Source organism: Capsicum annuum, chromosome 8, assembly GCF_002878395.1.
Source record: "Capsicum annuum cultivar UCD-10X-F1 chromosome 8, UCD10Xv1.1, whole genome shotgun sequence".
In the NCBI taxonomy this organism is placed as follows: Eukaryota; Viridiplantae; Streptophyta; class Magnoliopsida; order Solanales; family Solanaceae; genus Capsicum; species Capsicum annuum.
In genome coordinates, this window is record NC_061118.1 from 13,792,556 (window position 1) to 13,864,644 (window position 72,089).

Consider the following 72,089-nt stretch of genomic DNA (forward strand, 5'->3'; position numbering starts at 1 on the left):
AGTTCAGACCAGTGTATGCCAAATACCATATGCTTTCCCTTATCATCATTACCAAGGTTTCTAGATAAGTATGCTAGGATCACTATAGGTCTTTCTTCGGCTTGTAACGTAGGCTAGGGCTGGTATGATATTATACGGCATTTAGAGTGACTAACCTCCTTGGCACTACCTTAACTTACGGGGTCCATTTATTAACCTCTTTTTCTCTCTTTTTCTTTTCTTTTCTTTTTCTCTTTTTCTCCTTTTTTTCACTTTTTCTATTTTCTTGATCACACTTTCAGAATGGGTGCACTTCTTTTTATTCAAGTAGAGTTTCTTTTCTTGCTCTTTTTCACCAACACCCAACCTTTTATTCTTTTTCTTTGATTCTTTCTTTTCTACTCTACCCTTCTTCATACCCAACTTATATCACGCACCTTTATGATAGTCACCCTCAACTTAGGTTGTTTGCCTACATTAAGGTGCACAGTGTCCAAGGAAGATTAGGGCCAAAACAGGTTCATTATGATTTAAAAAGGGAAGGTGATAGGTATCATAGAAATAAAAATGGTCAATTAAGGCTCAAACCGGGATCAAGGGATATCATGCATCCAGGGAAGGTCATTTAGGCAAAAAAAGTGACTTAAAAATCAAAACAGCCTATGATCCTTTCCTAACCCCTATATTTCAACCAAGGTAAGACTAATCGAGCAAGTTCTAGATTTGACATAACAAAAAGAACCTGGTATAGTGTCACACACACATGGAACAAAACCAATATCACTAGCTACTGCTTATCTGGTTCATGCAATTGTTCAGCAGTGATGATCAGGTAACAAAACTAATGCCATGACGAGATGCACAGTGGTCACACTAAGGTGCAATTTATATAGTCATGCAAAACAAACCTTTGGAGATATGTTCAAAATCACAAAATTAGTTAACTGCCTACAGAACTTGCACTACTCCTAGTTATTTATAGAATATGCTACAACAACATGCTACCCTACACCCTCAACTTAAAATTAAAACAAAATTAAACTAAGGGTTAGGATATACCTGGAGTGGGTTATTCTCAGGGATCATGGGTTGCCTCCCATGCAGCACTTGATTTAACGTTGTGGCACAACGCAGGTGTCTCGATTACCTCAAACTTCATCAAGATAAATAATGATGATGTTTTTCACTGATTCGTCTGGTCCAATATAAAGATTTACTCGTTGGCCATTTACTTTAAATGTACTGCCATCTTCATTTTCAAGCTCCACTACTCTAGATGAGTGGACTCGATTCACTTTAAAAGGGCCTGACCACTTAGATTTTAGCTTTCCTGGGAACAACTTAAGTCTAGAGTTAAATAGAAACACCAAGTCCCCTTTTTTGAACTCTCGCTTCTTTATCTTCCAGTCATAGTACTTTTTTATCTTTTTGTTATACAAATCTGCTCACTCATATGCCCTGAGATGGAATTTATCCATCTCATTCAGTTGCCCTAATCTCAATTTTACAGCTTACTTTCAATTTAAATTCAACTTCTTGAGTGCCCATAAAGCCTTGTGCTCCAGCTCTATTGGCAAAATGGCACGCTTTTCCATAGACCATTTGGAATGGTAACATTCCAATAGGTGTCTTGAAATTAGTTCAGTATGCCCACAAAGAATCATCAACCCTTCGCGACCAATCTTTTCGTCTAGCATTCACCGTCTTGGCTAGGATAGCCTTAACTTTATTATTTGACACCTCCACCTGCCCACTGGTTTGTGGGTGTTATGGAGTAGCCACTCTGTGTTGTTTCACACCATACTTCGCCAGAGCTTCCCAAAATAATTTGTTGCAAAAGTGAGATCCTCCATCACTTATGATAGTCCATGGTACTCCAAAGTGAGAGAAGATATTCTTTTTGAGGAAAGCAACAACTCTTTTTCCCTCATTGTCCGCTAATACGGTAGCTTTGACCTATTTATAAACATAATCAATAGCAACCAGAATATACTTCATTCCGTAAGAACGTACAAATGGACCCATGAAGTTAATACCCCACACATCAAATAACTCCACTTCAAGCGTCTTAGTCAAGGGAATTTCATGTCATTTAGCTATTGACCCCTGTCTTTGACACTGGTCATATTTTTGCACAAACTCGTGGGCATCTTTAAACAATGTTGGTCAATAATAGCCACTCTGTAACACCTTCCTAGCTGTTCGGTCACCTGCATGGTGACCCCCAACTGGAGAAGCATGACATGCCTCCAGTATACACCGTACATCTACTTTAGGCACACATCTCCGTATGATATTGTCTGCGCATCGCCTGAAAATATAAGGCTCATCCTAAAAATAATGTGTTACATCATGCAAGAACTTCTTCCTTTGGTGGGATGAAAGATTTTTTGGGAGGAGCTCACTCACAGCATAATTTGTATAATCAGCATACCAGGGAAATGCTTCCACAGTAGTTGTCAGGATCTCCTCATCTGGAAATGTATCATTTATCTTTGTTTCATCATTAACTTCCTGTCTACCTTCCATTCTAGATAGATGATCTGCAACCTAGTTTTCACAACCTTTTCTATCTTTGACTTCGAAATCAAACTCTTGCAGTAGCAACACCCATCTGATAAGCCTTGGTTAGCATCCTTTTTGGCCATCAAGTACCGCAAGGCAACATGGTCAGTATAGACTACTACTTTAGTCCCAAGAAGATAAGATCTGAATTTCTCAAAAGCATACACCACAGCCAGCAGTTCCTGTTCGGCTACTGTGTAATTCTTTTGCGCTCTATTTAGCTCTTTGCTGGAATAATATATCGAGTGAAACAATTTATCTCTTTTTTGTCCCAATAAAGCTCCTAACGCAACACCACTTTCATCACACATTAGTTCAAACGGTTTTGCCCAGTTAGGTGCAATAACAATAGGAGCCTCGATAAGCTTCTTTTTAAGGCACTCAAATGCCTTTAAGAATTCTTCATCAAAAAAGAATTTCACTTCCTTCTCCAACAGCTTACAAAGTGTATTTGCAACTTAGGAGAAGTCTTTTATAAATCTCCGATAGAATCCTGCATGACCAAGAAAACTACGCACTCTCTTTACTGAAATGAGAGGTGGTAATTTCTCGATAACTTCTACCTTTGCTCGATCAACTTCAATCCCTTTTTCAAAAAATTTGTGGCCCAGCATGATACCGTTCTTTACCATAAAGTGACATTTTTATCAGTTAAGCACTAGATTAAATTCAACACATCTCTGCAAGGCCACATTCAGATTCTCCAGACACATTTCAAATGAATCACCCACCACTGAGAAATCATCCATAAAGACCTCTATAGTGTCTTCCACCATGTCAGAAAAGATAGACATCATACATCATTGAAAAGTGGTTGGTGCATTGCATAGTCCAAATAGAATCCTCTTAAATGCAAAGGTGCCATATGGGCATGTAAATATCACCTTCTCTTGATCTTCCTAAGCAATGCAGATTTGGTTATATCCAGAATAACCATCCATGAAGCAATACCACCCTCTACCTACCAATCTATCAAGCATCTGGTCCATAAAGGTCATTGGGAAGTGGTCTTTCAAAGTCCATGAGTTTAGCTTACAGTAATCCATGCAGACTCTCCATCCTGTGACTGGTCTGAGTGGAATCAGCTCGTTCTTTTCATTCACAACCATCATACCCCTTTTTTTAGGCACACATTGAACTGTACTTACCCATTCCTGTCAAAAATAGGGTAGACTACTCATGCGTCCAACCACTTAATAATTTTTTTTTAACCTCCTCCTCAGACGGCGTTGATATTCAATGGTAGGAGTACAATCTTCTTCTAGTTAGATTTTATCCGTACAGATTCCAGGAGGAATACCAATAATATTTGCGATAGTCCATCCGATAGCTCTCTTGTGCCTCTGAAGTAATGAGACAAGTGCATTCATGGTTCCATGGTTCCAATTGTGCAGGGAATAGTGACTGCACCTGGATCCAACTTTTTCTGCGTCAAGGTCCTTGTGGAAATGGCACTGTAAAAGTAGAGATCTGCTTCTAGTTTGCAACTTACTGCTTGTTTCTTGGTAATAAGGTCTTTCATGAATTTTGTATACCCTGGCATTTGATCAAGTGCCTCAATCAAAGGCACATTTATAGTCAATTGCTTGAGCATTGCTAGGAACTTGCTGAACTTTGCATTATCCGCCTTCTTTCTCGGCCGTTAAGGAAAGGGGGATGGTGGCCATGGGATGGGTTTCAAGACCACTTTCCCTTCCTTCGCCTTGTCCGACATATCAACTGAACTTTTTAGTTTCTCAGACTTCTCTAGGTACAGTTCTGCTGGTTCTTCTGTAACTTCCTCAATATTCATAGATTTGTCCATATCAAGGCTAGATAAAATCTTACCACTCCTAGTGATGATCGCTAGACATGAATCTTCAGTCTTCTGATCCTGGGCTATTTGAGTAGGTGAAGTACCACTTTTTCCATGGTTTAGTACTGAAGACAGTTGATTCATCTGTTGCTCTAGCTGCTGGATAGAAGTTGAATGTGAACTAACCAATCAACTCATAGTGGAAAATCCACTCCTCACACTAGCTACTCCAGCATTGGTAACCTCTACTCCTTTCAATAGTTCTTTCATCATATCTTCCATCGACCAATTTCCCAAACTAGGTGCAGCAGCTTCTTGATTTTCGGCACGAACATGCAACCCATTTTTGTCATTGCTGCATCTCCAGTTTTCTTACTCCCTGTCTCTATTATTAAGATTGTCATACCCGTTCCGACCTTGATTTCCTTGGCTAAAGCCTCGGAAACCCACCTGATTAGCAAAGTAGTTTACTTCTCCTTCAGGTTCCATATCAGCCCGATCCCAAATCATTACAGCTTTTACCTATTCCATCTTTCCTGACAATAAGTGCTTGGTGAGTAGGTCTATTTGAGTCTTAAGATGGACTATGTCTTGATCCTTCTCCTCATCCCTTTTGCGTTGTTCATCATTCATTCTAACAGGAATAGTTGGACTTGCCACCACAGAATGACCTACTTAATTTGGTCATCCTATTCAGCATATTAGTAGCATCTTAAAATAAGAGAACAACAAATGACCCTCCAGCAGCATTGTCTACCATTGGCTTCGTCACAAAGCTAAAAGCTCTGTAAAGAGTCTCCATTAAATGTATATCCATCATATTATGGTTCGAACACTGTGTCAGCTTTTTCTTGAATCTCTCCCAAGTTTCATGTAAAGCCTCATTTGAAACTGTCTGAAACTGTTGATCTCATCTCTTAATTGCACCCTTCTGGATAGCGAAAAAAACCTTTCTAGGAAAGCTCCTCTCAACTGCCTCCAGTTGGTTATAGAGTCAGGTGTCAACTCATTTAGCCACAATGTAGCCTCTCCTGATAAGGACAACAGAAATATCCTCAAACGGATAGCGCTCTGGCTTACCTCCAGATTATCAAAGGACTTGAAAATAGTGACAAAATTCACCAGAGACAGGTTAGGTTCTTCTCTATGAAGGCCTCCAAACAACCCCTTCAGCTTTAAGAGCTGAATCATTGTGCTAGTAATATTGAACTTTGCTCCAGATGCTAACGGAGGGGGAATGATCGCACCCGTTGCCCCTGCTCCATCGATTTCATTATCATCATCAATCTCATACCTCAGAGTTGTTCGACCATTCTACTCAAGGAGTGAGGTTTCAGATTGAGTAGTGTTCGGTGTAACCTATAGGGATTCTGCAAATGAACAAAAACAACAACCAAACGTAAATCAAGGAAACTTAACTATCAGTAAATTTTCGCACACAAAATTTTAAGTCTACAACCATATTCCCCGGCAATGGCGTTATTTTTGATAACACTCAAATTACACTCTTAAATAGGCGTAAGCGATCGTTGTCAATATAAAACCCGACTAGGTTGGGGTAGAATCTCACAGGGAATAGGGTGTGAACATCAATTTGTTTACGAAATGCTTTACTGATAGTTTACTATTTCCGAAAGATGGGGGTTTAAAGTTCGCAATGAATAAATTTCCACTTTCTGAACTTTAGTGTTGTAATCAATATAAATGGGAAACCAGAGCTATGTTCACCAAGAGTTTCAGGAATTGACAGATACTAGGTAATGCTAGAGATTCTTGGAATGAGTAGAACAACAGAATATCCCTGATGATTATACTATCTTACTTATCTCTCAACCTCACCAGACAATTTATTATCTAATTCTCTTGAACTTAGATAACTTATCTATTTCCAATAGGATGTTATCTCAGGTAAATAATCCAGTTACGACATTAATCATTAAACAGAAGGTTGGTAGCTTTTGAGTCCCTATTGATAATTCACGTCCTCTATTCTATTTCTCCATTAGAAGCAAATAAAACCTAAGGCATAACCTAATGTTTGCAACCACTAGATTTTAGTTAAAACATTAGAATCTCAAGATGTTTTACTACTCTTTGAATCCGTTAAACACCTAGTATCATATCAAACCCTAATCCATGGATCCCATAACTCTGGCTAATGAAATTAGACGCTCATGACTTGATGAACGAAATAACAAGTTGAATTCATGATTATAATGATAAACTTATGAATGGGTAGAAAACAACAAGTAGTTTCTCCAATTTAATCACAAGGTAGAAACCCCAAAAATAGTTGATACGAAAATACAAGAATAATTTATGAAAGAGAGCAAGAGTTGATATCTGATAGATGAATTCTCCATTAAAACCCCTAAAAGTTGCTATTTATACTAAAGCCTAATTAAGAAAATAAAATAACAAAATTAATAAAATTGTTCGGAATAGGTGACGCCCCGGCTGACGCCGCGTCAAGAAGTTAATGCCCTATCACGGATGGTGTCAGAGAGGCTTCAGTTGCCTTCAGTTTCTGTCTTAGGCCGATGATGTGGCTGACGCCGCGTCAGGATCTGACGGCGTATCACCAACGTTGTCAGATATCTTCTTCCCATGCTAACTTTCTGCTTAAGGTTGACACCATTCTTGATGCCTTATCACGACTTTGACGCCATATCAACGACATCATCAGAACTGCTCCTCAAACTGCAACTCCCTGGTTAAGGCTAACGCCAATGTTGATAGGCTATCACGAGGCTGACGACTTATCACGGAGGTCGTCAGCCATATTTTCTTTTATTTTGCTCAAATTTTTAACTCTTTTGCTCCATTATTATTTATTCTCATTTCTTCATCCATTTTCTGTAATATCATGAGCAAACACATCAAAACAACAAGAGTTGCTTCAGAATTCACAATTATTTTGAGCTAAAAAGCATTAAATGTGTTAGCTTTTGGTCACACATCAATTACCATTATTATTCAGTGCTCAGTTACACATATCAGTCATGGATTAGCTTGTGGTCCTTCGGGATTATGAGCATTGTATAGTATTCCGGGTAATAGATTCGGGGTGTTACAGAAATGCCAAAGGGACACCACCACACCGATACATAGACTTTTGTTTATAAAACTAGTACTTCATTGAATCCAACATATCATGAAAACACAACTTTCCCCAAGAGAATGTCTTAAACTGACCAGACTCAACCAACAAAAAGGCATCCTTATTTATGAAGTCACCATACGTAATTGAAAACAGAAAACTATGAATGAAGTAAAGAATAGCAATATACAATGCGTCCCCATTAGATAGCCATTTTTTCCCCAAGAAAATAATTTTCAGCTCAAGCTTTGTAACTTTGGATTGATTTGGAAAAGACAAGTCCATAAGGCGACTTCACTGGCTCAAATTACATGCCAGTGTAACATCACCTGTACACTTTAAGCCACTTATAACAGCAAACTCTAATAGACTAAATCGCAACTTTGTGTTATTCACTTTAATCCATATCTCATCATTTCGGCTAGACAAATCTTCCCTACGCAACATGCCATGTATCAACTGATTTTGAATGGAACCAGGTGGAAAATCTAAAAAATATCCAAAACAGGTGTTCCTGAACAAATTGAGTTGCACCTTAGTCAACTTATATTTCAGCTCATTCACAATCGAGCAATTTATATGCACACTAACATGAGCCATGTAATAATCACTTGATCGAACAACAAAATCCCAAATCTGAAAAAAAGCATATATTTCTAAATACATTAACACTATGCATTAAATTGCACAAAACAACTACAACAACAACAGCATACAAAGTAAGATCTCACATTGCACACATATACAAAAAAATACATTATAGTTGTAAAAAAATATAGAATACCTCAACATCTTATAAACTAAAATTTGGTTTGCCAAGATGATCTAAAACTTTACATTTTTTCTTTGAAGATGCACAGCATCTTCACTATTTTTTTCCCAATTTCATTTCTTTTTTTCTTCGCACTAACAAATACACGTTCATCGATCTTCTTCTTTCCTTTTGAGAGATCTTTTTCTTCATCTTTGCATACACCTAAAAGCTTTTGATTCTGTGACCGGGTCATCCTATGAGAAGAAGAAGGAAGTTTTGACATAGATTTTCTCTTACGTTGAGACTCTATTCTATCAATTTTCTTCTTCTTCAAGTTTAAAGGACTAGGACAGTCCTTCAGCTGCAACAACATATATGAAGATTTGGTAAAGTCATCATTTTTAACACCAAATTTGGGGTCAAAATTAACCCCTTTATCAGCTAATTTAAGCTTGCCTTTACTACCCATTTCCTGTTTCACGTCCATACAATGCAAGAATTACCAACTCAATTTCTAATTTTGATGAAAACATAGATTTATGAAGCATATTAGAAAGAAAGAGAAAAAAAATTGGAAAAGTTTTGTAAGTAGCCATTGAAAGAGTTATTTATTGAGGTCTTTAATGTGTAAGAGGATCAGTTTTGGGCCGTTTAATGTGTAAGGATCAGTTTTGGGCCAAATGACCATTTAGGAGAATTAAATTGGATCGACTGGCTACCCATTCCAACTTTTACAAGGGCTGGCCATTTCTTTTCAAAATGGCCAGTCCATGTCCTTTTCTCATTTAAAAACCCCTAGGAAGGCCCACCAAATCCAAATAGAAAAGGACATAAATTTTCCCACTGTTGCCTCACCTTACGGCGCGAGGCTATGGGCTTCGTCCTGCCCTTAGCGCTATAGGGCCTTCTGCTTTGCCTTTCCGCTTGCATCCAAAAAGGTGTTAACTTTGGGGCGGGGGGGTGTATTTTGATCTGCCCTCACCTTCTACCTCATGTGGCAAGCTCCACTACTTCGTCTTTATCTTGAATTTTAGAGCTCCTCTCATTTTCGCTTTAAACTTAGTTGTTTCAAGGTCTTTTCACCTACAATGCCCAAAACACTTTCATAAGCTCTAAAATAAACAATAAACATGGGAAGACACAACTAAAAAGAGTACAAGTTCATTCAATATTAATATTTCAGGTCCAAAGCTTTCTTTTATGTATTAACAGATATTTTATGAGACATGTTTTTTGTCATCCCATCATATGATTGAGGTTTATGGCACATTTTATGTTCTATATTATGTCATATTTCATGATTCAAATAGAGTTGCTCTTGTTGGTCAAGTTAAGACAATGAGTGTCGATTCATTTGCCAAGGTTTTGGGGCATGATAAATTTGAAAGCCTTATTATGTGTATAACGTTTGGTAAATATGAATTTAATTGCATATAAATAGAAAGAAATCCTTTTTTTAATATTCATTTTTTTATTTTGAATTAAATCCAAACTCCAAACCATAAGATGAGAAACCAAACAAAAATTTAAATTTTCAAACTTCAAATTTGCGCAATCTATGCACCTACTTAGGGGTGTTCATGGTCAAATTTAAGTCAATTTATCAAATGTTGAAATCCAACCAAATTAATTAAGTTGGTTTTTTAGTTCTTCGATTTTTGTCAACTTTTTTATAAATATATGAAATACTTCCAAGAACATAAAAAGTTCTACATTCCAACATGCCCTTACTAAATCAATTACTCTTTATATAAAATGTTATAGAGAGAAATGCGAAAACATTTCCAAACATGGCACATATTGTTACTTTAGTCCCAAAACTATATCTAGTGCTAAAACACCTATATATTTGACTAAATGAATTTTAAAACGTCTCTATTTTGTCATATCTAACTAACATGTATTCACTTGCGGTCTAGCTAAATTTATCTGTTGATGTGTTATTTATGTGGCATACACGTGGATATTTAATTTCAACAGAAAAGAAAAAGATAATTAAAACATAAATCTACTAAAATAACCCTATTCAGTAATAACCCTGTAAACTCTTTCACACCTCTAGAACTCTTCCTCTGCTCCTCATAATTCTCCTAGTATACCCCAACATAACCTTTTGATTTTCATGAAAACGAAAATCAAAGGATTTTAGCCAAAAAATCTTTGATAAAAGTATCGGTATAATCTCCTTTCATTTTAATTTGTGGTTCATTTAGTGTAGTGGTTTTAATTAAATCTACTCCGAGATTGTTATTTGGCCATGAAATCTTTAACGCTGCTGAAAATCCACATCTACAAAGTATAATCATTAAAATAATTGAGGTTACAAAATTCAACAATTAAATAAGATGATAAAATAAAGTATAAGTTCAAACTTGATAAAGTATAAGTTCAAACTTGCAGCAAAAAACAAGTGTAAGTTCAAACTTGTGGTGCATTTTAAGTGGAAAAAACTTCCATGGGAAGGAAAAGGTTGTAGTAGCAGTTAGGGTGTCATGAAAACTAAAGGGAAAAGGTAAAATTGGGAGGTTTTACCATTTAATACTTATGCGATATTATTTTTAAACATTTTACATGCCAACAAGAGTTTGAGACCACATTTTACATGCCAACAAGAGTTTGAGACCACTTGTTATGTCATGTGGCATCTTGGAGGGGGGGGCGTAAGTTTGTTTAGTCAAGTTTAGGGGTATTTTAAATTTCATTTAGTCAAGTTTAGATGTGCTTTAAATTCATCAAGTTTAGGGTGTTTCTAATACTAGGTGTAATTAAAGGGCTAATGGGTCGTTTGGTGTGAGATATACATTATAATAATCTCGGGACAAAATATAGGATTAATTTATCTCATGTATGGTAGGAGGTATTAGATAGTCAAGGAATTATTTATCCCCCCATTTATGCTTTAGTGATGGAATAAATAATCTCATATATATGATGGGATAACTAATCCCAAAATAGCTAATCTCGGGATTAATTATCTCCGAGATAACTTGTTCCCAACCAAACAACCCCTCAAGTAATAACTTACACTAAGTTTGAGGGTGTTTCCAACACTTCTCTCATAAGTTATATAGGTAGTTTCCTCTAAAATATCTTGCACTATTCAAGAATTTAGCCAATTTTAATGAACATAATAAAATTTCTTACAATGCGTTTTTCAGTATAAATTAAAATGTAATTGTAATATACCAAGACATCTTGATAATAATTGCATTATATAATGATGAATAACTAAAGGACTTAAAGATGAGGAAAAAAATCTTAGAATTAACAAATAAAAATTACAAATCAAAGTAGAAAGCAGAGGCCAACAAATTGAATTCCAATAAATACAAACAAGAAGATTACAAACCAATAATGGCAAAAGTTAACATGTTTCATTTATCTATAATATATTAAAAGTGTGAATACCTTAAAAAAGTGATTTGAACTTTTTATCCTTCATTAAAAGACTTTTCTTTAGATAATACTGTCTTTTCACTATTTTTTATTATTTATTATTTAATTATTTTTTATTATATTAACTAGACTTTCTAAAATATATTGAACTCCTAAATTATATGATAGAAGAATTAATTAATATTTTTCTTTTTACTATATTTTCTAAAATATATGGGACTCCTATAATATATAGTAGGACAATTAATTAATATTTTTTTTCAATTAGAAGAAATATTAGGTTTAATTAAAAGGGACAACTGTGTGTGCATATTATCGATATTTACATTGTCTTTTCTCCCTTTTAGTTTAGAATTAGCTGTAGATTTCTAGAATTTGAATCTGTTATTAATGTAAAGGATGATGCATTAGTTTTTACTTTGCAGAAGAGAATCGATTCTCAATTTATCCAAATCCCACTTTTGATGCGACTTTTTGTCTCAAATTGGTCACTACATCTTCTTCAATTTTTTATTATATCGCGTTAATAATCATAGGATTTGGTTACTATTTAAGTTGAATACTCTATGATGTTGAAATTAGATTTCCATTAAATGTTATTAAAAAAAATTTTGATCCCAGATAAGTATTTCTTTTATTTTTAATCATTGAGATCGATATATGATCAGTTAATGAATTATTTTGTAGATAAAATTTTAAATTTTGATTGCTACAAAAGAACGTGGGCAGATGGATATATGACCAGTTAATGGATTATTTTGTAGGTAAAATTCTAAATTTTGATTGTTACAAAAGGATGTGGGTGTAAGCTTTGACTCCTTAGAAGAGGAAGCCAAAGGAGGTTGTACAATGAATATCATAAAATTTTCCTCCTATCTTTTGTTTACACGAAAAGTGTTTCTTTAAAAGCTTTCACATGTCTTCAGACTTGAATCATACTCAGGTATTGTTCATGATGAATTTATTTCTTCTCACGTTTGTTGCATATTCGGATTGCTTTTTATTGCTTGGAACATAAATTATTTTACTTTTATTTTTAATTCAAGAAAATGGTCAAATACCCCCCCCCCCCCCCTCAACCTTTACCCCAAATCCCAACTACACACTCAACCTTTTAAAGGGTCTTATTACCCCTCTGAACTTATTTTTACCGAATTTATTACCCACAGGTGCTGACGTGTCATTGCATGTGACTACACACGCCCATAGGTGCGTCAGTTGACTTTTTTTCACTTTAAAAGTATTATTTTTTGATTGTCATGTCATTATTTTTAATAATTTAATTATTATTTTTCTTTATTCTTTCTTTCTTATTCTTCCTCCTTTTCTTCTTCTTCTTCTTCAAGAACTCAACAATGACATCTACTCCAATACTAATTTATCATCTTCTCCGATATATTAGACTTGTGAATTTATTAACCTCCCAATTCTTAATATTATTTTTTGTGGACTACTTACTAACAAAAAAATTAACATTAACATTCAATAATCTATCCCTTCTCTATTCCTGTTATTTTTTCATTTCTTTTTTTATCATGGACGTAACAGGAGCTACGTCCTTCAATAATCCATCAAAAACTGAAATCACACTTACTGAACCCATTCCTTCAAAAATCGTTTCATCCCTTCCCAACTACTGAACCTATTTTCATTGTCAAAAAAAAAAAAATTGAAATCACAAAAATGGGTATCTCCAATTTCATCAAAAACAACTCAATTAACATTTACTTCAACACAAACACGAAATGGTCTTCTTCCATTCTATGTAGTTGTTATCGTCAAAAAAAAAAAATTGAAATCACAAAATGGGTATCTCCAATTCCATCAAAAACAACTCAATTAATATTTTTCCATTCTATTCATATTCATGAATTCCGAGTCCCAAATACTGAACCCATTTTCATTTTCAAAAAACAAAAATGGGTATCTCCAATTCCATCAAAAACAACTCAATTAACATTAACTTCAACACAAACATGAAATGGTCTTCTTCCATTCTATGGAGTTGCTGTCGTCAAATTAAAAAAAGACTGAAATCACAAAATGGGTATCTCCAATTTCATTAAAAACAACTCAATTAACAGTTACTTCAACATAAACACGAAATGGTTTTCTTCCATTCTATCGAGTTTTTGTCGTCAAAAAAAAAAACTGAAATCAGCAGCGGTCATGGCAGGGATTAGCGGCTGAAAAAGTGAGAGATTTTTTATAGTTTGTAATTGAGAGAGAAGAGAAAAGAAAAAATGAAAATGGAAAAGATGAGAGAATAAAAGAGAAAAGGAAAATATATAAGGGAAAATAATTAATTTTTTAGATTAAAAAACTAACGTGGCATTACTGTTCAGCGCCTGTATCACACCGTATCAGAAATGACTGGTTGTCCTATTTCGGGGGTGTATATATTCCACTTTAAAATAGTTCAGGGGATAATAAATTCGATAAAAATAAGTTCAGGGGGGTAATAAGACCCTTTAAAAGGTTAAATGTGTAGTTGAGATTTGGGGTAAAGGTTGGGGGGTATTTGACCATTTTCTCTTTTTAATTCTCTATTATGTTCTTTGTTAGGGGAAAAGAAGATATTTCAATGTTCTTATGGGTTACTGCGCTTTTACTTCCTCGACAACCAAAAAGTGTATATCGTTTCTATTTGGGTACAAATATTTTGGATATTCTCTATTTTTAGTATACTTATTTATTATCTTATTTATGGCCGTTAATGCTTTGCAATTATTAGCTTTCACATATCCCTTGGGTTATTTTCGATTCCAACAGTTCTTTGGTATTTACATTGGAAAATTGTTTGACTATTGGGAGAATATGATTGATGTTCATCTAACTTGATTCGATTGCATGTCTAGATGGTAGATGTTTGATTTTCTAATCCTCAACTTCTTCACTATTTTTGTCAGCATAATAGAATTCAACATATGTGTACATATATATCTTCTTTGTTTTTATTCAAAATCATTCTTTAGGATCAAAATTTTTGCTCAGACAAGAATTAGTTGGATCAAAATCGAAGTTTTGTGATCACTATTATATTTTCTTTTATAGTTTACAGGTCGTAGATGAATGTCGGTTGGTTTTGAAGAATTTCTTGTGAAAAGGTTAAGTTTAATTGTATTGTTTTGATATCTTTATTATCTTATTGTTTTATTTTAATTTACAGATGCTAGATGAATATGGACCGGCTTCAAATTTTTTTTATAGGTAAGTGTTAGGTTTAATTATATTATCGTAATATCTCTATTAATTTGTTATTTTGTGGTAGTTTACAATTCGTAAATGAATTTCGATCGGCTTAGAAAATTTTTTGTATAAAATTTAAATTTAATTGTATTATTTTGGTATCACTTCTATCGTATTATTTTGTTGCAGTTTACAGGTGATAGATAAATGTTGATCGGCTTTGAGGAATTTTTTTATGTAAAGATTAGGTTTAATTGTATTATTTTAATATCTCTATTATCGTATTATTTTGTTATTGTTTACAAGTGGAATATGAATGTCAGACGACTTTGAAAAAGTTTTTATGTGTAAAGAATAGATTTCATTGTATTATTTTGTCTCTATCATTGTATTGTTTTGCTGCAATTTACAGATAGTAGATGAATGCCGATCGACTTTTAAAAATATTTTTGATAAAGATTAATAAATAAATTCTCCATCTCTACATACTCAAAAGATATTAAATTTAATTATTATATTTGTCTTTATTATTTAAAAAATATTCTATTTAATGTGATATTTAAACTCATTAAAGTGAAGTACACGCGCAGTATAAACAAAAATGTACATGTGTGAAGTTATGGTTTTTAAATAGGTCCGTCTGTATAGACAATTTGGTTCGATTTTTTCAATTACGTCAGTTTTTAAAATTAAGAACCAAAATCAAACCAAACCAAACCAAACCAAAAAAAAATATCAATTTTTTCCTTCGTTTCAATTCGACTTTTCATTTACCGCAAACACCTCTAACCCTACCTATTTGTATAGAAGTTTGGGAGCCTTTTGTAAAGAACCATATTTTATCGCAAGTACTCTACTTTCTGGTATACACAACAGTTTCCACACATCAATTAATTAATCTACCTAATAAAGAACAAAAGGAAGTTCAGCTGCTGGGTACATTCTCTCTTTTTGGCTACATGAGCACAAAATTCATTTGAATTTTATCCAAAAACTACAGCCCTACTCTGCTGGTGGATACATGAGACGTAGGATTGCAACATATACCAGGCGCTCATCCTCATCCTATTACATAATACATAATAAAATCTGCAGCTAAGCAGCAAAGAGGTATAAAAAGTTAAATAACGATTGAAAAATCATCCAAGAAATATGAACCTAGGCTGCACCACAAGTGGGAAGTAGAAATGCACGAAAAAAGAAGAGCAAACAGCCCCATTCAATAGCTGCAACCGCAGAAAAAGTAAAAGGAAGCAACACTGCTGCACGAACTTAACCCCCTTCCTCAGAACTCGTGCAGCCTTTTCACCACATGCAATTAAACTGCTTGGCCATGCCAACCCAAGAAGAATGGTGGATAACTTGTCGATTCTTGCCAGTGAGATGTTTGGCAAAAATGAGCCTGATTCACATGTAGTCTGTCCTTGGTAGTAAGACTTAGACTAAAGACATTGGACCAAGGATGAGCTACCAAGCCCCTATGAGATATGGGTCACTAACTGATAATTCTAACCTGATTTTGGTTTCCCCTGTAAGAATGACCGTCTTGTTGAAAGTGGTACTACAATCTCAACGACATTCTGGAGCATTCCTTTATCGTAAATGTTATTCTTAACCACCTCCACTTCTTCAAGATGGGACCTTTGGAAGAAGGCTTTCCATTTGCTCACAGGGAGCTTCTTTTCCTGGTTTAATTCACCTAAACTTGCTTTGAGAGCTGCTGCACTTGCCTTTGCTTCGTTTACCTTCTTCTTCCAGCTTAAGTACTCTTGCCATTTGAAAGTCTGCCGCCCACACAAGAAAAATTTAGCTTTAGATGCAAACTAAGAGGAAACTGCTAGCTCAACTTCTAAATTTTATAGTTGTGCTGAATCAATAAGGTATATGATTAGGATATTCTAATGCATCTCTACAATTAGAGTGTTTTAATGCATTTATTGTCTTTATCTAGTGTCCTTTCTTCTTTATTTTGATTTTCCTTTGGCTAGTCAAATTAAAAAAATTAAAGGAAAGTCTGCTATCAACCTAAAGAGAGGATGCTGCAAGCCTCTGTCCCGTTAGCGAAAAAATCTAAAATGAATAAACTCAGCCTTTCAGGTGTTAATATTTTTAGTCGGTCCAAATATTGTTTTACCGACTTGATCACATACGAGCAGATTCTTTTTCTTCTTTGTTCAAACTATTTTGAGATCTAATCATTACCAACTGGCCTAAATTTTATTCAAATCAGAAGGCATACACACTTCTAAGAGCAGATTCTTTTTCTTCTTTGTTCAAAATATTTTGAGATCTAATCATCACCATCTGGCCTAAATTTTATTCAATGATAAATTAGAAGGCATAGTTCGTTTTAGGTGACAGCTTACGGAGGACACGACCCTTGATAGGAAGGTGTGGAGAACGCGAATTAGGGTAGAGGGTTAGTAGGTAGGAGTGCGTTCGTAATAGCAGGGAAGAGTGTTTTGTTTGTATCTGTGTAGTTTCTTGTTTGTACTGTTCCGGTGAAGTTTGTGATCTCGAATAAATAGTTTATAGTATTACACTGTCGGTGTCATGTTTCTTTTAATATCTAGCGGTGTGTTATCCCATTTTGTTTATTTTTATGTCTTTTGTTTGTTATACTGTTATCTGTTCTGAGCCAGGGGCCTATCAGAAACAGCCTCTCTACTTCATCAGAGGTAGTAGTATAGACTGCGAACACTTTTTACCCTCCCCAGACCCCACTTTGTGGGAATACACTGGGTATGTTGTTGTTGAGGTCCAAGAAAGTGATGTAATAATGAAAAATTACAAGTTCTATTATTAGACACGTATGTTCCATAAGTTCACTTTCAAAGAAAATGCACGTACAGGTACTACAAAGGAGAAGAAAAGCCAGCGCGCACAGCCAAACCACAATCAGCAATAATCTACTGAAAATATGTACTGAACTAAATAGAAATGATTACCTCATTTGTTGTGGTATTTGTGACACACAGTTTGGTGTGGTATGCAAGGAAACCAGCCAGTAGCATAGACACTATTGCCAGAAATACCATGATAAGTATTTGAGTATTGTATGAATCCAACAACCACTGATGCAAAGCAGATCATCATTAAGAACAAACCATAAGCACAAATACAATTATGAATGTATTAATAGAGCCAGGAAAGGGGGAAATCTTATTTCAGGAAACAAGAAAAAGGTGCAAGCATCCTTAGTTAGATCATTAAGAAACAAACCATAAGCACAAATACAAATATGAATTTATTAAAAGAGCTGGGAAAGGGGAAAATCTTATTTTAGGAACCAAGAAAAAGGTGCAAGCATCCTTAGTTAGATCATCAATGCATACAAAGGATAATCTAATTCCACTGATACCATACGCAGCAGAAAAAACCATGATCATTATCAGTATTTACAAGGTTAATTAAGGCAAATACATAAGTTGCCCCGTGAAGTTAATTTAACGGTGACCTATCCCCCCCCCCCCCACACACCCCACCACCACGACCACAATCGTTATTTTAAGTGGAATTAATACCTCCTATAAAATACATAACCAGCCTTATGGTAGAATGTGCTTTATACGTGGCGCCACATGTCAAATGCTGCTTTGATTAATTTTTTTCATGTTTCTCGTTCGTGTCACTGCTTTTCCCACACTTCTTTCCTTTCATCCTCCACAATTCACCATTGACACCACCATAGAAAACCCACCACTTTCAGCCATGGAAGACCCACAATTTTTCAGCAATGAGAGACCCATAAGTTTCAACTTAAGATTTGAATGTCAAACATAAATCTGACGATTCCCCATTCCAAAAAGCAATAATTAGCTTTTTCTATCTCTCTTCTTATTCACTCTTTTGAGTGTTTCTTGGTTTTTTTTTCATGTTGAATCAACCAAATTAATGAAGCTGGGAATTGAAAACTAATTAGCTACAGTGGAGCAAAGATTGTAGTAGTGGGTATGGCATTGGTGGTTGTCCAGAGATCTTGGGAGATGGTAAAAAGGGCCTAGTACTGATGGGAATAAATCTGGTGGTCGGACGTCATAAGAGGAAGTGTACAGGGAAGCGTGATGCGGAAAAGGCAACAAGGCTCCACATCACACATTACGCGAAAGGTGAAGCAATGCAAGCGCATCATTGAATGAAGCAAAAATTAAAAGAAAAAGTACTAAAAAGAGCATCAAAACAGACAAAACTGAAAAGACCACAACAACTATATAATCAACAATTAAGACCATATATATAAGCAGTAGTTTTAATGAAACACCAAAATCACAGGTTTGATCAACGAAACACCTGCTGTGAGATAGACCAGCAAAACAACACAAACCACAATAGCAAAAAAGTTCAACAAAATAGTAAACAAACTAGGAAAAGAAGAAAACCAAATCTAAATCAATAATGTTTCAAAATCTAATTCTTGTTCTTCTAATGCTCATCTACTTCAGCAAGATTGTCCAATTCTTGTATTCCTTCATTATCATCATACTGCTTATCATCTTCAACTTCCTCATCATATTGCTCAACTTGGCTTGAAGTAGCAACTTCTTTTCCCTTGTTATATAAGCTTGAGAATTCCTCCTTAAACCATAACGGTTCTCCTCAACTGTCAGAGAAAAGAAGAACAAGAAGAAGTCGTAGCCGTGATAGTCACAGCAATGAAGAAGAAGAAGAAGAAGAAGAAGAAGTAGCAATAATGAACTTCAAAGTTAACCTTAGAAAATCGCAAAAGTGGTAGTCACAACAGTAGACTCTTTTATTTTATATAAAATTGACCCTAATTGTAAAATCAACATGAAGCATCTCTTTTTTTAATTTAAAATTGACCATAAAAATAAAATCAACATGATGCGCGCACATCGGCTCACTTCTCACATAATCCTATTATGCCCCCGCTTCTGTAAGGTTGGCTCGCATCAACCACACGCATTGAGAGGAGCTCGCATCGCTTTGCATCATCATATTATGCGATGATGTGAACGCATTCCTAAACACTGATGAGTGGTGAGAGGTGATGAAGGCAGAGCACATAGTGGTGGTCACGAGAATGAAAATGGTGGTTGTCTAGGCAGTGTCCGATATGGTGTATATAGACACCGTGATGGTGTAAGTGTGAGTTAGCGAAATTAAATTGTTGGTTTTGGCCATGGTAGAGTTTTTGAGCTTGAGTTGGTGTAGGAAATAGTGGCGGTTAGGTGATGGCAAATGTTGTCATCGGAGGTGGTGGCAATAAGGGGTTTGTTTGAGGATTTTTTCTGTTACGTGATGGAAACAGAAAAATAAAAAGTGGAAAAGAAAGAAAATATTAAAGAATAAAAAACAAAAAATGGGGGAAAAAATAAGAATAAATTATTAAGTGTAATCAGTTTACAATAAATAGGAAAATGACACGTTATTGATTGGTTTGATCGCCTCTAGGATGGTGATAACACATTCTTTGCTACATAAGCTCTCAGGGTTTTCTTAATTTCACCTCAAACAAAGAGATGGGTGTGGGGGGGGGGGGGGGGCGGGGGGGGGGGGGTTAGGTCGCCCGTAAGGTAAAGGTGTGTAAATGACTGTTGTGTTAATTTTCTACTCATTAGATGTGGTGCTGACGAAGTGGGGGTTTTACCTGCTTTTTCAATAGGTACCCTACTATGGACTCTCTATATCTTTGGATAAGGAACAATCCATCCCACCAAAACAGGAAACTCATAAATCTTGACTGAGAAAGATGAAGGACCCAAAAGTCTGAATAGGGGATTACAAATTCACCATTTCATAACGAATTGACATCACAATGTGATACAACCCTTTCAATTTTAGTTGGGAAAGAATGGTGAAGTCCATCCGAATCTTCCAGTGAAGAATAGAAGAGAGAAAAGTGCCAATGGCGTGTTAAGCGCATGAGGAACAGGCACGGAGAAAAAGAACTGTGGAGAAGAAGTAGTTGAGCTCATTCCTTTCGCTTCCTGGCCCAAAGCAGCAGAGTCTTTCCTGGCCAAATCAAGGACTTGCGGCTTCTTGCTACGCTACAACACTGCATAAATCCATTTTGATAGTAATATATATGAAAAGAATGATAGATTCATCCATCCATTCTTACCTAATTTATATTTTGATATCTAAAAACAGAATTGATTTCATTCAACCTTTGATTGGAATCTGGCTGGTAGGATCTTATATTGAGAAGGCGATCAAAATGATTCCAAACCTCCATAGCAAGCTCACTCTTGAAATCACATAGTAAACCACTTTAAACTCAGTTATTCTTGACCCAACTCTGCCCAAGGGTTGGCCCTTTAAGGCTTATTTCACTTTTCTTTATTGCTAATTGGAACTCCGGCTCCGGTAACCACCAGAACTTTATGTATTACATCAACCCTTCTTCAATAAAGGGAAGATAGGTAATTCCCTTTTTCAAGACCCCTAAACTAGTCCTGGTTTGGTTCTCCAGTGAAAATATTTGAGATACCTTCTATCCTATAACATAACTACGTAGGGGAGACTGAAACTATGCTTTACAACAACAACAACAACAAACCCAGTGTATTCCCACATAGTGGGGTCTGGGGAGGGTAAGATGTATGCAGTCCATACCACTACTCCCGGGGAAGTAGCAAGGCTGTTTCCGATAGACCTCTGGCTAAAGACACTGAAACTATGCTTTAAAGAGAGCAAAATAGTGATAAGGAGTTTCAGAAAAATCCCCCAAAAACGGGAAGCAACTTTTCTCATTAATGACTTTTCCGGACAACATCAGGGACAACTCAAGCATTTTCCCGTAATTTAATAATGTGCCTTCGATCAGCCATAGTGATAATAATGCACTCGTATGCTAATGTTTTTCCCTTTCTTTCCAGGATAAATAAATAAAGTGTACAATAGAAATATTGAGTATGAATCAATGTAATTTATTTTATAACACTCATATGTTATCCACTTTTCACCAAAAGTATGACAGGAACAAAAATGAACTCTCGACTCTTGACAAGGATCTATCTGGACCTTCAAATGTTCTTCTATTCCTTTTTCCATAATAATGAAGAAATACTAAAAGCTAAAAGCCTCAATGGCCACTTCCTATTACTCTCCAATTGCACAGTTTCCAACTTGACAACATTTCTGCACGATGTCTGAAAACACCCACTGCCCCCAAATACCACACTCACGTTGAAGTTGAAGGTGGTTGGTGCCATCCCCAGTTATATTGCACACGTAACACCAATTAACCACGATGCATTTCCTCCTCCTAGAGTGGTTAGCAGTCAAATTAAAACCCCCCATCACCACCACCACCTTCCCCCATGTCATGCACCATGTAAGAAGACCACCTCTTTGGAAAATTATGATAACAAGAACCTATTAGAAAAAACTCCCAGGCACAGACATCGAGAAATGTCTAAAAAGCCAAACTAGGGATATTCTGTCCCATTCTGGTGGCCCTTCCAATCACTGGAAACAACCAATTTCTTTCTTCTCTCTCCATTATTCCTTTTCTTCCCCAACCTACATCCTCATATCGTCTTGTCTCTCCCACAAAATTTTCTATGGAAGATACCATATATTTTGTAGCAGGGTTCAAATATTTCGACGTGACTAGAAACTATGTCACAATTGGTGAATGGTATGAATGGACAGAAAGAAGCACGAAGGCTATCACGAGAACATCTTTCAATAGAAAATCGATGGAATGGATTGTGCAGACTTTACGTGAAGCCTCTAAGATGAAGGATAACATCATAAAAAGATGGAAGAAAACAAAAGGCGTTCTCAGAAGTCTTCTGTGCTTGTAATTCAACAAATTTGGTAGGTTATCAGTCTGATCAATGTTAGAGGAAGAAGGAGATCGGTACTGATTATTTTTTTTTTTTGAAACTGGTAACTTTGTATATTCCTCAAAACAGTGTTGAAACTGTACTGGTCAGTATTCACAACATGTACTTCAAATCCTACTATCTCTTACTAAATTGAGTCTAGTATATCAATTATGGAGATAGTATTTGAATATATCTAATTACACCAAAAACATAGTAGCATAAGACAATTTAATTTAACTTTCTGCATACTATTCTCTATGCTATCAAAAACCCTAGAATTCCTCTCCTTCCATATTGCCCACCATATGCTCGCAGGGACAATTCTCCATCTCTCTATTCTTTGACTGCCTCCCTAGTTCTTCCCATCTTTGGATTGCTTCTGCGATCTTCGCAGGCATGGTCCATGATAAACCCTTAAGATTCAGGAATAACCTCCATAGTTGGCCAGTGATCTTGCAATGTAGAAAAAGATGATTAGTTGTCTCCGCATCTTCCCTGCAGAAGAAACATCTAGAGCATACTGGTATCCCCTTCTCATTAAGTTGTCTTGAGTCAATACAGCTTCTTTGGCTAGCAACCAGACAAAACAAGCCACTTTTAGTGGGATTTTTGTTTTCCAGATTCCTTTCCATGGCCAGTGACGTCGTGGTTGGTTGGGATGGTTCAACCAGGTATATGCACTACTCACCTTAAAGATGCCCTTCTGATTGCCTTTCCACCACAAAATGTCTTAACCCCCTTCTAGAACGGACTTTCAACTCAGGGTGGACATACGTAGCAAACAACATGGGGAGGTTCATTAAAAATCAAAGATGGTGAATAATATCAAGAAATATAGGTTAGTTGATGGAAATATTCCTTATGCAGAAGCTGCGTTCAGGAATGCGCTTACATCATCACATAATGTGATGATGCAAAGTATTGCGAGCCCCTCTCACTGCGGCTGATGCGAGCCAACCTTACAGAAGTGGGCGCATAACAGGGTTATGCGAGAAGCGAGCCGATGCGAGCGCATCATGTTGATTTTACATTTAGGGTCAATTTTATCTCTATTACATTAAAAGTGTGAAGGGCTTTAGAAATGTTGTTTGAACTTATTGCCCTTCATTAAAAGTCTTTGCTTTAAATAAAATCGTCTTTTCACATTTTTCATCACATTACTATTTAATTTACTTTTTAATATTGGCTCCTAAAATATATTGGAGGACTTTAAATATATGGTAAGAAGAAACTTTTTCCTGGTGTACATAAAATAAAGCTTTAAATATATGGTACTAGGTAACAGTTCTTAATATTTAAAGGACTATATATAAAGAGAGAGTGAGGGGATGCTGAAGTCCATAATTATAGGTTGAAATTTATTCGTAAAACTTAAATTTGAGTTTTTGTACATATGATACAAAAAATCTTCATATGAATGTTTCATACCACACGTGGCAAGGTATTAAAATTAATTCATAAATGAGCCTATGCTATTTCTTCTGCTTGTTCTATACTCGTGTAGCAAATGAACAAAGTTGAAGTACAATTAAATTGAAGTTTAACAATCAGTTTTTATTGAATTAAATTGAAGTTTAACAATCAGTTTTTATTGATTTTGGGTTGATATGTGATTAATTTGTATTTCATGATTATTTTTTTTCGAGATTGTAGATATTTACGGAATTGTTTTATACTAAAGTTTCGAATTAGTTTGTCAATAGGAAAAACACTGTACTAAAGTAATGCTATATACTATTTTTTTTTGGAGTACAAATTTTTGAGTTTTCTCATATAGTCACATGCCTGTAGTATATTTGTGAGTTTTGTGGCATAATATATTTGTCGCATAGTCAAATTTTCGAGCTTTAAGAAATTTGTGATTATTTTTTCGACAAGTGCATTAGATTGAAGGGTATTGAAGATGCAGATTAAGATAGAAGGTTAAATTTTTTTTTAATTTATAAATCATGTTTTTTGTTATATCGTAGTTTTTTATGTGCAATTTAGTTCTAATATTGTTGCACGCCCGTTGTATATTTGTTTTAAGAAATTTCTGATTCTTTTTTATACAGGTTATTAGATTGAAGAGTATTGAGGTTGATTTTCAACAAAGAAGGTTAAATTCTTTTTGATTTATGAATCAAGGTTTTTTATAGTGTCGTAGCTTTTATGTGCAATTTAGTTCTAAATTGTTGCATGCACTTAGTATATTTGTTTTCAGAAATCTGTGATTTTTTTATACGGGTACATCAGATATGAAGGTCAAGGATTAGAGTACAAGATTAAATTCTTTTGATTTATGAATCATGCTTTTTTTTATATCGTAGTTTTTATGTGCAATTTAGTTTTAATATTGTTGCATGTCCGTAGTATATTGTTTTTAGAAATTTGTAATTCTTTTTTATACAAGTGCATTAAGTATGGAGGTCACAAATTAGGATAGAAGGTTAAATTCTTTTTGTTATGAATCATGATTTTTGTAATGTCGTAACTTTTACATGCACTTTATTTTTATTATTGTTGCATGCCCATAGTATATTTGTTTAAAGAAATTTGTGATTTTCTCAATACAAATGCATTAGATAGGAGGGTATGGAGGTTAAATTCTTTTTGATTTATGAATCATGTTTTATGTAATGTTTTAGCTTTTATATGCAATTTTGTTCTAATGTTATTGCATGTTCATATAATATTTATTTTAAGAAATTTGTGATTCTTTTTTATACAGGTGCATTAGTTTGGAGGATATTGAGGTCAAGAATTAGGGTAGAAGGTTCATAGGTAGTTATGTTTTGACTTGTTTCTCGGCATGTTTAGGTTTGGCGGAAGTCTTGACATTGTATCTATTGTATACTTAGCTTCGTACATGTATTTTCTTACTTTTGATATCTATTGCCATATATTTTATAGTGCTTCAGTTACTACATTATTCTTGCATTATTTCTCTGAATGCTATCCACTGTTCTCTTTTCTAATTGACATATTTTCTTCACTATCGTATTAGAGCATTGTGTCTGTCGTAGTTTAGCCTCATACATAGTTTAGCCTCATACATGTATTTTTTCGCTTTTGATATCTATTACCATCTATTTTATATTGTGTTTCAATTACCATATTATTTCGTGCATTATTTCTGTGAATGCTATTCATTGTTCACCTTGTTAATTGATATATTTTCTTCACTATCGTATTTTCATTCGTAATATTTCCTTTATACGGGATACTAACGTTAATATCTTAATTGCAGTGATTTCATGGAGCAGATCAAGGAATAGCTTTATTGTTAGAAATTTTCATAAATCCTCCACCAGATTGCTGCCTATGTTTTTTAAACAGTAGTTCGTTCAGTTTCATTTGTCGACTTAAACATATGCAAGTATCTTTTACTTCTAATCCATATCTAACAATGTTATCATGTTCCAGATGATGAAAATTTTCTCTGTGTTAAGCTTCAGTTTGATTAGTTAGAATTTCTAAATAGAAAGATTCAAATTTTATGTTTCATTATATTAAGAGTTATGTATAGTGCCTGTTGTTACTTATGAGTAGCAACCTCGTTTGCTGGTTTATTTATTGGATTATTTAGCTGTTTTTGTCTCCTGTGTTCTTCACTTTCTTCTAATGTATTCTTTTAAGTGGTGGCTGGGGTGATAGATGGCAGACCAGGGTCATGTCATAGGTTGGGGTCGGGGCGGGGATCGGGTCTAGGTGCGAGTTCGGGGTTTGGGGCGAGGGGGAGTAGGGCTAAGTGGGATAAGGGTGCTTCTAGGTTGAGAGTTGGGTCCTGGAACATAGGAACGCTTCAAAGTAAGTCTATAGAGCTAGTAAAGATTCTTAGAAAGAGGAGGATTAGTATAGCGTGTGTCCAGGAAACTAAATGGGTGGCACTAAGGCGAGAGATGTGGATGGATATAAATTGTGGTACTTGGGTAGAGTGAGACATAGAAATGGGGTAGGTATCTTAGTAGAGTCAAGTGATAGGTTGATGTCTATTAAGTTAGTCATTGGAGGTTCTTCAGTGAATGTTATTAGTGCCTATGCTCCGCAAGTAGGTTTGGACGAAGAGGAGAAGAAGAGCTTTTGGGAGGTTTTGGATGAGGTGTGAGGGGCGTCCCTAGCACGGAGAAGCTTTTCGTAGGAAGAGATTTCAATGGGGTCTTTGTCGAGAAGGTATGATGATGTGCATGGCAGTTTCGGTTTTGGGCAGAGAAATAAAGGCGGAGCTTCTCTTTTGGATTTTTCTAGAGCTTTTGGGTTGTGGATAGCAAATTCGAGCTTTTCGAAGGAGGAGCACCTTATTACTTTTCGCAGTTAAGTGGCCAAGACTCAGATTGACTTTTTGCTCCTTAGGAAAGGTGATAAAGCGCTATGTAAAGACTGTAAAGTCACACCTAGTGAGAGTCTTTCGACTCAACATAGGTTGTTGGTGATGGACTTAGTAATTAACAAGGGCAGAAAGAAGGAGTGTAGAGGCTCGGTCCAGGATTAAGTGGGGTAGCTTGACGTTGGCTAGTGCTTTGGAGATGAGAAAGAAGTTGGAGAGGAGAGGAGCTTGGGAAAGTACAGGGGATGTGGATAGTATGTGGGAGAAGACTGCTAATTGCATTAGAGAGACCGCTAGAGAGGTATTAGGTGTCTCGAGAGGTCGATCTAGTAAGCATCAAGGGGATTGGTGGTGGAACGAAGAGGTTAATCAGAAGGTGGAGTCTAAGAAGGTGGCTTATGCCAAGTTGGTTGAGAGCAAGGATGATGAAAAGAGAGAGAAGAATAAGGAGTATAAGGTAGCTAGACGAGAGGCAAAGCTAGCGGTTACGGTAGCTAAGACAACAGCTTTTGAGAGAGTGTATGCGGCTTTAGGGGAAAAAGACAGGGATAAGAAGTTGTATAGGCTTGCTAAGGCCAAGGAGCGGAGGGCTCGTGATCTGGACCAAGTGAAGTGCGTCAAGGGAGAGGATGGTACAGTGTTGGTTGAGGATGCCCTCATAAGAAAAAGGTGGCAGTCCTATTTTCATAAACTCTTGAACGACGAGGGGGACAAAGGTTTCGTGTTGGGGGATTTGGAGAAGTCTGAGGAGTTTCGCGATTATGGTCATTATAGACATATTGAGGTTGAAGAGGTCAAAGGGGCTATTCGCAGGGTGCGTCGGGGTAGGGCGACGGGGCCAAACTAGATTTTAGTGGATTTTTGGAAGAGCACTGGCGGGGTAGGTTTGAAGTGGTTGACAAGGTTGTTTAACATTATTTTTAAGGCGGCGAAGATGACTGAAGCGTGGAGGTGGAGTACGATGATTCCTTTATATAAGAACAAGGGAGAATCCAGAGTTGCAACAACTATAGAGGTATTAAATTGTTGAGTCATACTATGAAGGTTTGGGAACGAGTGGTAGAGTTGAAACTGAGAATTATTGTGACTATCTCTGAGAATCAGTTCGGTTTCATGCCAGGTCGCTCGACTACTGAGGCCATTCACCTTGTGAGGAGATTAGTGGAGCAATTTCGGGAAAGGAAGAAGGACTAGTATATGGTGTTTATTGATCTCGAGAAGGCATATGACAAAGTGCCCAAGGAGATTCTGTGGAGGTGCTTGGAGGCTAGAAGGGTGCCTGTGGCATACATTATGTCGATTCAAGACATGTCTGATGGCGCAAAGACTCGTGTGAGGACGGTAGATAGAGATTCGGAGCACTTTCCAATTTTGATAGGGTTGCACCAAGGATAGACTCTTAGCCCTTTTTTATTTGCCTTGGTGATGGATGTGTTGACGTGACATATTCAGGGAGGGGTGCCTTGTTGTATGTTACTTGTAGATAATGTGGTATTGATTGACGAGACTCGGGGAGGAGTTAACGATAAGTTGGAGATTTGGAGACAGACCCTTGAGTCTAAAGAATTTCGGTTGAGCAGGACCAAGACGGAGTATTTGGAGTATAAGTTTAGTGATGTATCGCAGGAGACTGACGTGGTTGTGAAGCTAGACTCTCAAGCCATTAAGAAAAAGGAGGGTCCAAGTATCTAGGGTCTATGATTCAGGGCGATGGTGAGATTGACGAGGATGTCACGCATCGTATTGGGGCAGGGTGGTTGAAATGGAGGCTTGCTTCGAGAGTTTTATGTGATAAGAAGGTACCCCCGAAGCTTAAAGGTAAGTTCTACAGACTGGCAGTCCGACCAGCTATGTTGTATGGAGCGGAGTGTTGACCAATTAAGAAATCCCACGTCCAATAGTTAAAGGTGGCGGAAATGAGGATGTTGCGGCGGACGTGTGGTCAGACCAGGAAGGATAGGGTGAGGAATAAGATTATTCGGGAAAAGGTGGGAGTGGCTTCGATGGAGAACAAGATGCGAGAAATAAGGTTACGTTGGTTCGGGCATGTGAGGAGGGGTGTTGATGTGCCAGTGTGTGCGAAGGTGTGAGACACTGGCTATGGATGATTTTAGGTGGGGGAGAGGTAGGCCGAAAAAATATTGGAGGGAGGTGATTAGGCATGATATGGAGCAGTTACAGCTTACGAAGGACATGACTCTTGATACGAAGGTATGGAGGGTGCGGATTAGGGTAGGTGGGAGAGTGTCAGTAACAACAGGGGAGTGTTCTGTATTTGTGTCTGAAGTTTCTTGTTCGTAGGTGTTGAGTGTTGTCTATAGTTTTGGATTTAGTATTATCTTGTGATTAGTGTTGTTAGTTTATTTTGCATATTGTACAAGTTTATATGCATTTATGTATTGTGTTTGTTATATTGTTATTGATTCTAAGCCCGAGATCTATCGGAAACAGCCTCTCTACTTCACCTGAGGTAGTGGTATGGACTGCGTACACTTTACCCTCCCTCAGACCCCACTAGGTGGGAATACACTGGGTATGTTGTTTTTGTTGTAAGAGTTATGTCTTGATGATGATCAATTAAAATCCACGTGCAACGCACATAGACTAAACTAGTATAAATTAAAAGAGTTTACTGCTGCGACTACCACTGCTGCAATTTTCTAGGGTTAACTTTAAAGTCCACTATTGCGACTTCTTCTTCATTGTTGCAACTTCTTCTTCTTCATTGCTCTGACAGTTGAGGAGAATTGTTATGGTTTAAGGAGGAATTCAAGCATACATAGCAAGGGAAAGAAGTTGCTACTTCAAGCCAATTGAGCAATATGATGAGGAAGTTGAAGATGTTAAGCAATATGATGATGATAATAAAGGAATACAAGATTTGGATAATCTTGATGAAGTAGATGAGATTTAGAAGGACAAGAATTAGATGTTGAAACATTATTGATTTAGATTGCATTTTCTTCTTTTTTCTGGTTTGTTTTGTTATTTTGTTGAACAGTTTTGCTAATGTGGTCTGTGTTGCTAGTTTGTTTCGCAGCAGAGTCCACTTATGTTAAACTACTTTGCCACTTCAGACTTTATAGGGTTGTTTTCTTCCCATTGCTGCAACTGCAAGGTAATTATTCGTCTTCTTTCTTATTCCTTTTTCTTCTTCTTCCTTATTGTCCTCTTCTACTTTCTTTCTTCTGCATGAGTGCTGCGAGTCGCACTTCTGCTGCGACTTCTTCTTCTGTTAAAGTTCTCTCTTCTTCTTTCTTCTTCTTCTTCTTTTTCAGTTCTGCTCTGTTTTTACAAAGCAGTACTTTTTTTTTCCAATTCTGCTTTGTTCTTTTTTTTGGTTATGGCTGATTCTTTTTCATTTCTACTATGTTTTTTCCAATTATGCTTTATTTGCTTCTTAAATATGTTGCTGATTTGTTTCTTATATCTTTTTTTCATATTACCATGGTGTCTGGGCCAGCTTGCGCGCACCTCAACTAATTTCCCGCGATACCTGCTAGCTCCCACCAGCAGCAGATATCATGTAACTCTGTCCACCAAGGTTAGAACAGATGGGACGAAATCACCTAGTGTTTGTCTATTGGAAATTGAACCTAAGTCTTCATGGTGTTTCTTACATCTTAAGGGTGATTAAAAAAGTCTAAAGCTGATCCAACTTGGAAATATGGTAAAAGAGCTAGTGAGACCAATAGGAGCAAAGTTACATGTTTTCTGTGACTTGACTTCATTTAACGGCAGAATATTTCGCTATAAACATCTTATTGGTACTTAGTGTGATGTAACTGGCTATATAAAATGTCCTGATATTTTGAGGGAAGAAATCAAGAAGTATGTTGCGGAAAAAAAAACTAAAACATCAAATGTTATCTCAACCAAAAGTTACTAATCTTGATTATGATGATGAAATGGAAGAAGAAATTGTGGATGTCACTTCCTTAAAAATCACTTTAAAAAAAGTCACAAATTGCATCAATCTCTTCAAGTTATGGATAAACCGATAGGAAAGGTCCATTAGATCGTTACTTTTCGCCAAAGCTAGTAAATAAGGAATTTTGAGAGATTGTGCAGTTGCAGCCTTTTCACGGTAGTTGTACATTGCAGGGCTCCCCTTGAATTTTGTCAATTATACTGACACTCTTGGAGCCTTCATTCAGACTATAGGCAAACGTGGTCCGGGAATGAAGTCTCTCACTTATCATGAAGTTAGTGTCACTTATCTAAACAAAAAAGTGGAAGAGACAATTTTGGAGGAGCACTGGGTAGAATAGATCGAGATGGATAAGTGGACAGCAAGAACTGGAAAAATGATACCTCAATGAAGAACTACAGTACAAAGGCGAGGATAGGAAGTTGTATAGACTCGCCAAGGCGAGAGCACTCTGAGAGTCATCGTGACTTTGGGTATTCATGGGTATTAAGTTTGAGAAGGTTTGTAAGATACAGATGGGGGAGGTCAACAGGGTCAGATGAGATCTCGGCGGAGTTTCAAAAGAGCGCAGGTGAAGTGGATATAGAGTGGATGATTGGGTTGTTTAACGTCATTTTTAGGATGTCAAAAAGGCCAGAAGAATAAAGGTGGGGTACAATGATCTTGTCGTACAAACACAATTATGATTCCAAAATTACAACTATAAGGTATCAAGCTGCTAAGCCACACTATAAAAGTTTGGAAGAGCTGGTGGAGATAAGTGTGAGGATGGGTTTGTCTATTACCAAGAATAACTTTGGATTTATGTTGAGGCATTCTTCTACATAAGTCATTCTAGGAGATTGATGGAGTAGTATAGGAGAGGAAGAGGGACTTACATATGGTGTTCATTGACCTAGAAAAAGCATAAAATGGGGGTTTTATGGAGATGTTTGGGGGCTAAAAGAGCACTTATAGCTTACATTAGGGCGATTAAGGATATGCATAATGAAGCCAAGACTTTGGAGAAAAAAGGGAGTGCTCGGAGCACTTACTAGTCGAGATGGGATTACACTAGGGTTCAGTTTTTAGCCCATTTTTATTTGCCTAAATATTGGATGAATTGACGCGGCATATCCAAGGGAAGGTGTCATGGTGTAGTTATTTGCAAAGTAACGAGACATCAGTGGAGTTAACTATAGGTTGGAGGTTGGAGGTTTGGAGATAGACCCCCAGAAGGGTTCGAGTTAAGCAGGAGTAAGACCAAGCATTTGGATTGCAAGTTTAGAACCATAACTCATGAGGCAAATGTGAAAGTGAGGATTGATAATCAAATCATATCCAAGAGTGGTAGTTTCAAGTATTTTCATTATCTAAGGAAATGGGGAGATAGACGATGATGTTACACATTGTATTGGAGCAAGGTGGACAAAATAGAGGATTGCTTCCGATATATTGTGTTATAAGAATGTGTCATCAAGACTTAGAGATAAGTTTTATAAAGTGGTTGTTAGACCAATTATGTTGCATGAGATAAAATGTTGGTCGATCAAGAACTTGCAATGTCTATAAGATAAAAGTACTGAAAATGAGGATGTTGAGATATATGTGTGGGCATACAGATACATAAGATTAGGAACGATAATATTTGAGACAGGGTGGGAGTGGCATCCACGGTGGACAAGATGAGGTAGGCGAGGCTGAGATGGTTCGGGCATATGAAAAGAATATGCGCATATGTCCCAATGAGAATGTGTGAAAGGTTGACTAATGGTGGGTCTTGGGAGAGGTAGCGGTAGGCTGAGTAAGTATTAAGGAGAGATGATTGGACAAGACATCGTACACATGAAACTTATCGAGGACATGATCCAAATAGAAGGATATGAAGGTCGAGAATTATGGTGAAAGGTTAGTAGGTAGTCGAGCATGGTCGAGTTTTCCTTATTAGTAGTATTATTAGTACTCTCTTATCTATTTTATTTTTTACATGTTTCTTCTACTTCATTTATTGTACTACTCCCCCCGTTTCAAAAAGAATGACCTAATTTGACTTGGCATGGAGTTTAAGAAAATAAAAAAGATTTTCGAATCTTGTGGTGTCAAATTAAATATATGTCAAATTAGGGGTGTTCACGTTTGGTTTTTAACCAAACCGAACCGCGATCCAAACCAAACCGATTAAAAAAACTGATATTTGGTTAGGTTTGGTTTGGTTTTGAATTTTAAAAAACCAATACTAATTTGCTTTGGTTTGGTTTTACTCTAAAATAAAGGTTTGGTTATATTTTAATCATATGTCTTCATCCAGTTGACAGTACCTTATAAGATTCTAAATGAATTTCGCATTTTGAATGACAAATGATACTTATTGTGAAAATAATATCTTGTTGTATATTGAATTTTATAGCTGAGATTCATTAGACTATAGACAATCACTAATTTTGACTTTCTTTTTGAACCTTGTTGAGCAAGAGGTTATGTGTTCACCTTTTGGGGGGTTTATATTATAATTCTGTTAAATATTTTTTTTTAATATTTTCTTAGAAGTGTTCATATGGTGTTGTCATGGCTTTGCCGAAGTATAACAATCAATTGACATCATAGTTTTAAGGTTGATATACAATACTCGGTTGACATCTCATATGTTAGATTGGCTTTGTTTTTAAAATTTTCAACTTTTATCATTAACTAAAGTCATAAACCAAAAAATCCGAACCAAACCGAACTAAACCGACAAGAACCAAACCGATGGTTATTTTTTTATTTGGTCTGATTTGGTTTGGTTTTAGAAATTTTAAAACCGACTATGGTTTAGTTATGGTTTTGACCAATAACCCACCCAAACCAACCCATGAACACCCCTATGTCAAATGTAACAAAATGCTTTTCAATTTTGTGGTCTTAAACATGCCATGTAGAAAGTTAAATTAAATAGTTGCTAAAAAAGGAAAGGGGTCATTCATTTTTAAACGAACTAAAAAGAAAAATGGGTTATTCTTTTTAAAACGGAGGGAGTATTTTTTTTTGATAATGTTCTTTTCTCTATTATTTTCTACATGGTTTCTTCACTACTGTTGTCTGGAGCGGAGTGTTGGCTAGTTAAGAATTCTCATATCCAGAAGTTGAAAGTGGCGGAAATGAGGATGCAAGGGCTGACAGGGTTAGGAATGATATTATTCAAGAGAAGGTGGGAGTGGCATCTGTGGAGGAAAAAATGCGGAAAGTAAGGTTGAGATGGTTTGGTCATGTGATGAGGAGGGGTACGGATGCCCCAGTTCGTAGGTGTGAGAGGTTGGCTTTGGAAGGTTTCAAGCGGGGTAGGGGTAGACCGAAGAAATGCTGGAGAGAAGTGATTAAGCGTGATATGGAGCAGTTACAGCTGACTAAGGACATGACCCTGGATAGGAAGGTATAGAGGAAAAACATTAGGATAGAGGGCTAAGGATGTGGATGAGTCGTAGCCAGTAATTAGGTGGACTTTGGTGTTCTTTATTTGGCAATGTACAATCTTCTGTGGATGTTGTACCTATGTTATTTTATCATGTTCCTTGCTTTTGATGCTTTTGTATACTGTCTTTAATCTCGAGCCGAGGGTCTATCGGAAACAGCCTCTGTAGCTCTTTAGAGGTAGTGGTATGGACTGCGTACACTCTACCCTCCCCAGATCCCACTTTCTGGGAATATACTGGGTTTGTTGGTGGTGGTGGTTTCTTCGCTACTATATTTCCTTTTCTTATGGACTTGGATATGCTTTACTTGAGCCGAGGGTCTATCAGAAACCTCCTTTCTACCTTCACGGTAGAGGTAAGGCCTGTGCACACCACCCTTCCAAGACTCCACTTGTGGAATTTCACTGGGTATGTTGTTCTTGGTATATAAGAAGGACTAAAATGATCACTCTTTCCAAATAGTAATGATTATTTTGACTACGTCAAAAGAAGATGATAGAGTACTTTATTTAGAATTTATGAAGATGTAGTGGAAAACAAGTTTGGAGCACTTTTCTAAATTTGGATCCAACTTCTAGTTGGATTGGAAATTTTTGTTTGCCAAACACTAATTTTGAAATAAAGTGAAATATCATTCCAAAAAATAGTGAATAACTTTCAGGCCAACCGGGTTTATGGAGAAGTTCCTGTCGAATCATTATGTCCACTTCACCAAAAGGTACATGACTACAGAGCCTCATAAAGAATGTCCCTACCTCCTCAAATTCCCAATCGCGGAAGGGTCTCTAAAAGGAAATCATCGATGATGGTGACGACCTGTATCTCCCATAAATCTTTTCTGCCATGACATCCTAGCACATTGCTACAGTAAACTATTGCATAAAGTCGTCTCCCGACACTTTATCACTGCATCATATATAGAGACAGCCATATTTTGTTCCCTTTCCCAATATGAAATGGCAATAAATATTGAGAAGTCCGACTTCTCCTTCATTATGCCTCTTCGTTGACTCACCCCATAGAAGGTGGTCACCTCCTTTGGGAATTAAAAAATTTGGTTGTTGCATTACTTCACTTAATCACCTTTCTCCACATAGTCCGTTCTCCGTTAGCATATCTCTATAACCACTTATTAGTAGTGTGATTGACTATCCCTAGTGATTGAATGCACAACCATTGTTGATAGGCATTGAATATTTCTCCCGACTAACCAAAATGAAACTTCTTGTTTCCATTTATCCCATCCCTCAAGAAATCCCTCATCAAAATCTCAAACCTTCTACATATTGAAATAGGATTGGAGATCAAGGACATAAAGTAGGTTGAGATGTTTGATAGTAGTGCCTTTATCAAGGACTCACATATTACTTATTTATTGAAGTTACCAAAACAGATGAAAATTTGACAACACACACTCGCATGCAACAGGAGAAGAGACAGACATAATCAGGCAGAATCCAAAAGGAGGACCTCCACTTACCACTACAACGTGTGGAGCCAAACTACTGAATGATTTCTCGAAGCCATAATAAACTGCATAAACAAAGGAAGACAACTATTTGGATCTAACATTCAATTGGGCACCAATAACATTTAAAGGATTAGTCAATGCACCAGTAAGAATATCTATAACGCGTAGTTCTTTCAGTCTGCCAGCTAGCACTAGTGCAATAGCAACTGTCCCATATAAACAGAGAAGAAAATGCCTGCATGTTGAAAATATCAGAAAAGATAATGTAAGTGTCTTCTCAGCACTGGCATCAGTATATAGAACAAAATCCTTCAGAGTTGAATCTTATGTTATTCACATATATATTTTCACAAGCGAGTGACATGAAGATAAATGAAGGTAGTGTCAATATTAAATAAACAAAAATAAGAATTTTCCGAAATAAGGTCACATTTGATTGAGCTTTTTATAATAACTTACAGCTTGTAGTTTCTTCAACAATAATAAAGAATTTGAAGCATTCAAGGGTGTGGCTTAACCGTCAATGAAGTGGGTGAAAATCACGGGAGAATAGAGTTCAAATTTCAACAGAGAAGGAAAACTGCTAGGTTATTCCTTCCTATTTGCCAAACTTGAGTTACCCCATATCTGTGATGGTGGGAGGTAGCAGATACCCTTTGGATAAATCGAGGTATGCACAAGCTAGCCGAATGACACTACCATTATAAAAAATAAAATACAAAATATCAAAATAATAATAGAACGACAACAATAATTATTATTATTGTTATAATATAATAGTAATAAAAATAAGAATGATGATAAAGAGTTTGAATGAGTTCCCAACTCAGGACAAGCTTTTAAAAAAACTATCCAGATTAGCACAAAGGTCAGCTAATCATTGTTACTAGTAATAGAATTCTCTATTTTCATTTATTTCTTTTTCGTATTGGGGAAGGGGGTAAATTCCTATGCTAGAGTAAAGGTACAACAACAACAACATGACCAGTATAGTCCCACAAAGTGACGTCTAGGAGGATAAAGTGTACGCAATCTGTACCACTACCTTAGAGTGAGTAGAGAGGTTGTTTCTGGTAGAGTAAAGGAATCCTACAAATTCGAGAATTATGCAAAAATTAACAAGAATCATCAGCTGTGAAATGGACAACCATTTATGCTAGTAGTGGAGTCTTCTATTTCTATTCCCTTTTGCATTTGGAAGGAGGGTGAATAATTGTGCTAGCAAGGTGACCTGTAAGTTCCAAAATTATGCAAATACTAACAAGAATCATCTGCTGTGAAAAGGGACAGCAGTAATCAATATCCCTTATCAAGGGTATTTGTTCACGATGCATTGAAGGATTGGTAGCATAGATAAAAGGATGTTTCATGTCACCCCTTTGATGAATTGCAGATCGGTAAAATGGGTTTTCTGAAAAAAAAACAAAAAGAAGGATAATCTGAAATCTCCCTTCAATCATCCAGCCACTGCTCTACAATCAAAAGTACTTAGTAATATCTGAAGTTACAACAACAACAACAACATGCCCAGTGTAATCCCACATTCTACTCATGGTGACATCCTTATTTCTTCAGATTACTTCCTCTGCGAGTAACATATCCAGTTCATATTGCATATTCCAATTTATGAATGTGTATTGTATTTTCCCAATTATTTCTCATACTTTTAACTGAACCTAACGCACTCAACCTGGTCGAAGTATCTTCTTAATTCTACCATGCTAGCAAAAGGTTAAAACAACAGAGTGGACTTGAAAACAAAGGAAGAATAGTCTTCTTATTGCAACAGAAAGGCCACTGAGAGAGAGCAATAATGCAACGACAAAAACACTCCTTAGGTGACAGGTAGGTCATGACTTCGAGGCATGAAAACAAACGCTTTGCTAAAATGCAAGGGAGTGTGTACAATAAATGGCCTAGTGAGAGCACTTTGTGTACACGATATGCCCTTTGGAAGAAAGACCAGTCAGTATCATTTGCTCACCAGAGAAGAAAAGCCATAAAGTATCTGGTGTTTTTCTCGCCTATGCAATTATTCTGTGATATTGGAAAAACAGAATGAAAACCATTAGGACATATACAGTGAATATATGCTGATATAGATTTAACATGAATATGTATGAGAGATAGAAAAGTATGCAAAAAGGAAAAAAAATACAAACCATCCATCCACAATGATGATCAAATCTAGCAACACAGCGATCACAAATGCGGCAGTGCTTTGACCTAGAAAGTCTGAACAAGAAGTAGAAATAAAGTTCAATTAGATAGTGTAGCAAACTAGAACTTAAAAGGTTTTAAATGAAAGAAACACACTGACTTTGGTATCTTGCAGGTAGGACATTCTTTTTCTGAGAAAATAATGTTGTCATAGGGATAAGCAGAAAGATAGTGCGAAACATTCCCAGCATTCACAGTTCCTGGGTCAGAAAAGCTAGTCAATAGAAAGAGGAGAATACCCCCACCAACTGCCAACAAGCTCATGTACCTGCAATTTTATGTAATTTCTAGGAAAATTCACGTACATAGACCACAAAAATCAACAGTTAAGTGACAAACAAACTGATGCATATGAGAGTGACACAAAGTAAAAGGATTCTATAATACCTGTGCACTTCACCTAAGTAATACCCAGGAATGTACTTAAAGCATGACTGCACAATAAAGTAGTAACTGGCTCCAATTATTCCCAAATATATGACCTGCATTTAGTAACAGACAATTTTCAAGTAAAGTTTCTATATTCATAAAAGAAAAAAGGTCATGAAAATAGAGGAGACACTGACAAAACCCAAAGACCAAAGAATGAAAACCAAAAGAAAAAAAAAAGGAAGAAAAGCAACTGTCATAGGAGACTCATTCCATTCCTAGGTCCCAAAGACAAACTAAATGCTGTATTTGACATCCCAAAGATTCACTTTGGAAGAAATTTTCATCATTTACACTTAAGAGTTATTGGAGAGTAAAAGCAAATTTTATATATTAGTGGCACAAAAAGGGGTCTACTTATAAAATTCTTAGAGAGCACTTCACATCATCTAATGTGATGCGAGTAATTGATCAAAGTTGCAAGTCCACATCTTTCCTACTGAATGTTGACATAAAAGTGTATTACTATTCTGAGCACTTGTATTACTATGCTTTAATGGAGCTACTGCCAAAATATTCGAAGTTGCTACACGGTCAAATTAACATCCCCACTGTGAAAAAGGTGTAAAACCTTGCTATCAATTTTCAACATTATTGCATCTACAGTATAGATTCTGATAAAGCAATATAGTTTTTAAGCATAGATGAAAGAAGTGATTTGAATTTGAAATAAGGTGAATCGAGAAGAGAAAAGTACCTGGAGGATAGGATTAGGACGATCACAACAATAGTACTCGACGCAGAATAGTACATCGGAGCCTTTTTGACCAAAAACAGCACCCACAAACCGGCTGAAAATTTTCAAATTTGGGCAAACATCCCATTTTTAAGTATCAAAAACGACAAAAAAATATAGGGAACGGACAAATATATGCATTACCGAAAATAATCACAGGCACCAAAAGTGAGGAAGAAGTTGATTTTTTGAATGAAAGTGCCTTCGAAAATAGGCCATTGACCGCAGAGGAAAGAAATCAATACTAGCAGTGTCACCAGGCCGTGGATTACTAGAAGCCATTCCACCTCCATCTCAGTTGTGCCCTCTTCCCACAGCCTAAGAGATCATTATACACTTCTCCCTTATTTCTTGACGGGAAAGGTGTCGAACAAGTTTGTTATTATATAAGTTAGGTCCGCAATATAAATTTTCCAAATTTCAATGTAGTCTCATTTTTAAGGCACTATTTAAATTTTGTTCAATTTATTTTTAAAAAATAAAATTACTAATATAGACCCATATTACCGTTTCTATCCCATGTTCCTCCTCTTCAAGGTTATAAACTAAGTAGCGTTTGGTTTGAAAACAAGTTATACTGGAATTAGTTATGATGGGATAAGTTATGTTGGAATAAATTATGCTGATATTATTTTTTAGTGGTTATTTGGTTTGTGGTACTAAAAATAATATATAGTGCATTGTTTGTAAAAATTTATTGTTTGTTTACAAAAATAACCCTTACTTTAATTAATTATTTTTATGCTTGTATTTATATGATTTTTTGTTTGTATTTATATGGGTTTTTTTTTTCATCAAATTAGAAATTCATATATCTCTTTTACATAGTTAGAATATGTCTCTTTTACATAGCTAGAAATCCATGTCTCTTTTCCCATCAATATATTGTTTATATTTATATATTTTTTTTCGCTCCTTTTTCCATCCATAACTATGGCCATTGGTTCTCATCGCCTATCTCAGCTGGTGTGTTGAGTCCATGATTCAGTATATCAATTTAGTAGATATCAAGAGCCTAGCAACAGCAAGCAGAAATGGCATAAATTTTACATATATATATATATATATATAAAATCTATAATCTATATTTATAATATATTAAAAGTGTGAAGACCCTTTAAATATATCTATAATATATTAAAGTGATTTGAACTTTTTGCCCTTCATTAAAAAATTGTCCTTTAGATAAAAGCGTCTTTTTACTATTTACCTAATAATATTTAATTAATTTTAGGACTTCAAACCCAACTAAAATCGAATCCCCCCCACCCCACCCATCCTCTTTTTTTAGGACTACGTATATTTTTTTTTTTAAAATGAACTCTATTTTGTATTATATAAAAGGAAAGTAAAAGTCTATCAAAAACTAAAAAGGGTTAAAAAAAATCACTCTTATTTGTGTTAGTTTAGTTTATTTGGAATTTAAAATATTCTATTATTGATAAATAATTAATGAAAAAAGTAAAAATCAATCATATTTATATAATTTCTTTATTGAAGAAAAAAGTTTTGAACTTCTATAAATTGAGAATTCTTTTTGAAAAATACAATAATATCTAATATGAACATATGGAACAAGATATATTTATTTTTGTTCTTAAATGATTCTTTATTATTTGATTTGAATTTTCTTCTTTTTTTTGGTCATCAAGATACGTCAAAGAAATATATTTTTGTAATATTTAATTTACTTAGATGTGTTGATTTCGTAGTTTTCTTTTTTCCAATTTTGTAGGTAGGGGTGGGCGTTCGGTCGGTTTGGTCTGATTGTTTAATATCAGCTCGATTTATCGATTTTCGAATTGACAAAAATGACATCCATAACCAAACCGAAATAAATTTGGTTTGGTTTGGTTTTTATAAATTCGATTCGGTTATTTCGGATTATTATTTCAGTTTGAAATATTAAAGTAGTTAGCCTCTCTTTTTCAATTTTAAAACCTCATTCATCTTCAAATAAGGTTCGAGATCAGCTCTTATCATGCAAACAAGAAAAATCATCGACCATAATTTCAAGACAACACAGACTACAAACTACTAAGTACTAACAATACCATATACTAAAGAGATTCTAATATATAAGTAATCAGTAGACCCTAATCAACTCATTGCTCGATTAGAATAAAATACAAAATGAAATCACAATATCATCATCTATTTTTAGTTACATCCACAGACCAAAGGATAACTAATGATAAAACAGTCTGCCAGTCACTGCCACCGTCCACCAATCCACAAAACAGCTGGTCTACTCGAAGCAATATGCAGATGACATAGCCATTCACCAGGCAGCAACATAATTTAGAGCCAAAAAACTGCTCAAAAGAGACAAAATGCATTAGGTTCCAATATAATTTAAACAAAATAATATTTATTGTATTATCAAATAGTTAAGATGGGCAACTACAAGAACAACTAAGACAAGTCCAATTTCACCACAGTTTTGCACAAATCAGCAGCACAAATCACTTTTAACAAGTTCATTACCAGGAGGGTCAATAGAATTCTTGGAAAGATTAAGTGACTTAAGGTTTGAACAAACACCAAAGCTAAAGATATCAGAAATAGGCCTTGAAATTGTGTGTTTCAGCTAAATCTATTGAGGTCAAAGACACCCTACATTGGGATTTAGCAACAACAATTAAAGAACCACTAAGATTAGCATTTTTCAACACTAAAGACTCCAAATTAGACAAGCCAATCAAATAAGAAGACACCAAAGTGAAATAAACACTTAACAAAGTGTTTGAAAAATCTATAGAGGAAACTCTAGAATTCTTGCATAAAACCAGTAAAACTACAGAAAACAACCAGTTTTGAAGAGTACTACTAGGACAAAGTGAAGCTTACACCAAACAAATTCAGTCTGATACTAATTTATTATGTTTATTTGTACTTAAGAGGAAAACAAATAGATGATTCACCAGATGCAAAGATCTTTAAAATAGATGATTCACTAAATTCTAGCACAACTTCATCATCTATTTCTGTTTCTGCTTCCGGTTCTACTAGTTCAGACACCACAACTACTACTCCAGATACCAAGACTACTACTCCAACAAGCACCAGTGGGGTTGCAAAGAAGAGCACAAGCATCATACTGACTATGTCAGTCACAGTAATTGCACTAATCTTCATTTAGATATTTGACTAATAAGTCTTTAACTTATGGCAACTTAATGGAAGCTAGGGATCAATTATCAGTACTTCTATAGCTAGTTTGTGTTTTTTGCTTTTAACTTGTTCTCCTCTTAGGTACAAATAAACATAATAAATTAGTATCAGTTTGCAATACTATTTCTTTTTGCAATACTCTGTTTGAGAGCTTACACTTTGAGGAATCTCAACTAGAAACCAAAACTAGAACTCTTAAGAAGCCCATAAAACCCAAGGGTGCATCCCAACAGCAATCAAACTTAAGTGACGATGAGAGAGCAGGGTTGAAATCCCAGAAGATAAAAAAAATAGTAGGTGATATCTTTCCATATCTCCAAGGGCTGATAGACAAAGTTGCCCGATATTAGTTGAGTTGTGTTATGGGCAAACTGGCCCAGCCATCCCCATTATCAAAAAGAAAAACAAACAGATTTAAATTTGAGATTTAAGGTAGCAAAATCTGCCAGAAAAGATGCCTTGATTCTAGTAACACTCATTTTAATCAAAGAATTCTGCGTCATATCCACCCATAATTACACATCAGAGTTTGAACTAAAAAGATAAAAGCGTTGAGCTTCATAAGACGAGAAGGTTATTTGTTTCAAACTTTTAATATCCTCATGATCCCTTCAGCTTTTATATACTATAAATTCATTAACATGTTAGTTTACTGGAATTCCTAAATAGCAAATTATGCAACGAATACAAGGAAATCAAAATGCAAATAATGTTATTCTTGCAACAAAATGTCAAACATATGATTAACTTGTTTATGTTCTACTTCATACCAGGATTAAGGAAAATGAGAAGAAACTCAGTGTTGTCAGAAGCAAAAATCTGATAAGGTAGTTTAATAGAAATCGAGTAGTATAGTATTTGGCAATTAGCAGTAAAAGATGAACCCAAAAACAAACTTACACTTACCTATAATTCATATTTCATCATTGAGAAACAGACATCAACAATGCTAGATTCAGTTCCACCATTAGCCATTTCTGAAAAAAATAAGACACTTGTTAGTTGATATGCAATATAAATAAGAAGTTATTTTAATATAATGAATACAAAATCATAAAATTCTTACCAACTTCAAGTTGCTCAAGATAATCAAAATCTTTCTTGATATTAACTGGATTAGATTCATTTCTAAGCCAATCTTGAAGACAAATAAGAGATTACACTAGTTTAGGAGTAAATGAACTCCTAAAGGGATCAATAACCCGACCTCCCTTGCTAAATGCACATTCAGATGCAACACTAGAAATAGGAATGGCTAACACATCACGAGCCATCTCAGCAAGAACAGGAAATCTCGGCTCATTAACTTTCCACCAACCTAATATATAAAATTGTTCTGAATCTGGCTCAATTTCTTCGGCAAGATATTTTCACAACTCAGATTTATTGCTTGAACCTCCACTAATTTCTTTATGCTTCTCAAATTATTATTTTGTTCTCATTATTTCTCTTCTTTGAAAGTTTTCATAACCACTTATGGATGAAGAATTCCCAGAATAAGAAGAAGTGGATAAAGATGAAGAGTTATTTGATTTCTTGACATAATGCTCAAACAAGGCTTTTATATAAGACTCCACTGAATCGGACAACTTGCCCCCAATTTCTTTTCCAAACATGTCCATAATTGTAAAAGAACATATTCAAGTTTGTTGCGGGGATCCAACACAGATGAAATAAAGATCATTTTATCATAGCTTGGTACTTGAATATGATAGCATGTATACATAGCAAAATTTCATAAGGCTAACTCATGAGCAATCTAACAAACAAATTTCAATACATAAGAATAACATAGAAGTCATTTTGGATCATAATCTAGCTATAGTGCATAAGTTCTATCTTCCTTGGCATTTTAGCAAACACCTTGCATGCACCCATAAGGCATAGGTTTAATCATTAAATTGACACATTATAAATAACTCAATTTATGGATTTCACTCACTTGCTAATGTAGTTTCATGAAAAGCACATAAATATTCCAACTTGGGAATCATATAACAAGATAAACATGGTTACAATCAACCCACAATATAAATATCATGATTTGCAATTTGAAATAGGATTCTTGAGCTTTATGGATGAAAGGAATCCATAAATCAACACAACACATACCTTAGTTCTTGGTTTAACAAAGATTGGCGGAGAGACTTTCTTGAAATTGAATCCCTAATTGAAACCCTAGCTTGTTCTTGAGAGAAAATTGAGAGAAACTAGTTTATTTTGGGTTCTAAATAGCTGAATCTCATGTTAAAGAGCTTAAATTGGGGTAGGAAATTGACCCTTTCAACCTTGGACGCGTCTTTTAAAATGGTGAAAATTTCCGAACTGGACCCCTGGCACGATGCGGTGCTATCGCGCCGTCACTGGAATTTGACAACTGGGAAATTGAGGGATGGTGCGACGCGGAGCCATCGCGTTGCCACTTTATTTGTGACCTGGAAGTTTGGTGCAATGATCCACTATCGCGGACCCCTACTGGAATTTGACAATTGTCATTTTCCCTTGTGGCGCGGCACACCCTTGACTAATATTGCGCTATTTTACAATAGGAACTTAAAATTATCATAACTTCTCACTCGATTATCGAATTTAGGCGAATCATATATCAATGCAAAGCTTATTGAATTTCCCACATGAAAAAAGTGAAAACCTTAAAAATTCCATATGTACAAAAGTGGATTCATCTTCCAAAGTAAGTTTCTAATGTTATTGGGACGATTTCAAGCCAGGTAGAAATATGGGGTATTACAAAAACAAATTGGGGTAGAAAATGAGAATTTTTTGGACATGATCATTCTATGCCAACAGCCTTATGTACCGTGATCGCAGTCACCTGATCACAATTGATGACATCCAAGAAGCACCTCCTTTAAGATGATACTACAATCAACATTAAAATATCGTAACCCAACTAAGGTTAGGGTCAAATCCCAAGGAAACAAATGGTTTTGACAGATCTAAGTGGTTATAATCTATGGGAAAAACTAAAAAGTAAATGAGGGTATTTGTTTGTAGTCTTCTCCAACACAGAACAATATTAAATTAGTTGAAAATTAGTAGTAAGTGAATACTAGGATTGTGTTCCCCTTGGCATCTCAAATCTGTAGGTTTATCGTACGTTGTTGAACCAACCCAAGATCTTGCATGCAGAACCGATAAGTTATGTACCTCCAGTAGTTTTTTGTACGAGTATGAGGATTTCACCCTTTACCTATTGAGTCTCAGGATATTGCATTACTAACCCTTACCCTGGTCTCAGTTAATTATCACCTTTTGAGTCTCAACTTATTAGATAAAGTCTAGTAATCATTTATGTATACCATTTTGCTGCAACGGATCGACTATTAACTCCCAAATTACTGTTGTATTTATCTTTTCCTAGTTACTACCTCTTTTTTAGAGCAATTAGTAATACTAGACAGGACCCTAATGTGTGTGCCCATTAAGAAATCAATCATAGAAAGATAAAACAATGCATACCACGGGTTTTGGTTCTTGTTAACAATCGCATTTCCCCTACTTCATCAATATGCTAGGGTTTCCACAATTCTAGGTATGGGTTTTAGTCACTCATAATTGTGAAGAAATCAATAACATTCATATTGGAAAGCAAATATGAAATCATAATGATAAGATAAAAGAAAAACCACAATTGTAAATGAACAATCACTTAAAGTCAATAAATAAAATCCCAAGATCTAAGATGGATCTTGAAATCAAAATATATTTCTAAGTGTTAAAAGTGTGTTCTCTCTACTAAAAAAATACATAAGGGGTATTTATAGTACAAGAGAAAACCCTAAAAACTAAGCCTGAACAAAATAGGAGAAAACAAGGTCAAAAGCCACTCTCTTCCTAGAACTGTAGATTGGTCATGGACACAGGTTGTACCTGTGGTTTGCTCTAGCTGCAGGAACCAACTATAGGTACCGTATGGGAAATTTTTTGTAAGTCAGCTCTCAGGATTATAGACATTCTAGCACCCACTTTGTCTACATACTGTCCATAGGTCAACATGTGGTCCTTAGGTTGACTTAGTAGGTGTCGGGAGTCAGTTTGTTCAGATCTACTTTGAATCTCGAACATGCATTGATCACAATAAAGTTGAAAAATATTCCAATCATGCATAATTGCTCTAAAAGTAGCCAAAAACACTTTTTTCACCATTTCATAAACTTATCTTTCAAATCATGGTTTTTCCTAAAACATACCTAAAATAGATCGTATCTAACAAAAAGGCCTCATAAACTTGCGTATTTTCCTCGTTTTAAGCATGAAAATGCTATATTTCTATAGCATATCAGTGATTACAGAAGTGCAATTATAGTCCAACGTCCCATAATTGCGACATCTGAGGGCTGTGAGGCAACCAGGTCCAAAACCCCAAACTCTTAGTTTAAGCTCAGATTTGACCAAGGACCCATCTCTTTAGCTTAATTAAGTAACATAACATAGTACTCACAAGGTGATGTTGATTATTAATGCTTTTTGTGGTTTTCAAATTTTCAAAGCTAAAGATGGTAGACTATGACAAAATTAGATTGATGGCCCCTAAATGCCAAACTCTGTACTATGCAGACCTGCCCAAGACAAAGCTACTCTCGGAGTAAGGCATATGTTTGGACAAGGTGTTGGATAAGCTTCCGGCCTTCATGATAGATTGGTGGACACCGAGTGGAGATACTTTGCCACAGATCCTAGTTGGGCAAATAAACCTTAGGTTAGGGAGTTCTACGTAAACCTTAGCGTAGTATCCTTCCCTGACCCAGTTGTAAGAATCCAAGGGAAGGAAGTCCACTTTAGGGATGAGCAGAAAATGATATATGTGGGCTACTGGATGCTGACACAATAGAATTTGAGTAAAAGAGTTGTGAACTAGGGAGCAGGCTAATTGAGAAGTTATGTCCTGGAAGAAAGGTCCCATGGGTTTTCACTAAGATGGGGATATTATTGCAAGATTTTACGATTGAGGATCAGATCGAGTTAGCTATCATCTGTAGCTGGGTTTCCCTATGCACAGATATGACCTATGTCCTGGATACGCGAGCTCAAATGGTTGCATGCATCTTGGATAACATTCCTTTGAATATTAATGTCTTCTGCTTTCGAGCATGAGATATTTCAAGAAAAAAGGCGGCTTCATACTCTTTTTCCCTTCTTTAATCATAGAGCTGTACAGGAGATTCAGGGTTGAGGAGTAACCTGGAGACACTTGTGTGTCCTTTAAAGCCTTTATTTTCCCTCTTAAGATTTGGGGTGAAGACACACTTGGAAAGAGCAAGAAAATAAAAATTGACTTAGGAAAGTCGATAGATGATGACATGGACTCTTGCAAGACATCCACAATAGCACTGTTTGAGGAGATATCAGTTAAGATAAGGGTAATCAAGGATCTTGTGTCAGGGTTGCCCATAGGACCAGGAGGGTGGTCTATCGCTCGCGACTCTTATGTTGCATAAACTAACTATGAGTAGTTTCTAGCCAACCAAAAGGAGTAGGGGTTAACTATCTCTAGGATTGAGAGGGCCTACTTCTCCTTAGCATGGCCACAAATATAGATACGGGATTCTCTTGATAAGATAATAAAAAGGAGAATAAAAGAGATACATTTTTCACTCATCTGTGGAAAGAGGTGAAGGGCCCGTGAAAGGTCCTGAAGCCTAAAGAGGAAATTCCTTCCCCCAGGGCCAATGATAATGTTGAGGTCCTAGCTATGTGGTGAGACTCTGATGATAATAAGGATGATGCTGAGACTGAGAGTGAAGACAGTTCTTGATGCGGTTACAAAAAGCCTCTTTTAATCTTTTTATGTTTTCATGTTTATGTAGTGAGGACATTGCAAGCTTTTAGTTAGAGGTACCCATCTCTGTATGTTATTTGATACTTATTCAGTCTGTATTATTTGGATATTGTTATGTTTATTTGGATGATGCTATTTTTATTTGGGTTGTAATATTGGGCACCCTATTGGTGCCTATATTTGATGGATTAGTAGCTTGTTTTCATTTCTTGGTTTGGTTTTATTCTTAGATTCTTATCTTGTTTTAATAATAATATCGGATGAGACTTTCCTAATAATAGATTGAATAACGCTATTCTTAAGGGAAAATCACTATGTTTTTGGGTTTTTGAGCCATAAATGCAGGGAAAGTCTGAGTACCCATGGCATTAAATATTAAGGATTTCCCTTATGCCTATGGTGAAGTATGAGTAGCCATATGATTTTCCTGTGTGTAAGACGAAATATGAGATAGTGGCTTGATTTGATGCTAACAATAAACAATTTTGCATGGTGAAAATGCGAAGCAAGCATCTCCTCCTTCATCCAAAAACTTTTTGAGAAAATCATAGGCATGGATATGAATAGTTTGGTAACAACAGTTTCCACTTTTTGTGACTCCAAAGTCTTTAGTTAATAATGTATGGTAAATAACTTTTTTTTTTGTCTCTAATAGGAAATACAATAGAGCCTCCTTCAATAGTTTGCATGCCATGTGAGGTGAGTTTAGTCATTAATTCTTATGCTTAATTGTGTCATCTAGAACTTTTCCTGTTAGTCTTTCAAAGCTAATCTCGATTATGCATGGTTGGTGAAATGATCATAGTCCTTTTTTGTGAAAATAGAAATCCACTTTAGACTAAGAAGCCTACCCGTACATAGATTGTATCCCTAGTCACCTACTTTGAGCCTTTTAACCTTTCTTTAACCACATTACAAGCCATGAACCTTTTGAATTTTATCCCTCTTTTGAAACCTATCCTCCTTTAACTTGAAAGTACAACTTAAGTCTAAACTTCTAAGTTGGGGATGGTAAATCTTGGAGTAGGTAAACTTTGGGCCATGATATTGTAAATGAGTGCCTGAGAGCTAAACAAAGTGAACAAATAAATAGGAAAAAGAAATGATTCAACAAAACAAAGAAATACATGAAGTGTATAAAGGAAATAGAAGGAAAGAAAATGCCTTCAAGAGATGGGTGAATCAAGGTAGTAAAAGTAGGCATATATGTATGTAAGAAATAAAGTGGCTTATGATCCAAAGTTTAATCAAATAGTGTGTTATGTAGAGCTCAAGGAGGGTGTAGTCACTTTGATCCCAAATGTTTATCCTACCCTTTCCCAAACCTATATTACAAGCATGAAAAAGTCCTTCGAGATCTCCAACCAAGCATATTTAAGTTAGTGGCGATCGAAAATAAAGGCAAGCATATGGTATGATACTTGTTTGCATTGAGAGATTATTTATGAGAGTGAGTGCTTGCACATTAGTCCCTTATTGCATAATAGGTACTTTGGTGTGTGTGACTTCCTTTCCTGAGGAGGCATATAGACTAATTGAGGTGGGTGAAGTTGTCATCTTACGAAAATAAGGTGAAGAAGTGTAGTTGAGTCGCTATTGATAGAGAGTCTCTTCTAGAGAGTTAGTGATTATTGCTTGGTTGTTCTCAAAAGTCATTTGCATCCTTGAAAAGTATGATTGATTTTTAGGGGAGTTGCGGAAATAACATTTCCCATGCTTGAGGGCTAATTGTTGGTAATAATTGAGTTCAAAATCATCTTGATCATTTTATTGTATTAACCGGCTTATAATTAAGTAGTCTAATTTAATGTGGAGTATTGTTGCTTGAGGAAAAGCAAAGTTTTAAGTTGGGGATGTCGATGAGTGGCAAATTTTCCACTCATTTATATCTAAATTCGTGCATACTAAAATGAAATAATTGTGGATATGAGGCAAATTCCTTATTGAAGTGCATTAAATCCCATGGTTTGCATGTTTACAGGTAATTGGGAGAAGAGAAGTGAAGTAAGCTGAAAAAGCAAGCAAAAGGCCAAAGTGATTGCACAAGCTAGAAATCAGAAGCAGGGATCGACCCTCAGGTGCTGCAATCACTGCCCGAGGGTTGCAATCACATCCAGTTAAAGGTAGGTTCAATATCAATGATCGCGAGGGGATCACCTCAATTGCGGGAGTCGTGATCGTGGTCAGCCAAGGGTGATTGCAATGAAGAGAAAATTGTCCAAGGGAAGATTTATAAATTCGTAGAGATGAAGCCCAAAACTCAAAAGCACAAAATCTTGCATAATTAGGGTATTTTTTGAAAAAAAGTTCAAATTTGGTAGAGATAAAAACTATTCTACTTTGGGCAAAGAAAAAGTGTAATACATTCTCAAGAGAGTTTTTATTTTATTTGTGATTAAAGTGTGGATTACTCTTTCTTTAAGTTTCAATGGAAGCATTGAATGTTAATTTGGGTATATCTATTTTCTCCAATCTCATGAGTAGCTAAATTTCCATCTTGGGGTTATATTTGAATAGGGTGTTAATGTGTATGGGTGTTGATTTATAGTTTAAATTTGTAGTTAATAGTTATCGATTTTACTATTGCCTATGTTTGAGTTGATAATTGTGGGTGAAAACCCTAAGTTCTTTGGATCCTCTATCACCTGGGAATTTATAGTGTGCCATTTGATCTATGCTCACGTGCGGTTAAGAAAAACTATTAGTGGACGTACTTTGATACCAATTGAAATCTAAGAGCGAAGGTAAATTAAAATTTTTTTTGAGCCGACTATTGAGACTTCTCAGTCAACTTGCCTGCAAATCAGTCTACTTTAAAAAATAGATTAGATTTAAATGAATAGATAAGTAAATATTTAACAATAAAGTAAAGACACAAAGATTTATCCCAGTTCAGAACACCAATCTGGTGCCTTCTTCAAGTCCCCTTGGGTTTCAATGTTTCTTTATATCTTTCAAAGTTAGGTTCGAGGACAATGATGAGAAATAAGTTTCAAAGACTTATTTTGTTCTTTAGATCTTGTGACACAGCTTTAATTGGTAAATAAGTACAAATATTTGTGAGATTAAGATTGAGACACTTTGAGATTCTTCCTGAAAGTTGCGTAGTGTCTTTTTTCTTTCGTTTTGGTCTTTATAGTCTTTTGATGCATATGCTTCTTTTCTTCATAAGGAAACCCAAGATATTTCTTCTCAATCAAGGATTAAAGTTAATTCCTTGATTGAGAGAGCTTGGACTTTATGGTATGTCCATATCAGACATGTCCATACTTGGTGTGATTTTTCTTTCTCATATCTATATATGTCATTATCAGACATGTCCATGTAAGAGGTGAGATCTTCCTTCTCCTTTGGGCGTGCTGTAGGGTGCATCCAATTGCCTAGTCCATTGGGATCTTTAGTTGATATGATTTTTGTTTCCTTCTCAAACGATATCCCACTTGGATGTGGCTCCATATTTAGCACAATCTTCTTTGAAGGAGCTTTCCTTTTCTTATGCGAGATATCCTCCCATTATTTGAGATCTTTAATTTCCTTTAAGTGAGATTTTCTTCCATCATTAGGGATCTTTAATATCCTACAAGTTTACTTATTAGTTTGTCATTATTAACAAATAAAACATAAATATAGGAGGCTAACAGGCCATAGGTTAACTATGATGATAATGATGGTGACGATGATAAGATTATGATATTAATTGTGTACCTTGTATTTATTCTTACATGCGCATCGCCTATCACCAGTATGCACCTATGTCTATCAGCTGGTATAGAAAGGTTACATAGCTATGCGTGATGACTATGCCTTATATTGTTGTATAATGATTGAACCTTCCAAGCCTGGGGCAGTGGGTGTACGCATAGGCTCGACTAGGTATTTGGTATTGTTGTATTGTCCATAGCACTGTTATTGATATTGTTATTATCATTAGTATAATCATTATTATGGCTAGCTTATGACAGATTAGTCATTGATCCGGTATCGAGATTTGAGGTATGATTTCAGATTCTTCTATCTTATGATTTCATTATTGTGTATGATTAGTTCATTCCTAGCTATGAGGATTAAAACCCTGAGTATGATAGTATTAAATCCGGATAGGATTATAATGAGGTCTTAAAGTAAAGACATGATGATTTAGGTTATGCTTTGAGTTGACTTCATACCTATATGTATATATATATATATTGCCTAGCAATATGTAGCTATAGAACTATCGTATATCCTTTCCTTCAATTGTTCGTATTATATATGTATTCTTTGGCCTTGTATATTTAAATGTATCTTCCTTCCACTTGTACTTTGCATATTGGACAGTGATTTATGGACATTGATATTTTTGAATAGGACTAGGATAGGATAGTTTATCCTTATTACTTACTTAGTCATATTAGGTTGGTTTATCAGACATAAACAGGATGGTTGTTCCTTATTACCTCATTGGCTTGCTATATGATTTGTGGACTCTTGGGTGTAGTTTCCATTATGTTTATATGTTTTATATATCTGCTTTATCATTAGAGCGTAGTTGGCAGTTTCCTACTGAGTACTAGTCATTTGGTACTCATACTACACTTCTGCAGCCTACAAATCATAGTACGAGTTATCACTGTTGATGCATGTGTCATGAGGAGCAACCATGTTTCAAGGACTTAGAGTGAGCTCCTAACGTTTTGAGTATTGCCTATCTCACTAATGTATTAGACTAGTCTCAATGTTGTATTCGTAGATAAGTTGTATCTGCACGTTCAGTTGTATTTCACTCTTGTACTTTTGTTATATTAGAGTGTTTTGTATTGATACCACCAGGTTTTGGGATTATACTATATAATTACTCCTTTATTTCACCTATTCTGAAATTCTTGACTATATATTATTGGTAGTCCATTACTAGCCATTTCAGACTACACGTCTGGCTTGCCTACTAATGGGTTATAGTAGGCACCATCATGACTTGAGAAGTTAAGTCATGACAAATTGGTATCAGAGCCAGATTTCACCGATGTATTAGTACAAGATTTAAGTTTTTAGTAGAGTCCTGCAGATCGGTGCAGAGATGTCTGTAACCTATCTTTGGAAAGCTACTAGGATATTTTAGGAAAGTCACTTCTTGACTCCTTATCCTATGTTCACATTGCTATGAACCTCAAATATATTCTTTGACTCTATTTTATCCCTGATGAATGATACAAGATGGGCGACATTGTCAATAAATGCATACGATACTTCAGCACACATTTCTAGAGTTTTGGTACAGCGCCACACTAGGGAGATAGAGATGGATACCAAAGATCTTCATCATCAACCAAAAGGTTCAAGGCCAGTTTTGGCTCCAGTTGAGCTCTGACTGCTTCAACCATTCGAGGTTCAGCATTAGGGATCTGAGTCATGTTGTAGATCCTTCTCAACCATGGTTGTCATTTGGATCATCGAGTAGTTCTTAGACTAGAGTTGGGTTTATTGGTTTCATTAGGGTTCATTATCAGTTTTTAAGTATGATGTTTAGTTTCTTGAGTGGGCCAGACATATTGTTCAGCTATTTTCTTATAAGCAGGACATGATACATGGAGTTATTACAGAACTAGTATTGCTACTCCTCTTAGCATTGGGTCATATGATAACAGTTGGGTTATATGTGCACACTACAATTAAATGACTGTGGATATGAGTAAAATTCTTTATTGAAGTACATTAAATCCCATGGATTGTATGTTTACAGGTAATTAGGAGAAAAGGAGTGAAGTGAGATAAAAAGAGAAGCAAAAGGCAAAAGTTATTGCACAAGATGGAAATAAGAAGTATGGATCAACCCTTAGGTACCGCGATCACGGCCTAAGGGTCGCGATTATGTCTAGTTAAAGCCAGGTCCAATCTCAACAATCGTGAGGGTATCACCACAATTCCAGGTGTCGCGATCGCAGTCAGCCAAGGGCAATCTCAATGAAATGGGAATTCTCCAAGGGAAGATTGATAAATTCTTGGAGTAAAAGCCCAAAACTTAAATTCACAAACCCTTGCACAACTAGGGTATCTTTTGAAAAAAATTCTAATTTTATAGAGAGAAAAACTATTCTACTTTGGGCAAAGAACAAGAGTAATACATTCTCAAGAGAGTTTTAGTTGTATTTGTAATTGAAGTGTGGATTTCTCTTGCTTTGAGTTTCAATGGAAGCATTGAATGTTAATTTGGGTATATCTTTTTTCTTCAATCTCATGAGTAGCTAAATTTCCATCTTGGGGTTATATTTGAATAGGATGTTAATGTGTATGGGTTTTGATTGATAGTTTAAATTTATAGTTCATAGTTATGGGTTTTACTATTTCCTATGATTGAGTTGATAATTGTGGGTGACAACCCCAAGTGCCTTGGATCTTATATCATTCTTGAAAGAAGGATGTGGGTGATGGGTACTTGTGAACAAGAAATTGATGTTAGCTTCTTCCTTAGCATTGTCTTAGAAATAAGGATGCTATGTGGATTTGCTATGTTAGGCATTATCTTAGAAATAGGGATGCCAAGTTGAGGTGTTGGGCTGATGAATTCGTCAGACTCATAAGGTATTCAAAAGAATCCATAAGTGAAATTGTAGTGTTTTGTTGAAAGACTAGTACTAAAACCCCAAAACCTAGCCTACCCAAGACTCATTAACTAAAATTAGAATTACCAATTGATTACCCATACACGAATTACCCCTAGGATGGCATGACCCCAAGAACTCTCTCTATTGGTTTTAATCATTAGTTGTTTGCTCTTACATTGGTGTTATAGTGTGATTTTGTTCTACAAAAGTTCAAATTCATAACCCCCACTTAATTTTATGTTTTATTTTAGTCTTACATTATAGGGTTAACTCTCAACATACATAGGTTTAGAAAACTAGTTTGCACTCTTAGTGGATACGACCCTGGCTCTTGTTGGATTTATATTGATGACGACCACCGTGAATCAAAATAATGGTGTAAGTTGAGTGTTATCAAAAACTAGCGCCACTACCAAAGAGTGAAACTGTAATGCCCCAAATCTGGTACCCAAAATGCTACACGGTGCTCATGACTCCTAAGGACCATAAGCTAACCCATGATTGATATTTGTACCTTTACACTGGATAATATGACATAATAATATGGAAACATGCACTGCAAAGCCATAAGGTTCAAAACTAAACACAATCTGAATAATATAACATCTGTGTGGGGTAATAGAATACCCAAAACAAAACTGAAAATACTGAAGTTTCAAACTTTATTATCTGGAAAGCCTCTAAACATGATAGTTACTTTGGGTATACCCGTAGTGTCTTGATTTACATTATTTGTTGTTTTTGTTTTGTTGGCTGAAAATTATAGTAATCAAGAAACCATGAGCCGCAATGGGAACAATGAAGGCTAATTTGATGTACACCTCAAGGATGAGGATCATCTTTATGATGCGGGCTGTGTGAGTGCAATCCGCAACCCACCAGCCAAGGAAAATAGGGTATTCTATGTCACAAGTATCATGCTTCACATATTTCAAATAAAAGGTCTATTCGGGGGTCAAGTACACGAAGATGACAACTTGCATTTGAAAAACTTCATTGAAGTATGTTCCCCATTTGATATTTCTCATATCACTCATGAGTCCATTCTGTTAAGGATTTTCCCATTTTCCCCAAGGGTGGAGTAGTTTTGTGGTTGAGATCTCTACCTGCTAGGTCTATTACTTTTTGGGTCAAACTTATAGAGGCCTTTTTGGATAGATATTTCCCTCTGTATAGATGCTTCAACTAAGGGATGAGATCATAAATTTCCATCCACTTAGTGGTGAGCCCTTACATGAGGTGTGGCAAAGGTTTAATGACAAGCTCATGCAATGCCCAAACCATAAAGTGCCGGAGAATATGCTCCATCCAATATTTTATAGGGCATTAGATCAAATCATCAAGATGGTGGTGGACAATGAATCGGGTGGTTCTCTTGCGAGGTTGTCGTATAATGTTGCGGCAAATATACTTGAGCAAGTCACTAAGCAAAATCGAAGATTGCATACTCGGGATTTTAAAGTAGCCATAGGGTCCCCCACGACATCTTATGCTAACAAAGAGCAAAGAAAGAAGGACGAAGAAAGGGATGAAAATATGGCTAAGGAGGGGTTAACTATCAACATACATAGGTTTAGACAACTAGTTTGCACTCCTAGTGGATACGACCCTGGATCTTGTTAGATTTATATTGATGATGACCGACTTATATCAAAATAATAGTGTAAGTTGAGCATTATCAAAAACTAGCTCCATTACCAAAGAGTGAAACTATAAGACCCAAATCTGGTACCCGGAATGCTACCGGTGCTCATGACTCCTAAGGACCACAAGCTAACCCATCACTGATATCTGTACCTTTACACTGTATAATATAACATAATAATGCAAAAACTTACACTGCAAGGCCATAAGGTTCTAAACTAAACACAATCTAAATAATATAACATCTGTGTGAGGTAATAGAATACCCAAAATAAAATTGAAAATACTGAAGTCTGAAACATGATAGTCTGGAAAGCCTCTAAACATGACTATCTGAATGAGTAAGGAGTTGATGGGACATGTCTCCAACTAACCCCAACTAATAAACTAATTAATGAGATTATAGAGAAATCATCATATCTTCGAATGATGAGGACTCACTTCTAACTCTAATGGCTGAACCTTGAATCTACCAATGCTCTGGAGCTCGTGTATCTGAACCTATGGTATAAGACACTATAGCACAAATGTGTCAGTACTTTGAAAGTACTGGTATGCATGTGAGGCAGGCTGAATGGATGAGGTTCATATGCATGAACAATACTGACTAAGTGACTAATGATGAACGTGAGAATACATACAAGAATACATAGTAACCATATCTGAAATCATGATAACATGAGTATGATGATGACTAACATGACTAATGACTGAATTTTGATAACTGATAACATGAGTGACTGTATCAAATAGTCTTGAATCTGATGAAACTAGCTGAGTTCCGTACTGTATCTAAGTTGACTATATCTGACAGTCCTGAATTCTGAAGAACTATCTGAGTCCTTTTATTGAGAATGATACTAAGACTATGGGAGGTAGTAATCTAACCGACATGCCCCAAATGATGCATTATTGCTAAATTGGGGTCCAATCTATGCCCTGATTGGAAAGATGTCAATACCGCGCCACTGGTAAGGACAACATGTGAGTGACCCTAATATAACATGTAACTCTTGTGAGAATGGTGGGAACCCTCATATAGCAGGTTAAACCACCTCATCTACCCTCATATAGTAGGCTATGATGTCTCAACCTATGCTAGCTACATAGTTCTTGAACGCAAAGATTACTTCTAAGAATCACACCCTCATATAACAGGTAAGTTCCCATCTCTGGGTTTGCTCGGTGCTAATTTATACTCCCATCTGAATAGACACTGAACATGATTTACTGAACTAAACATGGGCTGAGTTGCTGAATTTTATTGACTGACGGAATACTACTGATATCTGACAATTGACTGAGTTCATGAGATCATGGAGATTTCCTGAGTCATAAGACTGTCTAAAGTCTAAGGATCATAGCTTGACTGAGAGTATCATGAAAACATGACATGGCTCTAGGCATGCAGCTAATGTTTCGGGTGCGAGTACCCCCAGGACTCGATGGAAGGAAACTGACCAAACATAACTTACTTAAACATATAACTAACATCATAATCCATAATACATTTATAGAAGCATTTCATCAAAACATATGATAGGCATAACTTGTACATACATGGGGATTTCATGGTATCATGCTAGTTAGGTACTTTTCCTTCATCTAGGCATTTAAACAAACATATTGTAGGCATGGTACATGTAAACATCATTGTACAATAATTAAACATCATGGTTCAATTCTAATTTCATCATTCAAGGGTGTAGTAATAGGTTTGCATGAATCTATATCTTTAATAATTTAACCACATAGAATTTATCACTCAACATGGAGTAGAATTCAATTTCTCATTATCCATATGAACAAGAGCAACCCAATCATGAAATTTATAAGAAAATCCATAAACTTGAATTTGAAAAAGGGATTTTTGGGCTTCATGGATGAAAGGAGTCCATGAATAAACACTATGCATACCTTAGTTCGTGATTTCGTAAAGATTGATAGAGGAAATTCTTGATTCGGTATCTTCTATAAAAAGCCTAGGTTGTTCTTGAGAGGTTTTTTTGGAGAAGAGAGTGTATTTTGGGTGAAAAGTGGCTGAATCACATGTTAAAGGGCTTCAATAGGGGTGAGAAATTTACCCTTTTAACCCTGGACGCGTCTTGTAATTTTAGTAAAAATTTCTCGAATTGGACCCCTGGCGCGATGCGGTGCTGTCGCGCCGTGTCCTTGGAATTTGAAAATTAGGAAACTGAGGGATGGCGCGATGTGGAGCCATCGTGTTACCTCTTCTTTTGCGACCTGGAACTTTGGTGCGACATGGGGGAAATCACGCTGAGACACTAGAAATGGACAATTATAAATTTGGGCCCTGGCATGACACTCTGTAATCGCGGATCCCTACTAGAATTTTCAAAATGCCATTTCCTCTTGTGGCGTGGCGCTCTACTGACTAATATGGCGCTGTTTTTTGACAGAAACTTGAAATAGTCGTAACTTCTGACCCGGTTATCGGATTTGGGCAAATCTTATATTGATGAAAAGCTTATTGAATTTCCCACATGACAAAAAGTGAAAATTTTGAAAATTCATTATGGAATAACTATCATTAAATTTAGAAGATAATACTTGACATTCTTTAGATAAAATTAGCTAGGAAAATGAGTGGGTATTACAATATCTCCCCCTTGAGAACATTCGTCCTCGAATGAGACTGACTGAGAGACGAGAAAAGACAACTGACGTATATACTGAACATGAACAACTGGAACATGATCTCATGACTGATATGACAGACAAGCTGAACATATAAACTAAACATACATATCTGATGCATGTGTAACTGATTCATGAATGCATGACTGAGTGTTCTGAAGAACTAAGTTTCTCACAATAAGAATGCATAGCTGATGCATGATTACATAACTGAAATAATACATGAGTGGATAACTGAATATGCAATGGTACTTGATACCAAGTTTATAATAGGAACATGAGCATAAAAATGCATACTGAGTTTGTAATGAACACTGAACATGAAACTGAGTAATCTTAAGGAGAACTGTTACCTTGATCTTGATTTGAGTTGGAGAAGAAGAGATGAGGATACTTGGTATGCATGTCTGCCTCTGCTTCCCAAGTAGCTCCCTCGATGGACTGATTTCACCAAAGAACCTTAACTAGAGGGACTTCTTTGTTCCTCAATCTATGAGCCTGATAGTCTAAGATTTCGACTGGAATCTCTTCATAAGAGAGAGTGTTCTGAATATCAATGCTCTGAATAGGGACTACACCTGATAGGTCACCTATACACTTCTTGAGTAAAGAGACATGAAAAACTGGATAAACTGAGGCTAGATCTAAAGGCAATTTGAGTTCATAGGCAACCTTGCCAAAGTGACTGAGTATCTTGAAGGGACCAACATATCGGGGACTGAGCTTTCCCTTCTTACTAAATCTCTTCACTCCCTTCATGGGAGAGATCCTTAGATAGACATGATCAACAATCTTAAACTCAAGATCTTTTCTACAAATATTTGCATAAGACTTTCGTCGGATCTGAGCAGCCCATAGTCTTTCTCTAATCAACTGGATTTTTTCTAAGGTGTCGAATACCAAGTCAGGACCTATGATTTAGGCCTCACTAACTTTGAACCAACCAATTGGAGATCTACATCTCCTATCATAGAGAGCTTTAAATGGAGCCAACTGAATACTAAAATAATAGCTGTTGTTATATGCAAACTCATTCAAAGGTAAGTGGTCATCCCAACTTACCTTCAAATCGATTTCACATGCCCTTAGCATATCTTCTAATGTTTGAATAGTCCTTTCTACTTGGCCATCTGTCTAAGGATAAAAGGTTATACTAAGATGAACTTGGGTACCAAGACCCTTTTGGAATGCTTTCCAGAAATGAGAGGTGAACTGGGTACCTCTGTCTGAGATAATGGACAATGGAACACCATGCAATCTGACCAACTCCTTGATGTAGAGTTTGGCATAATCCTCGACTAAATAAGAGGTATGAACTAGAAGGAAATGAGCTGATTTGGTCATTTTGTCTACAATGACCCAAACTAAATCATGCTGATGACGAGTTCGTGGCAAACCCATCATGAAGTCCATATTCACAACTTCCCACTTCTAAGTAGGACTACTGAACTCCTGTATAGACCCACTAGGATTTTGATGCTCTATCTTAACCTGCTGACATGTAGAGCACTTAGCCATAAACTCTACAACGTCTCTTTTTATCCCACTCTATCATTAGGTTTCTCGTAAGCCGCAGTATATATTTATGGCCTCAGGATGAATAGAGTAGCATGCACCATGTGCTTCTGCAAGAATTCACTGCCTTAAGTCATCTATACCTGGACCACAAAGACGACCCTGACAATGCAAAACAACATCTTCTCTTTGGGAGAAAACCTCTACTTTTTGATCCTGAACTGACTATTTCAACTTGATAAGGCTGGGATCTCTATCTTGCTTTTATTTTACTTCGAAAACTAGAGATGATTCTGAACTACTCTGAACCCATATATCACCCTCATCTGTATCAACTAAGCGAGCACCTAGTCTAGCAAGCTGATGAACTTACTGAGCTAACTTCTTCTTACTTTCCTCAACATGAGAAACACTACCCATGGATAGTCTACTGGGAGTATCGGCCACTACGTTGGCCTTGCCCAGATAATAAAGGATACGCATGTCATAATCTTTCAAGAGCTCTAACCACCTTCCCTGACGCAGATTGAGATCTTTTTGAGAAAATAAATACTGAAGACTTTTATGATCAGTGAACACATCTACATGAACACCGTATAGATAATGCCTCCAAATCTTCAAGGCAAATACTATGGCTGCTAACTAAAGATCATGAGTAGGATAATTCCTCTGGGGCTTAAGTTGTCTGGAGGCGTAGGCTATGACCTTACCATGCTGCATGAGGACACAACCCAAACCTACTCTAGACGTATCACAATACACTACAAAACCATCTGAACTATCTGGAAAAGCTAGAACTAGAGCTGAGGTGAGTCGAGTCTTCAACTCCTAAAAACTTTTCTCGCAAGGACCTGACCACTGAAACTTGACTTTTTTCTGAGTCAATCTAGACATAGGGGATGCAATAAAAGAAAATCCTTTTATAAATTGTCTGTAATATCCGGCCAAACCCAAGAAACTCCTGATATCTGATGGAGAGATAGGGCGAGGCCAATTTTTTACTGCTTTGGTATTTTGAGAATCCACTCTAATGCCATCACCGGAAATGATATAACCAAGGAATGCTACTAACCTTAGCCAAAATTCACACTTACTAAATTTGGCAAATAACTGATGATCTCTGAGAGTCTGAACCACTATTCTGAGATGGTTTGCATGATCATGCTCACTGTAGAAATAGACTAGAATATTATATATGAAGACTATGATGAACATATCTAAGTACTGCTTGAACACACGGTTCATCAAGTCCATAAAAGCTGTTGGGGCATTGATAAAACCAAAGGACATAACTAAGAATTCGAAATAACCATACCGAGTATGGGAAGCTATTTTTAAAATGTTATATTCTCAAACTCTGAGATGATGATAGCCAAACCTGAGGTCTATCTTAGAGAAATAACTGGTACCCTAAAGTTGGTCAAATAAGGCATCGATTCTGGGAAGAGGATATTTGTTCTTGACTATGAACTTATTAAGTTAACGATAGTTTACATATATCCTAAGAGAACTGTGTTTCTTGCGCACGAATAATACTGAAGCGCCCCACGGGGAAATGCTGCGCTTGATGAATCCCTTACCTAAAAGATCCTTCAATTTTCTTTCAATTCTCTGAGTTCTGCTCGTACCATTTTGTATAGTGGAGCAGATATAGGCTGAATATTTAGAAGAAGATCAATGCTGAAGTCTATTTCCCTTTCAGGAGAAATTCTTGAAAGATCTTCGAGAAAGACATCTGAATATTCACCTACAACTGGAATTGATTCAAGGCTGGGAGTTTTGAAACTAGTATCCTTAACACGAACAAGATGATAGACACATCCTTTAGATATTATTTTCTGTGCCCAAAGGTAGGCAACAAACTGACCTCTGAACGCTTAAGTACTACCCTTCCACTCAAAGATGGGTTTATTTGAAAACTGAAACTGGACTATTCTATTTCTGCAGTCGACTGTGTCATAGCAGGAATAAAGCTAATCCATGCTGATAATGACATTTTATTTCTAATTTGACTAAGTCTGCTGAAGTGACTTTCTGAGATATCATAACTAGGAAGTTCCTATATACCCATTGGGCTTTGATGGTCTTACCCACTGGGGGAGAGACTAAAAAGGGCTCTGCTAGAATTTTGGGACTGACTCCAAAATTGACTACTATATAAGGAGTGACAAAATACAAAGAAGCTCCTGGATCTTGCAAAGCATAAATATGCACATAAAAGATCTGTAACGTACCAGTAACCATGTCAGGAGAATTTTCCTGATCTTGTTGGGACTGAAGAGCATAGAGATAATTTAGGTGTTGCCTACTAGTAGCACTGGAGGTGGCACCTTACTAATTTGGGCGACCAGAATGAGCTGAGGAGAGATTCTATTAACCTTGAGGACCTGGCTGAGGACAGTCTTTGACTCTATGGCCTGGCTTACCACATCTGAAGCAAATACCACTACCATCTCTGTAAATACCCTGATGGTACTTGCCACAAGTCTGGAAAAGAAGATAGGTGCGAGCATTGCTAACACTGCCCTTGGACTTAGAGCCTGGCGCTCTATCTTTGTTACCCTCTCTGAACTTAGGAACTGAAGCATTGGCTGTAGAAAGAGCTGGAATGATGACTTAGGATGAAAATGGGAATGGGTTCCTCTTTCTGAATTAGTTTGAGCAAAGTTGAAACTACCTATCTTTGCTCTCTTATTCTTCTTCTCCCTCATTTTAATCTTTTACTCCTCTACCTGTTGGGCATTAGTTATGAGCCTAGATAAAGTCATGTCATTATTCAATATGGTGGATCTACACTCATTAACCACGCTATCAGTCACCTCTAAAACAAACTTACTCATCCTTTTCCTGCTATCTGCAACCACATGAAGGGCATATTTGGCTAATTGAGTAAACTTAAGAAAATACTCTTTCACTGTCATATTGCCCTGCCTGAGGTTGATGAATTCTAGCACCTTAACTTCTCTAAGTTCTAGGGGAAAGTATTTATCAAGGAACGCTGAAGAAAACTCCTCCCACTCAACTGACCCTGCATTATCTGCCTTCTCTAACTTCTACTACTTGAACCAAGTGTGAGCAACATCCTGCAACTGATATGATGCTAGCTCAGCACTCTCACTAGACGTAACCCCCATTATATCTGTAACCTTCTGCATTTGATCTAGGAATTCCTGAGGGTCCTCGACTATCTTAGACCCAAGAAAGGATGGAAGATTCATTTGGGTAAAGTCCCAAATCCTGGCTATAATTGAATTGGCTACTGGGTTAGCCGGAACGACAGCTGGTCATTCATTCTAAGCAGCAACTGACTGGGCAAGATTAGTCAATGCGACCCTGAACTCCGCATGAGAAATATGTTCGCCCAAAGGTTATTCGAGCAGAGGGGCTGGCTAATTCCTATTTCTTCTTTTAGGAGGCATGTTCTGTAGAAGAAAGGGAAAAACAGATTAGACTGAGAGATTAACTTGAGATTATGCTCACTGGCACGACATGAATACTAAAAGAGGGGAAATTGTTCCTAAAATATCTTATAGCCTCCTGCACATAAATATGGCACGCAATATACCTATGTACAAGACTCTACTAGATGCGGTTTCTAGATATCCTAGGATACTATTGAACCTTAGCCTCTGATACCAAGTTATAATGCCCCAAATCTGGTACCCGAAATACTACACAGTGATCGTGACCCCTAAGGACCACAAGCTAACCCATGACTGATATCTGTACCTGTAAACTGCATAATATGACATAATAATGTGAAAACATGCACTGCAAGACCATAAGGTTCAAAACTGAACACAATATAAATAATATAACATCTTTGTCGGGTAATAGAATACCTAAAACAAAACTGAAAATGCTAAAGTATGAAACATGATAGTTTGGAAAGCCTCTAAATATGACTATCTGAATGAGTAAGGAGTTGATGGGACATGTTTCCAACTAACCCCAACTAATAAACTAATTAATGAGATGATAGAGAAATCATCATTTCCTCGAAGGATGAGGAGTCACTTTTAACTTTGATGACTGAACTTGGAATCTACTAATGCTCTGGAGCTCGTGTCTCTAAATCTATGGTATAAGATATCATAGCGCAAATGCATCAGTACTTTGAATGTACTGTTATGAATGTGAGGCAGGCTGAATGGATAGGGTTCATATACATGAACAATACTGACTAACTGACTAATGATAAATATGAAAATACATACAGCCATACATAGTAACCGTATCTAAAATCGTGATAACATGAGTATGCTGATGACTAACATGACTAATAACTGAATTCTGATAACTGATAACATGAGTGGCTGTATCTAACAGTCCTGAATCTGATGGAACTAGCTGAGTTTCGTACTATATCTGAGTTGACTGTATTTGACAGTCCTAAATTCTGAAGAACTATATAAGTCCTTTTACTAAGACTGTGGGAGGTAGTCATCTAACCGACATACCCTAAATAATGCATTATTGCTAAATTGGGGTCCAATCTATGCCCTGATTGGAAGGGTGTTAATACTGTGTCACTGGTAAGGACAATATATAAGTGACCCCAATATAACAGGTAACTCCAGTGAGAATTGTGGGAACCCTCATATAAAAGGTTAAGCCACCTCATATACCCTCATATAGTAGGCTATGATGTCTCAACCTATGCTGGCTACATAGTTCTAGAACGTAAGGATTACTTCTAAGAATCACACCCTCATATAACAGGTGAGTTCCCATCCTTGGGTTTGCTCGGTGCTAATTTCTACTCCCATTTAAATTGACACTAAACATGATTTACTGAAGTGAATATGGGCTGAGTTACTAAATTTCATTGACTGGCGAAATACTACTGATATCTGACAATTGACTGAGTTTATAAGATCATAGAGATTTCTTGAGTCATAAGACTGTCTGAAGTCTAAGGATCATAGCTTGACTGAGAGTATTGTGAAAACATGACATGGCGCTAGGCACACAACTAATATTACTTGAACATATAACTAACATCATAATCCATAATTCATTTATAAAAGCATTTCATTAGAACATGTGATAGGCATAACTTGTACATATATTGGGATTTCATGGTATCATGCTAGTTAGGTACTTTTCCTTCATCTAGGCATTTAATCAAACATATTGTAGGCACGGTACATGTAACATCATCGTACAATAATTAAACATCATGGTTCACTTCTAATTTCATCATTCAAGGGTGTAGTCATAGGTTTGAATGAATCTATATCTTTAATAATTTAACCCACATAGAATTTATCACCCAACATAGAGTAGAATTTAATTTCTCATTATCTACGTGAACAATAGCAACCCATTCACGAAATTTATAAGAAAATCCATAAACTTGAATTTATAAAAAAGATTCTTGGGCTTCATGGATGAAAGGAGTCCATGAATGAAAACTATGCATACCTTAGTTTATCATTTTGTGAAGATTGATGGAGGAAATTCTTGATTATGAATCTTCTATGAAAAGCCCTAGGTTGTTCTTGAGCAGTTTTTGAAAGAAGAGAGTGCATTTTGGGTGCAAAGTGGTTGAATCATGTGTTAAAGGGCTTAAATAGGGGTGGGAAATTGACCCTTTTAATCCTGGACGTGTCTTATAATTTTAGTAAAAATTTCCCGAATTGGACCCCTAGCGCGACGCGGCACTATCGCGCCGTGTCACTGGAATTTGAGAATTGGGAAACTGAGGGATGGAGCGACGTGGAGCTATCGCGTTGCCCCTTTTTTTGAGACTTGGAACTTTGGCGCGACATGGGGGAAATAGCGCTTAGACCCTAGAAAATGGACAATTTTGAATTTAGGACCTGGCATGATGCACCATAATCGCGGACCCCTACTTGAATTTTCCAAATGCCATTTCCTCTTGTGGCTCGGCGCGCTGATGTGTGAGCAGATGCTAAAACATTTAAGGTTTTTAACTAAGAATAATTGCAAAGTCTTAAGCAACTTTTGTCATTTTTGATTATTTTACTTTGATATTGCAGTAAAGGTCATAATGCAAGGGAAATTTAAGGAAATAGAAGCAAAAGATTTAAAAACTGATGCAAAAGAACTGGAAGTGTGGCTGATGACATTCCTGATATGTTGTCAGTCCTGTGATAAGTTATCAGAAATCACGTCTGGTGTTTTAGTGTTAGAAGGATTAAAGTGAAACTGTGACGACATTTCTGACATGTCATCACAACTGTGATAAGGCGTTAGAGTTACCGTCAAGTGTAGGTAGAGAATTAAATTTTTGAATGAAGAAGTGATGACATTTCTGATATGTCATCACGTATCTGATAAGTCATCAAGCTTTATCGTCAGTTAAAGCAGAAGATGTCAAGAATGCTGAAGGGCCTGACAACATTCCTGATAAGTCGTCAGGACCCTGACACTCCTCACAAATATCGTCACCTATTCCGAAGAATTTTCTGAACATTTTGATTTTATTTCCTTATTTAGGGTTAACTATAAAAACATTGTTTAGGGTTTTTCTAGGGGGTTGGCACTTAAGTTTTAAGAGACGTATTTTGATATTTTCTCTCTCTAGTTTCTTGGCTTGAAAAAGCAAATACTTTGAAGATATTATTATCATTATTTTTGGATTTCCATTGTAATTTCATATGAGAATCTCTAGTTTCTATTCATCTTGTAGTAAGTTTATCTTTCAAATCATGAATTCAACTAATTTCTTCAATTATTACATCATGAGTGGCTAAATTCTTTTAACCTGAATTATGGGATCTGGGGTTAAGTCTTGATAAGGTGCTAAGTGTTCAAGATTCAAAAGGTAGTAGGATTTCTTGATAATTCTATGGTTTTCATTATCTTCTATTGGTTGCAAACGATAGAGAACACCTGCTTTGATTTGCTTGAGAAAGAAATCAATTATAGTCGGAAGTGAGTTATTAACAGGGACTTGGAAGCTACCAACCTTCCATTTAATAATCGACGCTGTAACAAGGTTGATTAACCTAAGATAAAATCTGGTTAGTGAATATAAATTCCCTAAGTCCGAGAGGATTAGGTAATTAAATACTTAAGTAGGTCGAGAGACATCTAGGCATAACTTTGATAAAGATAACTTGTTGTCTTATCTACTGTGAGAATCTTAAACCACCATTAGCATCTGTCAAGTACTGAAAACCCTAGTAAACGTAATTATGGTTATTCCATAAGCTCTTGATTACCAACACTGAAACTAGAGTGACCAATAATTATTTTTTGATCATTAAAAACCCTCACTTTATCTTTTTGCATCATTCATTTGAATTCAACTTGTATCTATAGTTTCAAATTGATTTAATCGCCACTCACATTGTTCCCTGTGGATTCGACCCCGACTCCAAAGTTGGGTAAATATATTGATGACCGCCTTGCACTAAATTGAGGTGTAAGTTGAGCATTATCAAAAATGGCGCCGTTGCCGGAGAGCAATTTGGCATATTGAGTTGGTTTGAAATTTTAGCCTACTTGCTTGAATTCAAACTTGTAAATATTTGTCTTTAGTTTTCTTTTATTTCTTGTGTTAGGTAGATTTTTATTTTAGTTTACATATTACTATGGTATCGTGGAATGAACATGATCTTGGTGGTTGGAAATCTTTTCTTGATGATCCATATCCATGTTGTGATGGACCTCACTTTTGGCAAGATTGTAGATATGCTCCCCGGAGAGAGATGTGTGCACCATCTCCATCCTACCAGGAGTATAATTGTTCTTTATATGGTGGTCAAGATGGATATTGGAGTAATTGCTCTAATGCTCCCTCCCCCAATTACGCTAACCTAAATTCTAGTTCTTTTTTTGAGTTTGACAGGCTTTATTATCAAGAAAAAGAAGAACTAAGCACCGAAAAGACTGGCATTGAAGCTATGTTTCAATGACTGTTGGATCTCTAAGAAGAAACATATGATATTATATGTGATATGCGTCAAGGCATAAGGCCAATAATTCATGAGGAGAAAGATATAGAGGTCAATCATTCAAAGCACTTTTCTACATTATACTTAGATGATATCTTGTCTACGAAATCATTTAACATAATGGAAGAGTGTGTAGATAAGGATCAAGAATCCTATGTCGATGATAAGCTTGATGTTGAGCAACCCTCAGTGATTTCCCAACCAACCGAACCATTCATGAAAGAAGATGCCAAAGATGATGAAATGACACTAGAGTCGAAAGAAGAAATCAAGCACAACCCTTGTGGAGACCCTAGTTCATTTTGGGGTAAGGATACTAATAGGAATGCTATTCTGAAATTAAGGGTTAGTCCTTCTTCGAATCACTTTTGAACATTATGCTCGGTGGATATGATAAAAGTCGAGTCACCCAAGAAATGATGAATTTTGAAAATGAGGATGATAATTCTTACATTTTGGATTTTGTCCTTCCAAAAGGGTATACTACAACCCCAATCTTGAAGGCCAAGAAACTTAAATATCGATGTCCATTTAGTGGCTTTTTAAGATTCTCACTATTGCCCAATAAGCCCATAAGAAAGTTTGATGCAAAATTGGGCAAGCGGTTCAAGTCTTCAAAGTGGCGTGATAGAACATTCCTTATCATGTCCTCACATTTGCCCAACGCACCTAAAAGATATAAATATCAAAAGATGGGCTGACAATTTAAATCATCTAAGTGGAGGGATAAAGGATGACTAAATATTGTTGTGCCGTGACACTAAATTAGGCGCTTCTTGGGAGGCAACCCAAGGTATTTTGTTGTTTGTATTTATATTATGTGATTGACATCAGATTTTCACACCCATGGTGCCACAAGTATGTTTCTAACTCTCTCATTTTGGTTTAACACATTAGGGATATTGCATGATTTTAAGTTGGGGGTGGAGCTACTTGTGGATGTTGATGTCTTCGTGGGGTTTTTATTGCCGTGCCTCTTTTCCCCGGAGTATTATTCCTAGTAGAGCCGACATGTTTAGGTGTATTGTATTTGTTTTGTGATGTGTTGTGGTTAACTGGGGGAAAAATAAGTATCTAGGACAGTTGACATATTTTTCTTGATTTTTCTTGGAATGATAAATACCTCTCCAATTATCTATCTGGTAACTGTGTGATGAACATCTATATATGACTATTGTGAATCTTTTTATGGTATTAGTATTAGGGACATGATAATCACTGCTAACAATTGCATGAACCGAATGGGTAGTAGCTTGTGATGTACCTTTGTGCCACGTGTGTGTGAGATGCTACCTAGTTTCTGTTGTGTGTTAAATCTAAAACTTGCCCGGTTGGTCTTGCCTTGGTTATAGGATAGCGGTTAGGAAAGGATCATAGGCCATTGTTGATATTAGTCCACTTTTAGCCTAAATGATCTTCCGTGTGTGAATAATATCCCTTGATCCTAATTTTGAGCCCGAATACCTAGTCTTTTTATTATACCTATCACCTTTCCATTTGTATCATAATGAACCTATTTGAGCCCTGATCCTCCTTGGATATTGTGCACTTTGACTAACGCAAATAGTCTAAGTTGAGGGTGGCTATCATAGGGGTGTGTGATGTAAAGTGTGTATGAAGAAGGGTAATATATATATGCAAGGCTGGGTGTGGTAGAAAATGAATAAGAAAAGAAAAGTTGTGCAAAAGAGAAAATGATTAATTAAATGACCACACCAATCCTGAATTTGCTTAATCAAGAAAGGGAGAAATAAGGTAAAGGTTGATAAGTGAGACCCCCCCCCCCCCAAAAAAAAAGTGTAGTGATAAGGAGGCTTAGTTACTTTAAATATCCTTGCGTATCATACCAGCCCAAGCCTACATTACAAACTGAAGAAAAGTCCTATAGTGATCCTAACTTAAGTATCTGAAATCTTTGGTAATGAAAATAAGGGCAAGCTTATGGTATTTAGCATACATTGACTGGAACTTCTTACTGAGAGTGAGTGTCTGTTGACCTTTCCTGCAATTACATGCTTGATTTCATATATTAGTGAGGAGGGACTTCTTTGTTGTAAGGTCACATCGGTTGCATTGTTAGTTGCCTACTTGTTTGGATTGTGTAATTTGTATATAGGCATGGTTATTGTTGCTAAGTTGATGCCATATCTTGATTACTTTCTGTAACATTGTTGATCTTCATGGATATACACAGATGGGTTTAAAGTGATTGAAAATGGAGAAGGTAATGTGTTTTGAACTAAAATTGATGATCAACTGTCATAGGTATTTTATGTGTCTCTTTGTTAAGCATCGTAATGTTGTGTTTTAGTTGGTTGAGGACAAGCAATGGTTTTAATTTGAGGGTGTTGATGTGTGAGCAGATGCTAACATATTTAAGGATTTTAACTGAGAATAATTGTAAAGTCTTAAGCAACTTTTATCGTTTTTGATTATTTTACTTTGATGTTGCAGTAAAAGTCATGATGCAAGGGAAATTTAAGGAAATGGAAGCAAAAAAGCTGAAAACTAATGAAAAAGAACTGGAAGTATGGATGACGACATTCCTGATAAGTCGTCAGCCCTGTGATAAATTATCAGAAATCACGTCAGCTGTTGCAGTGTTAGAAGGATTAAAGTGAAACTATGACGACATTTCTGACATGTCATCACAACTGTGGTAAGGCATCAGAGTTGCCGTCAAATGTAGGAAGAGAATCAAATTTTGAATGAAGAATTGATGATATTTCTGATATGTCATCACGTATCTGATAAGTCATCAAGCTTTGTTGTTAGTTAAAGCAGAAGATTCCAAGAATGCTAGAGGGCCTGACGATATTCCTGATAAGTCGTCAGGACCCTGACACGCTGTCACAAATACCTTCACCTATTCCGAAGGATTTTCTGAACATTGTGATTTTATTTCCTTATTTAGGATTAACTATAAAAAACATTATTTAGGGTTTTGATAGGGGGTTGGGACTTGAGTTTTAAGAGACGTATTTTGATATTTTCTCTCTCTAGCTTCTTGGCTTGAAAAACCAAATACTTTGAAGAGATTATTATCATTATTTTGGGATTTCCATTGTAATTTAATATGTGAATCTCAAGTTTCTATTCATCTTGTGGTATGTTTATCTTTCAAATCATGAATTCAACTAGTTGCTTCGATTATTACATCATGAGCAGCTAAATTCTTTTAACCTGAATTATGGGATCTGGGGTTAGGTCTTGATAAGGCGCTAAGCGTTCAATATTCAAACGGTAGTAGGATTTCTTGATAATTCTATGGTTTTCATTATCTTCTATTGATTGCAAATGATAGAGAACACCTGCTTTGATTTGCTTGAGAAAGAAATCAATTATAGTAGGAAGTGAGTTATCAACAGGGACTTGGAAGATACCAAACTTCCATTTAATAATCGACGCTGTAACAAGGTTGATTAACCTGAGGTAAAATCTGGTCAGTGAATATAAATTCCCTAAGTTCGAGAGGATTAGATAATTAAATGCTTAAGTAGGTCGAGAGACATTTAGGCATAACTTCGATAAAGATAACTTGTTGTCCTACCTACTGTGAGAATCTTGAACCACCATTAGCATCTGTCAAGTACCAAAAACCCGAGTGAACATAATTATGGTTATTCCATAAACTCTTGATTACAAACACTGAAACTAGAGTGACCAATAATTATTTGCTAATCATTAAAAACCC

The 72,089-nt window shown here is 36.1% G+C and overlaps 1 protein-coding gene across 1 annotated transcript; it reads right to left on the bottom strand.

Moving 5' to 3' along the window:
• Nucleotides 1–15,646: 15,646 nt before the first annotated feature.
• LOC107838959 (probable protein S-acyltransferase 17) lies at nucleotides 15,647–39,506 on the bottom strand. The gene is made up of 10 exons (XM_016682256.2): nucleotides 39,240–39,506; nucleotides 39,057–39,150; nucleotides 38,318–38,412; nucleotides 38,031–38,198; nucleotides 37,873–37,945; nucleotides 37,695–37,747; nucleotides 35,854–35,945; nucleotides 35,720–35,772; nucleotides 17,727–17,852; nucleotides 15,647–16,562 (listed from the first exon to the last, which is right to left on the bottom strand). Exons 1-10 carry the CDS (start codon nucleotides 39,386–39,388, stop codon nucleotides 16,287–16,289), a joined length of 1,179 nt encoding a protein of 392 aa, XP_016537742.1. The 5' UTR covers nucleotides 39,389–39,506; the 3' UTR covers nucleotides 15,647–16,286.
• Nucleotides 39,507–72,089: the final 32,583 nt, after the last annotated feature.

Excerpts from the sequence above, each read along its gene's own strand:
- LOC107838959 (XM_016682256.2), bottom strand. The coding sequence starts at position 39,388 with ATGGAGGTGGAATGGCTTCTAGTAATCCACGGCCTGGTGACACTGCTA. Across the intron at positions 39,151-39,239 it reads GGTGCCTGTGATTATTTTCG|CCGGTTTGTGGGTGCTGTTT; the intron begins GTAATGCATATA and ends GAAAATTTTCAG. Across the intron at positions 38,199-38,317 it reads TACTTAGGTGAAGTGCACAG|GTACATGAGCTTGTTGGCAG; the intron begins GTATTATAGAAT and ends ATAAAATTGCAG.